General features: G+C 40.7%; 8 protein-coding genes across 13 annotated transcripts; 3 read left to right on the top strand and 5 right to left on the bottom strand.

Moving 5' to 3' along the window:
- Positions 1-3,009: 3,009 nt before the first annotated feature.
- On the bottom strand, positions 3,010-6,021 carry LOC130404763 (uncharacterized). The gene is made up of 8 exons (XM_056609654.1): positions 5,933-6,021; positions 5,394-5,723; positions 4,972-5,277; positions 4,736-4,814; positions 4,460-4,545; positions 4,250-4,281; positions 3,981-4,073; positions 3,010-3,864 (listed from the first exon to the last, which is right to left on the bottom strand). The coding sequence occupies exons 1-8, from the start codon at positions 5,976-5,978 to the stop codon at positions 3,802-3,804; spliced, it is 1,035 nt and encodes a 344-aa protein (XP_056465629.1). The 5' UTR covers positions 5,979-6,021; the 3' UTR covers positions 3,010-3,801.
- Positions 6,022-7,150: 1,129 nt separating this feature from the next.
- On the bottom strand, positions 7,151-12,371 carry LOC130404551 (uncharacterized). Of its 6 annotated transcripts, none has more exons than XM_056609357.1 (10): positions 12,262-12,371; positions 11,723-12,052; positions 11,312-11,617; positions 9,796-10,128; positions 9,385-9,690; positions 9,134-9,227; positions 8,806-8,897; positions 8,633-8,664; positions 8,438-8,484; positions 7,158-8,053 (listed from the first exon to the last, which is right to left on the bottom strand). In XM_056609357.1, the coding sequence occupies exons 1-9, from the start codon at positions 12,305-12,307 to the stop codon at positions 8,464-8,466; spliced, it is 1,560 nt and encodes a 519-aa protein (XP_056465332.1). In that variant the 5' UTR covers positions 12,308-12,371; the 3' UTR covers positions 7,158-8,053; positions 8,438-8,463. The 6 variants fall into 6 exon arrangements, with proteins under 6 accessions (XP_056465333.1, XP_056465328.1, XP_056465331.1 ...); XM_056609355.1 differs by having other exon boundaries at positions 8,438-8,496; XM_056609356.1 differs by having other exon boundaries at positions 7,155-8,484.
- A 2,236-nt stretch (positions 12,372-14,607) lies between these two features.
- On the bottom strand, positions 14,608-25,042 carry LOC130405238 (uncharacterized). Its single transcript, XM_056610281.1, has 10 exons — positions 24,934-25,042; positions 17,751-17,879; positions 16,771-16,905; positions 16,564-16,632; positions 16,218-16,312; positions 16,015-16,141; positions 15,774-15,894; positions 15,590-15,672; positions 15,159-15,278; positions 14,608-15,038 (listed from the first exon to the last, which is right to left on the bottom strand). The coding sequence occupies exons 1-9, from the start codon at positions 24,937-24,939 to the stop codon at positions 15,174-15,176; spliced, it is 870 nt and encodes a 289-aa protein (XP_056466256.1). The 5' UTR covers positions 24,940-25,042; the 3' UTR covers positions 14,608-15,038; positions 15,159-15,173.
- An 8,885-nt stretch (positions 25,043-33,927) lies between these two features.
- Positions 33,928-37,427, bottom strand: LOC130404688 (uncharacterized). The gene is made up of 8 exons (XM_056609551.1): positions 36,845-37,427; positions 36,290-36,619; positions 35,876-36,181; positions 35,643-35,718; positions 35,368-35,453; positions 35,158-35,189; positions 34,889-34,981; positions 33,928-34,772 (listed from the first exon to the last, which is right to left on the bottom strand). The coding sequence occupies exons 1-8, from the start codon at positions 36,888-36,890 to the stop codon at positions 34,710-34,712; spliced, it is 1,032 nt and encodes a 343-aa protein (XP_056465526.1). The 5' UTR covers positions 36,891-37,427; the 3' UTR covers positions 33,928-34,709.
- A 1,115-nt stretch (positions 37,428-38,542) lies between these two features.
- Positions 38,543-45,065, top strand: polh (polymerase (DNA directed), eta). The gene is made up of 10 exons (XM_056609139.1): positions 38,543-38,862; positions 39,296-39,430; positions 39,518-39,753; positions 40,212-40,390; positions 40,616-40,719; positions 41,019-41,138; positions 41,272-41,395; positions 41,542-41,607; positions 41,771-41,943; positions 43,072-45,065. The coding sequence occupies exons 1-10, from the start codon at positions 38,726-38,728 to the stop codon at positions 44,084-44,086; spliced, it is 2,289 nt and encodes a 762-aa protein (XP_056465114.1). The 5' UTR covers positions 38,543-38,725; the 3' UTR covers positions 44,087-45,065.
- LOC130404432 (GTP-binding protein 2-like) lies at positions 43,968-56,855 on the bottom strand. The gene is made up of 12 exons (XM_056609140.1): positions 56,466-56,855; positions 55,747-55,773; positions 54,987-55,171; positions 54,666-54,774; positions 54,156-54,353; positions 52,338-52,512; positions 49,053-49,272; positions 48,565-48,700; positions 48,330-48,388; positions 48,037-48,208; positions 47,370-47,534; positions 43,968-47,087 (listed from the first exon to the last, which is right to left on the bottom strand). Exons 1-12 carry the CDS (start codon positions 56,664-56,666, stop codon positions 46,896-46,898), a joined length of 1,839 nt encoding a protein of 612 aa, XP_056465115.1. The 5' UTR covers positions 56,667-56,855; the 3' UTR covers positions 43,968-46,895.
- Positions 56,856-58,005: 1,150 nt separating this feature from the next.
- LOC130404816 (putative nuclease HARBI1) lies at positions 58,006-59,266 on the top strand. Its single transcript, XM_056609731.1, has 2 exons — positions 58,006-58,280; positions 58,498-59,266. Exon 2 carries the CDS (start codon positions 58,669-58,671, stop codon positions 59,173-59,175), a length of 507 nt encoding a protein of 168 aa, XP_056465706.1. The 5' UTR covers positions 58,006-58,280; positions 58,498-58,668; the 3' UTR covers positions 59,176-59,266.
- Positions 59,267-61,236: 1,970 nt separating this feature from the next.
- LOC130404779 (otoraplin-like) lies at positions 61,237-62,974 on the top strand. The gene is made up of 4 exons (XM_056609673.1): positions 61,237-61,482; positions 61,705-61,844; positions 62,539-62,649; positions 62,768-62,974. Exons 1-4 carry the CDS (start codon positions 61,368-61,370, stop codon positions 62,789-62,791), a joined length of 390 nt encoding a protein of 129 aa, XP_056465648.1. The 5' UTR covers positions 61,237-61,367; the 3' UTR covers positions 62,792-62,974.
- The last annotated feature ends 6,644 nt before the right edge of the window (positions 62,975-69,618 follow it).

Genomic DNA, 69,618 nt, shown 5'->3' on the forward strand with positions numbered 1-69,618 from the left:
GAAGTCCCACCCACTGGCACTGCTCTAATAGGTCTGTAGCGTCAGTGGGTCCCACCCCCTAGAGGGGGGTGGGACTAGTGGTTGTAGTCTTACGAGAATCATCTCCTCTTACACTTCCTGTTTTCTTGTACGCAAAAATCGTCATATTGCGTCATTAAAAACAGGAAGTGTTGGAGATCGATACGGATCTCTCCAGTCTTTCCAGAAAATAAGGGAATGATGCTAGACCATTCAAAAATATGCGGGGGGTTCTAAAAATACAAAGCTTATGTGAAATGGGTGAAGTTTCCCTTTAAATATAAAAAACACCTCAAGATCACTTCCTGGATAAGAGTGGGGATGGCACGTGGGCTGGAAGTACAATACCTAAATGTAACCATATTTAAGATGATCTGAACATACCCTAACTCTAAACATTAAATCAGAGGCCATGACTCTCTTGCATTCGATCTACCGGTCGATCTTCGTTCCTACCCTCACCTATGGTCATGAAGGATGGGTGATGACCGAAAGGACGAGATTGCGGGTACAAGCCGCCAAAATGGGTTTTCTCAGGAGGGTGGTTGATGTCTCCCTTAGAGATAGGGTGAGATGTTCAGCCATCTGTGAGGAACTCGGATGAGAGCCGCTGCTCCTCTGCTTAGAAAGGATTCAATTGAGGTGTTTCAGGCTTCTGGTAAGGATGCCCACTGGGCGCCTCCCTAGGGAGCTGTTCCAGGCACGTTGAGTGGAGAGGAGGCCCCGGGCATGACCCAGAACTAGTTGGAGAAGTCTGGTGCCCCCTGCTAGAGCTGCTACCCCTACGACCCGACCCCGGATAAGCGGCTTTGAAGATGAGGATGAGGAACGTTAACTCACTGAACCATCTCTAACACCTCAACCTGACCATTACCGAAAACACCTTAACCATGACCAACACCCTAAACTCAACTATCTCTGACCCAATTCCAAACCTTAATGAACTCTAGCCTAATACTTTAACTTAACCATCTCTAACCCGAAGAAAAAGTTGGTGGGAACTTGAAGTGGGTGTGTTCTGTAGTAGAGTGTAACTGCAGGTCAACCCAATCTCACGCCAAAATGTTAAAGAAAATGTGTTTCCCCATTTTGTGTAAAGGATATATTCAGAATTGATTCCAATCTTGTTAAGGATTTTTTATTTTTCCTGGGTTGTTGTGGTTTATACAGCCTGCGTGAAACACGCAGGCTGTAAAAGGCTTAAACACGTAAACACGGTAAGGACGCACGGGGGGACGTATCTATGATGCGCTTTCAGTAGTTCATCTTCGGAACATTAGTTTCCCCACGGATGACACACGTCCATAACATCCACCATTGCATAATGAGTGTAGTGGAAGTGCACTGTAGTTAAGTACTTGGTGCATACTACTCCTGGATATACCTTAACTACTCCTGTATAAACCTTAGTGTACTGCTCCTGGATAGACCTTTGTGTACTACTCCTGGATAGTTCGTACAACACCTGGATAAACCTTATGAAACCTCCATGTCTATGGCTACTCCTAGCGCAGTGGCAGATATTTGTGTAAAGGTGGGATGGGGCTTCAAATCTAACACAGCTCGCGAATCGGGCCGATAATTTATTATGAAATGGATCCCTACAGAGAAATACACTTTTTTATTTTCTATTCCCTGGATCCGTTTGTTATATGACTTCAAAATAACTTATATTGGAGTACTTTTTAGGACTGTCAGTCATGTTCCCCAAAGTCAGTGAAGCTTGCTTGTCTGGGAGAAGGAAGGAACCAGAACACAAAGCAGTAATGCCGCTAAAGCCTTTACTTTAGATGTTCGCCGTCCACTGATGCAGTAAAATAAAGAGCCGTTCAACACCTTCCCTGCTCTGTGTCTTTCTTCCAGATCAGAAAATCAAGGGAAACTCAAGTTTACATGAAGTGAAAGTAGGCTATAGCAACTCTCTTTCAAGATTGTTATCCTCAAATGTTAGTCGGTCCAGTTCTTTATTCTGTTTACCTGATTCATGGTGAAGTTGCATTCAAAGGTATGCATGGTTTATTATTGTATTTTATGATATAATTAACAATTTGCAACTTTACCAATGTCTCCCCGCTACATAATTCGGTAGGTGAATGAAAATAACTGTCAGAAATAGCAGCTTCGCTAAAACGAAAGGGAGAGGGATGGAGAGAGAAAAAGAGAGCTGGAGAAAGCGAGGGAGAGAAAGAAAGGGGGGGGGGGCAGTGGAGTGGGAAAGAGAGAGACATTGAAGGACACAAAGAGGGGGAGAGAGAGAGATAGACGGGGGGGGGGGGGGGGTGTCATGGAAAGGGAGGGAGATGAGAAGGTATGCGTGCACCTGTACTCCTTCTTCTCTACCTCTAACCTCACTCCTCTGCAATACACACACACACACACACACACACACACACACACACACACACACACACACAGGCAACCTCAATATTGAGTTCTACAAACAACAGCTCGAGACAGGACTGCATCCAAATAGAAAAGAAAAATACACTGAAGTAGAAAATATTGAACAAAAAAGCACATCATAGCAATCAGTATTTTGAAAGGAGGCACATATACACACTCAAGGTACATACGATACATGAAATATACATAGCTTTTAAGGGTCACACAAAATGCAAAGAAAATGACATTCAATTGAAGAATGAAAGTGGCCCATTAAATATGGCATGTGAGTATTCTCCTTATCCATACTCTTTATATTTTCCTATTGTATTTCAACAGTCAATTACCTTTATTTATTTTTTGCTGCTGTTGTTTGCATCTTGTATAACCATCAGGAAAACAACTTCAATAAAAAATGGATTCATGTCGGAGCTTGACATTACTTTCCTCATATCATTTCCTTCCTCTGTGTGGTTTCCTTGTACATGATTGTTGACTTCGAAGCAAACATTGTAACATTTGACACATCGTGAAGAACATTGGTAATATGTGTTACATAACAATCAGGTTAAGATAATCGGGGGGGGGGGGGGGGGGGGGGATTAGCAAAGCACACTCACCAAATGTTTTAATTACCATATGATCATAAGAAAAATATGCAGTTACATAATGAATATAGTTCAGTAAAATATAGCAGAGTAGAATAGAAAGGCTTTATTTTTAAAGTGTTTACACGTTGCAATTTGTACCCCAATTACGTGGACACAGGACATGGCTTATTTATGTACAAGTAGCATACAAACAAATAATATTAAATACATAGGCCTACATACATTTCTTAGCACTTAGCATGTGAAGTTGTTGAGTACTTAAGTTAATAACTTATTAGGTACGGATTTTTTGCAAGATGTAGGCCCATTGCAATAGCAAATATTGTCTTCAGATACATTTATAAACAATCCAAGCTAAAAGATATATAAACTATTATTTTGGGTTTAAAAAAGAAACTCATCTTTGCTCCTGCCTTTGTGTGTGTGTGTGTGTGTGTGTGTGTGTGTGTGTGTGTGTGTGTGTGTGTGTGTGTGTGTGTGTGTGTGTGTGTGTGTGTGTGTGTGTGTGTGTGTGTGTGTGTGTGTGTGTGTGTGTGTGTGTGTGTGTGTGTTTGGGGGCGGGGGGCGTATAGGTGTGTATATGTTTCTGTGTGTGTGTGTTTGGGGGGGGAGGACACAGTTGGCAATAATTACTAGTGGATATTTTCTGGATAGTTTACAGGGAGGACACATTTATATTGTATACATGTAAGATAAATAGGAGCCTACTCAAAATGCAAAGGAAAGTCATCTTCAGTGTTGAAGTCACCAGCGTATGGTCAATTGAATGGCATGGATGATTTATTATACCTTATATTCTTGGATGGGGGCCAATAACACTGTATGTTATATTTCCATCCTCCTTTGGGTTTTTCTGAATAAATGAGCAAACAAAAAAGAAAGGAATAAACGAATGGAAGTCCAAATGAAAGAAGGCATGATTCAATAAATGAATGCATGAATTAAATGAATCACCAGAAGAGGATTTACCTTGAGATTCATGTCACCAGTAGGTTTATTCTGTGCTGCCCTGGAATGCATCGGCATCACGCTACTATAAACAACGTCTGTTTCAGACGACACCTTGATCAGAGAAGAGACAACTTTATCAGATTGTGCTACATTTGTTTAGATGTTGTTGTATTACTTTCTTGTCAATGCAGAGCCCCCTCTGGGTCAGAGCTTTGGTTCAATTTCAGGGTTTGTTTTACCCTGTAAGGTTGGTATGGAGAGTAAATCAAAATGTAGCCTCATCTTACTGTGATTGCTGTAAGTTTTCTTTTGGCTCGCCCTGAAAGAAAATAATTATTTTCTTAAAAATAACAAGCCAACAATAAAACGGGTATAAAATAAAATTCATTGTATAATATAAACACAACTAAAAGACAAACAAATAAAATACACAATTACAAATTTAACTTATATTTGCATTTTCATTTCAAGAGATTGAAAGTTATGTTTCAACATACTGTGGAACATCCACAAAACCAACAGGGCCACTGATATAATGAACAGCAATATGCCCAAAGGAAGGAGCAGGTTCTTTAGGTCGTCTCTGTAAAAAAAACAGAGCACCCTTTATTGACAAAACTGTTCATGACACAAACAAAACTTGAAGAATATGTGTATAAGTGCAATTTTTTTTTTTTTACAGCCATCACACATTTCTACCCATTTAAATGAAATACAGTCAGATGTAAGATACATTTGGGCGAGGTAACCGAGGAGAGGAAAAGGGGACTGACCTGAGAACATGTTCAGGTTCCTTCTCTGTAATCTTTTTAGTGGACACATCTGACAAAGTGCTCACAGTTGTTGAGGTTGCTACATAATGTGGAAATAACACAACATAGTGAGATTACTAAATTTCCTTAATCAACTTCCTGTTGTTGATAACATAGATAATGTTTACAAGTGGAAATGTTTCAACATGGCAAAATATTTTTTTTAATCCCTTTAGACAATACACTTTTAAACTTACGTGTATTCGTTGTCTTTGAATTTACAGCAACGGTAAGATGTATTGGCATATTTAGTTTTCCTTGGAAAAAAATGTACCAACCACTGTTTTCCATGTCTAGGTCTTTCATAGTCACCACAAAAACACCTTGTTTCCTTGCATCAATTGAGCATTGTGAACCTTCAATAAAGCCATCCTGTGGCTCCTTGTAGTGGCCCAGTTTGCACCATCCTGGTTTGCCGTGTGTTTTAGAGTGAAAAATGATATTTATACTATCTCCCGCAAATCCTGTTATTTCCTGTTGATCCAAATACAGACTGGACTTGCCTGAAAGAGAAATAACTTCTATTGGAGAGCATTCAAATAGCCTTCTTCCAAAAAGCCAATTTCAAGCCAATTTCAATCCAATCCGAAGTGTCAGTGTGTAAACCAAACACACTCACCTTTGGACACTTCTAGTTTGAAATCAGTTTTCTCATCCGGCCAGATTCCCATGTCCACAGCACACCAGTAGTATTGCGTTCCCTCCTTTTGGCTTTTGATGGTGACGGTGAAGACCCCTTGGTTCGGGTAATCAGAGATTGTGTACAGGCCTTCTGGAGAACTACTCTCGGACTTGGTTTTGATTTCTACAGAACAAGATCTCCAATCCATTCCTTTACAAAGGTACTTAACATGGTTCTTATGGCTCAGTTCGTAGAGACATGGAATTGAAACCGTGGCCCCTACTTCCACGGAGACTCCTACACTCACTGTAGTGATGCCATGAGTTCCTGTTCATAACACACGTGTATAATTTCAAATAAAGCAGGGGAAATAGATCATACAGAAATAGATTACAAACAGACACAACTGTTTCGGCTTAATATGTCTACCCTTCTTGAGGAAGATCCCCAAAAATCATTCCAATTAACATAATGGTCTAAAGTAGTCAAGAGATTTATCAACTATGTCTGCATAAAACTCAAGGAATGCGACTGACCTGTAAGTCCACAGAGGGTTACAATGATACCAAAAAAAGGAGCCATGTTCACAAAGTCGGTAGATTGGAGGAGAGTGCCTTTGTGAGAATTGGTGACAAGGGTAGAAAATAAAGTGAAACTTTTGGCTATTTGAGGAAGTAGTGGTATTGAGGAAGTAGGACTATTTCCCCCCTTTTTAGCAAGAATAAAACTTCCTTGGGGAGCTTCAAATCTAACACTCTGCGCGAATCGGGGCAATAATTTATTATGAAATGGATCCCTACAGAGAAATACACTTTTTTATTTTATATTCCCTTGATCCGTTTGTTATATGGCTTAAAAATAACTTATATTGGAGTACTTTTTAGGACTGTCAGTCATGTCCCCCAAAGTCAGTGAAGCTCGCTTGTCTGGAAAGGAACCAGAACACAAAGCAGTAATGCCGCTAAAGCCTTTACTTTAGATGTTCGCCGTCCACTGATGCAGTAAAATGAAGAGCCGTTGAAAACCTTCCCTGCTCTGTGTCTTTCTTCCGGATCAGAAAATCAAGGGAAACTCAAGTTTACATGAAGTGCAAGTATAGCAACTCTCTTTCAAGATTGTTATCCTCAAATGTTAGTCGGTCCAGTTCTTTATTCTGTTTACCTGATTCATGGTGAAGTTACATTCAAAGGTATGCATGGTTTATTATTGTATTTTATGATATGATGAACAATTTGCAACTTTACCCATGTCTCCCCGCTACATAATTCGGTAGGTGAATGAAAATAACTGTCAGAAATAGCAGCTTGGCTAAAAAGAAAGAGAGAGGGATGGAGAGAGAAAAAGAGAGCTGGAGAAAGCGAGGGAGAGAAAGAAAGGGGGGGGGAGGGGCAGTGGAGTGGGAAAGAGAGAGACATTGAAGGACACAAAGAGGGGAAGAGAGAGATTGACGGGGGGGGGGGGGGGGGGGGGGCAATGGAAAGGGAAGGAGAATGAGAAGGTATGCGTGCACCTGTACTCCTTCTTCTCTACCTCTAACCTCACTCTCCTCTGCAATTCACACAGGCACACACACACACACACACACACACACACACACACACACACACACACACACACACACACACACACACACACACACACACACACACACACACACACACACACGCAACCTCAATATTGAGTTCTACAAACAACAGCTCAAGACAGGACTGCATCCAAATAGAAAAGAAAAATACACTGAAGTAGAAAATATCGAGCAAAAAAGCACATCAGAGCAATCAGTATTTTGAAAGGAGGCAAATATACACACTCAAGGTACATTGAAATTGAAACTTGAAATATAAATAGCTTTTAAGGGTCACACAAAATGCAAAGAAAATGACATTCAATTGAAGAATGAAAGTGGCCCATTAAATATGGCATGTGAAGTCGCTATTCTCCTTATCCATACTCTTTATATTTTCCTATTGTATTTCAACTGTCAATTACCTTTATTTATTTTTTGCTGCTGTTGTTTGCATCTTGTATAACCATCAGGCAAACAACTTGAATAAAAAATGGATTCATGTCGGAGCTTGACATTACCTTCCTCATATCATTTCCTTCCTCTGTGTGGTTTCCTTGTACATGATTGTTGACTTCGAAGCAAACATTTTAACATTTGACACATCGTGAAGAACGTTGATAATATGTGTTACATAACAATCAGGTTAAGATAATCGGGGGGGGGGGGGGATTAGCAAAGCACACTCACCAAATGTTTTAATTACCATATGATCATAAGACAAATATGCAGTTACATATTGAATATAGTTCAGTAGAATATAGCAGAGTAGAATAGAAAGGCTTTATTTTGAAACTGGTTACACGTTGCAATTTATACCCCAATTAGGTGGACACAGCAGGTCATGGCTTATTTATTTACAAGTAGCATACAAGCAAATAATATTAATAGGCCTACATACATTTCTTAGCACTTAGCATGTGAAGTTGTCAAGTACTTATGTTAATAACTTATGAGTTACTGATTACTTGCAAGATGTAGCCCTATCATTGAAATAGCAAATATTGTCTTCAGATACATTGAAAAACAATCCAAGCTAAAAAAAAAAGATATACTATTATTTTGGGTTTCAAGAAGAAACTCTTCCTTGCTCCTGCATTTGTGTGTTTGTTTGTGTGTGTGTGTGTGTGTGTGTGTGTGTGTGTGTGTGTGTGTGTGTGTGTGTGTGTGTGTGTGTGTGTGTGTGTGTGTGTGTGTGTGTGTGTGTGTGTGTGTGTGTGTGTGTGTGTGTGTGTGTGTGTGTGTTTTCGGTTGATGTATGTGTGTATGTGTGTGTGTGCGTGTGTGTGTGTGTGTGTGTGTGGGGGACGGACGGACGGACGACGACAATGGTTAATAATTACTAGTCCAGTGAATCATTCATAGATAGTTTACAGGGAGGACACATCTATAATCATATTGCGTACACAATACATACATAGTGACATACTATACTATGATGCAAAGAATGGTGAATGCCGTGGATGATTTATAATACCATGCAGCAGTCTTGGTTTGGGAACACTATGTCACATTGTCATCCACCTCCAGGTTTTGGTGAATGGATGAAAGAGCAAAAAAGAAAATGGAAAATACTTCATGAAGGAAGAAACTTATAAAAAGGAAGGAAAGAAATAATGGATGACTGAATGAAAGAAGAAATAGCAAAAGTAAATGTATCTCTTAATCTTACTGTCATTGCTGCATGTTTGCTTTTGGCATGTCCTGAAAGAAAAAAAAAGTTACAAAAAAACCAAAACTAATGAGCAATAAAATATGCTTACAAAATATAAACATAAAAATGTAAACATATAACTTATATTTGCATTTCACTTTGAAGAAAGGGAAAGGCTTCTTTCAACCTACTGTAGAATGTCCACCAAATCAACAGGGGCACTAATATAATTATAAGCGATTTGCCCAAAAGCATGAGCAGGTTCTTCAGATCAATGGAATAACTGGAGAGGAAAAAGCACACATGTTCAGACACTGTATTGACTGTATATGATCTGTAAAGAAAGAGCACTCTTTATTGACATAACTGTTCATGACACAAACACAACTTGAACATTATCTGCATTTGTACCACTTTCTTTTTTACAGCCATCACACATTTCCACCCATTTAAATGAAATACTGTCGGAGGTAAGATACATTTGGGTGAGGTCAACAAGGAGAGCAAAAGGGAACTGACCTCGCTACGTTGCAAAGTTCATTGTCAGGTTCCACGTCTGTACTCTTTTTGTCGGACACAACTTCTGACAAAGAGCTGACCATTGTTGAGTTTGCTACATGATGTGGAAATAACACAACATAGTGAGATAATTAAATTTCCTTAATCAACTTCCTGTTGTTGATAACATATATAATGTATTCAAGTGGAAATGTTTCAATTTGGCAAAATATATTTTTTAATCCCTTTAGACGCTACATTTTTAAACGTACTTGTATTCGTTGTCTTTGAATTTACAGCAACGGTAAGATGTATTGGCATATTTAGTTTTCCTTGGAAAAAAATGTACCAACCACTGCTTTCCATGTCTAGGTCTTTCATAGTCACCACAAAAACACCTTGTTTGCTTGTATCAATTGAGTATTGTGAACCTTCAATAAAGCCATCCTGTGGTTCCTTGCAGTGGCCCAGTTTGCACCATCCTGGTTTGCCGTGTATTTTAGAGTCAAAACTGATATTTATACTATCTCCTGCAAATCCTGTTATTTCCTGTTGATCCACATACAGACTGGAATTGCCTGAAAGAGAAATTACTTCTATCAGAGAGCATTGAAATAGCCTTCTTCCAAAAAGCCAATTTCAATCCAATCCTAAGTGTCAGTGTGTAAACCAAACACACTCACCTTTGGACCCTAATAGTTGGAAATATGTTTTCGCATCCGGTGTCCAGAATCCCATCTCCACAGCACACCAGTAGGTTTGCGTTCCCTCCTTTTGGCTTTTGATGGTGACGGTGAAGACCCCTTGGTCCGGGTCATCAGAGATTGTGTACAGGCCTTCTGGAGGACTACACTTGGAGTTGGTTTTGATTTCTACAGAACAAGAACTCCAAGCCCATCCATTACAAAGGTACTTAACAAGGTTCTTATGGCTCGGTTTGTAGAGACATGGAATTGAAACCGTGGCCCCTACTTCCACGGACACTTCTTCACTCACTGTAGTGATGCCATGAGTTCCTGTTCATAACACACATGTATAATTTCAAATAAAGCGGGGGAAATAGATCATACAGAAATAGATTACAAACAGACACAACTGTTTTGGCTTAATAGGCCTACACTTCTTGAGGAAGATCCCCAAAAATCATCCCAATTAACATCATGGTCTAAAGTAGTCAAGAGATTTATCAACTATGTCTGCATAAAACTCAAGGAATGCGACTGACATGTAAGTCCACAGAGGGTTACAATGATACCAAGAAAAGGAGCCATGTTCACAAAGTCGGTAGATTGGAGGAGAGTGCCTTTGTGAGCATTTGTGACAAGGGTAGAAAATAAAGTGAATCGTTTGTCTATTTGAGGAAGTAGTGGCTAAGGGTGTACTATTTCCCCCCTTTTTAGCAAGAATTCAACTTCCTTGTTATTTAAGTATGCAGTTATTATATTATACAATGCATTAGTTTTACTATAAAACAGTTATGTTGATTTACTTGATTATGATCATAACATGTAAAGATTGCTTTATTGTTAATTGTATTAATGTTAGCCAATTATTTGCTACCTAGGCAATCACAGCCATGACAAAGATCCACCTGGGACTTGCGTGTGTTTGTGCCCATTTACATGGCTGTCAGTTCTAATTTGACTTCCAAATAACTTATATTGGAGTACTTTTTAGGACTGTCAGTCATGTTCCCCAAAGTCAGTGAAGCTTGCTTGTCTGGGAGAAGGAAGGAACCAGAACACAAAGCAGTAATGCCGCTAATGCCTTCACTTTAGATGTTCGCTGTCCACTGACGCAGTAAAATTAAGAGCCGTTCAACACCTTCCCTGCTCTGTGTCTTTCTTCCAGATCAGAAAATCAAGGGAAACTCAAGTTTACATGAAGAACAAATATAGCAAAAACATATCTTGTACCTTGTAACTCTCTTTCAAGATTGTTATCCTCAACTGTTAGTCGGCCCAGTTCTTTATTCTGTTTAGCTGATTCATGGTGAAGTTAAATTCAAAGGTATGCATGGTTTATTATTGTATTTTATGTTATGATTAACAATTTGAAACTTTACCCATGTCTCCCCGCTAGATTATTCGATTTCATGAATCAACTTCCTGTTGTTGATGAATTGTATACAAGTGGAAATGTTTCAACTTGGCAAAATATTTTTTTTAATCCCTTTTGATGTTACACTTTTCAACTTACCAGTATTCGTTGTCGTTGGGTTTACGGCAACGGTAAGATGTATTGGCATATTTAGTTTTCCTTGGAAAAAAATGTACCAACCACTGCTTTCCATTTCTAGGTCTTTCATAGTCACCACAAAAACACCTTGTTTCCTTGCATCAATTGAGTATTGTGAACCTTCAATAAAGCCATCCTGTGGCTCCTTGCAGTGGCCCAGTTCGCACCATCCTGGTTTGCCGTGTGTTTTAGAGTAAAAACGGATATTTATACTATCTCCCGCAAATCCTGTTATTTCCTGTTGATCCACATACAGACTGGACTTGCCTGAAAGAGAAATAACTTCTATCAGAGAGCATTGAAATAGCCTTCTTCCAAAAAGCCAATTTCAATCCAATCCTAAGTGTCAGTGTGTAAACCAAACACACTCACCTTTGGACACTTCTAGTTTGAAATCAGTTTTCTCATCCGGCCAGATTCCCATGTTCACAGCACACCAGTAGTATTGCGTTCCCTCCTTTTGGCTTTTGATGGTGACGGTGAAGACCCCTTGGTTCGGGTAATCAGAGATTGTGTACAGGCCTTCTGGAGAACTACTCTCGGACTTGGTTTTGATTTCTACAGAACAAGATCTCCAATCCATTCCTTTACAAAGGTACTTAACATGGTTCTTATGGCTCAGTTCGTAGAGACATGGAATTGAAACCGTGGCCCCTACTTCCACGGAGACTCCTTCACTCACTGTAGTGATGCCATGAGTTCCTGTTCATAACACACATGTATCATTTCAAATAAAGTGGGTGAAATAGATCATACAGAAATAGATTACAAACAGACACAACTGTTTCGGCTTAATAGGCCTACACTTCTTGAGGAAGATCCCCAAAAATCATCCAAATTAACATCATGGTCTAAAGAAGTCAAGAGATTTATCAACTATGACCTCATAAAACTCAAGGAATGCGACTGACCTGTAAGTCCACAGAGGGTTACAATGATACCAAGAAAAGGAGCCATGTGCAAAAAGTCGGTAGATTGAGGAGAGTGCCTTTGTGAGAATTGGTGACAAGGGTAGAAAATAAAGTGAATCGTTTGTCTATTTGAGGAAGTAGTGGTATTGAGGAAGTAGGACTATTTTCCCCCTTTTTAGCAAGAATAAAACTTCCTTATTAAACACACAGTTATTATATTATACAACGCATTCGTTTTACTATAAACAGTTATGTTGATTATGATCCTAACATGAAGATTGCTTTATTGTTAATTGTATTATTGTTAGCCAATTTTTTGCTACCTAGGCAATCACAGCAATGAGAAAGATCTATCTGGGACTTGCACACTAAACAACACACCCGCTCAAATACAAGACACACCTTAAGATCACCTCCTGGATAAGTTGGATACGTTAATGGACTGGAAGTACAATACTTAAATGTAACCATATTTATGATGATCTGAAATTACCTTAACTCTAAACTTTAAATCAGAGGCCATGACTCTCCTGCATTCCCTTTACCGCACCGTTGTGACGAAAACAGAGCTGAGCCGGAGGGCAAAGCTCTCGATCTACCGGTCGGTCTTCGACCGGCATTAAGTTAGTTTAATATTCAACATTCATTTAACATTCAAAATACAAACCTATAATGCGCTTCAACCATTTGAGTGAATGATGTCAAATAAACTGTGCAACATACGGATTAATGTCCCTCATGTGCCACAAGGCTTATTTTTCAAATATATATTTTCATCGATTTTTTACTTCTTTTTTTTTAAACTTATTATGCTCCTTGACCTTTTGACCTCAAGATGTCAAACCAACTGTATAATACAGACAATAATAACCCCCATGTGCCACAAGGCTTGGTTTTCAAATATATAATTTCAGCGTTTTTTTTAAATGAATGTAAAATTTATAAATAAACGTATTATGCTCCTTGACCTTTTGACCTCAAGATGTCAAACCAACTGTATAATACAGACAATAATAACCCCCATGTGCCACAAGGCTTGTTTTTCAAATATATCATTTTAGCAATTTTCTACAATTAATATAAAATAAATACATGTACTTATTATGCTCCTCGACCTTTTGACCTGAAGATATCAAACTAAGTGCATAACACAGATAATAATAACCCCCCTGTGCCACAAGGCTTATTTTTCAAACATATCATTTTAGCAATTTTCTACAATTAATATAAAATAAATAAATAAACGTATTATGCTCCTTGACCTTTTGACCACAAGATATCAAACCAACTGTATAACACAGATAATAATAACCCCCATGTGCCACAAGGCTTATTTTTCAAATATATCATTTCGGCAATTTTTCACAAATAAAATAAATAAATAAACGTATTATGCTCCTTGACCTTTTGACCTTAAGATATCAAACCAACTGTATAACACAGATAATAATAACCCCCCTGTGCCACAAGGCTTATTTTTCAAATATATCATTTCGGCAATTTTTCACAAATAAAATAAATAAATAAACGTATTATGCTCCTTGACCTTTTGACCTCAAGATATCAAACCAACTGTATAACACAGATAATAATAACCCCCATGTGCCACAAGGCTTGTTTTTCAAATATATCATTTCGGCAATTTTTCACAAATAAAATAAATAAATAAACGTATTATGCTCCCTGACCTTTTGACCTCAAGATATCAAACCAACTGTATAACACAGATAATAATAACCCCCCTGTGCCACAAGGCTTATTTTTCAAATATATCATTTCGGCAATTTTTCACAAATAAAATAAATAAATAAACGTATTATGCTCCTTGACCTTTTGACCTCAAGATATCAAACCAACTGTATAACACAGATAATAATAACCCCCATGTGCCACAAGGCTTGTTTTTCAAATATATCATTTCGGCATTCTTTCACAAATAAAATAAATAAATAAACGTATTATGCTCCTTGACCTTTTGACCTCAAGATATCAAACCAACTGCATAACACAGATAATAATAACCCCCCTGTGCCACAAGGCTTATTTTTCAAATATATCATTTCGGGAATTTTTCACAAATAAAATAAATAAATAAATGTATTATGCTCCTTGACCTTTTGACCTCAAGATATCAAACCAACTGTATAACACAAATAATAATAACCCCCATGTGCCACAAGGCTTGTTTTTCAAATATATCATTTCGGCAATTTTTCACAAATAAAATAAATAAATAAACGTATTATGCTCCTTGACCTTTTGACCTCAAGATATCAAACCAACTGTATAACACAGATAATAATAACACCCCTGTGCCACAAGGCTTATTTTTCAAATATATCTTTTCAGCTTTTTAGTATGTGGGTAGTATGGAACATGCCAAGTTGAAACAGTAAATTTTCACTTCTCATGTATAACTGCTTGCAAGGCTGATCTTGTCAGTAATCGTGAAATCTTAAGTGTAGCACGTTTTTGGAAACATTGGTTGAGTTACTAAAATCTTTAATTCAGTCATAAGATTATTTTTTGTCCAGCATTTTCTTATTTTTTGCAGTTGAATAACCTATTATCCATCCTCTTCAAATGGCTTTAAAAGTATCCTTTTCTATTTGGGCTGATTGTCCTGAGATCCGATAAATGGCTAAGAAATCAGACATTTCTTTCTCTTAATTTATTATTATTTTCAAAATCACATCAAAATGTAACATTGACGATCTCTATCGTAACTCTATATTTAGTTTTCTTTCCGTCTTCTTACTGTCCTAGGGTCCTGGTGCCTATAGATAGAAAAATGTAATTACTCATTTTAAAGCATTAAAAAGTTTGTATTGACTCAAAATAATTTTTAATGAACACAATAATGCAGTCAGAGATTTTATTTTCATTATTTCACGTACCTTTTTCATTCTGTCTTAACATAAAAGACAGTGCCATGGCAAGTCATTTTCTGGGGAGTTACTTTTATTTAGGGTAATGCAGATATCGTGAAACCACCGCTTGCATGTCTCACATTGGGTCTAGAAAATAAAACATTTGAACACCAGTTACGTTTATTGAGTTTTTTTTGAAGGCATGTATGTATGTTTGGTCAAATAATTTCTGCCTTAGGGGTCAAAAATAACTTGAGAGACAATCTGATAATGTTTGCTTATGTGCCTTTGTACATGTTTGTGTGGGTGAGTGTGCGTACAATTGAACAGAGTGGCATGTTTGGGTTTTTAAGTTGGACTATGCAATCCACATATGTTTCAGTCAGTGCAAACATCTAATATTATGTGTCTGATATAATGTGACCTGATGTTACACAAAAGACAGCAGGAGTAGTTACCCAGTCAATAACAACTGCTTCAGTTGTTGCCGTTTTTGGGACATCTTTGAGTCCACAGATTGAGCAATACTCATCTCTTGGTTCTACAGTGGCAAAGGACACAAGTGAACTTTACTGGACAAGCTTTGTTGTTTTGTGTGCATAGTAAATATATTATGAAAATTGTATTATGTAGTATGTATACCTGAGGAAGAGAGCATTGTCTCTGCCATTTCAGCCCGCAGCTTTCTTATGCTGCTGCTTGTTGGATTTATGGTCATTGATGCAGGAATTTGTGGAAAACTTTCAGCAACCTTTCTTGCCATCTAAGGAAATCCAGAAATACGTCTTTATGCACATTTACAAAACATTTGGTACAAGAGTCTTTGTTACATAATAGTGTTTAAGGTCACGTGAGATAACTGCTGATTGTTGTGCGGTACTACCTGCATCACAAACACTCCACAACTTGTGCTGTCCTTTTGTTCATTGTGCTTTATGGTTCCTGCTGTCCACTTAATGCTGCTCCAGTGCTGCCTGCCTTGTATGTTTTGGCGCATTTTGAAATACAATCTGCAAATATCGGTTATTTTGAGTGAATGCTCTCATCAAAATGTATGTTTGAAAGTCACAGGCAGAAATACTTTACCGGTAAGTCATTGCAGCCTTATTTGAGATGTCATGGTCAATCTCTGAAGAAGCAGGGTCAATGACAAACACTTGGGCTGACGGAGCATGAAGATACTGATGATCATACATGAAAGGAGAACAATATTAGAACTACGCTTATCCATTAAAAACGTTGTTGTTGTGGGTCAAACACGCTTAAAACGGGAGCGTAGATTTTCCCTGGGTTCTATTTTACTCTACCCCTGGAAAAAAGCTTTCGGAAAACTGCCCCTCATGTCATCACAGGTGGGCATGTTGGGGGTATGTCAGGTGAACTTTAGAACAACATTACATGGTGCTCGCCATACTATATCCTTATTACTCACCACAAACCTCCAGTGACTGTCATTGATATTTACAAAAGACACTGCACCATCAAAACAGTCAAAGTCCACCTGTGTAAACAACAAGGCCATACATTTGAATAATGCTCAGTGAATTCAGCTCAATCCACTCTTACAAAATGACATAATCTGCTGTGTTTGTACAGTTACTGGGATACCTTAATATTGACATAGAAATTGAAAATATACTTTTTTCATTTGGTGTCGAGACATTTGTTGTCTTGTGCCTTCAAGGATCACACCAGTAACATAGTGATCCATCTGGAGCAGACGTCCAGACTTTTCAAATTTATTAAGAGCAGCCCGAATGTAGCATTCGATTGCCTGCAGGGATGAAACATTTAGTTATTCACATCAACATGTAAAACATTTCAATGATTAAGAAGCAAATGACTGTGTTCCAACAGATTCCTAAAATATTGTGTGTAGAAAACTGCAATAATCGTCAGTGCATAGCATTACATATCTGTAGATAGAGCCACTGGGGGAAAGTTCTGAAAGATGACAGTATATGTTTATTGCTATATTATACATACAGTCATGGCCAAAAGTATTGGCACCCCTCCGGAAGTGTTGGTTTTTGAGCAAAATTCACACACTTTAAGGTTTTTTGATTAAATAACCAAACCAGGATAGTGTCAATAGCTCAACACAACTGCAACAACAATTGGTTCCCCCAAATTCAACACAAAATAGCGCCACCAATTGTTGTTGGAAGTGAACACTGCATGGTCAAAAGTATTGGCACCCTTCCCAACAAGTGTCTTTTGCAGTGCTAAAAGCAAACTTTTCATTGTTAAAATCCAGTGCTACCGTTATAGGCAGTCAGACGTCAGCTGTGGTATCATTCCTGAGAAATATAAGCCCATTTATAATGGTCAATAAACTCCAGTTTACTCACTTTACAACTCTATTGGTTTCTATGGACATGTATGAGGTTTTCTTTAAGGATTCCAAATATTTGAATGAATCTACCTAACCCTTTATATACAGCTGATTATCAGTGCCAGTGATTATCACTGCTTCCTCTGACACTGATAATCAGGTGTATATAAAGGGGTAGTGGTAGTGTGCTTTTATCACTGCAAACGACACTTGTTGTTAACTCCTCATTACATTCATTTGTAAAAGTTAAATCATTTCTGCTGTGTCTAAATTTGATTACTTACCTCACCATTAAGAAGTTCATGTGGTCGTAGTGTTACCAAGTCTGCATGCCTCAAAGTAAAGGCATGAGGAGGTGATTTAATAACTGCCACTACTACTTCTGTTTGAGGTTGTTCCCACAGCATCTTTACCTACAGTATGGGAAATGACAATGAAAATGCTTTATGGTGATTTTGCCTGGTTCACAGTTTGTTCATTTAATTCCTTCGTACTGTAACACTAATTTTGTGTTTACAAATACCTCTTCTCTCCACTTCTGTTTTTCTGTGCCTATTGTATCTGTTTGTGAAGTCATTTCTCCTTGTTCTCTGCTGTCCTGTTCCTGTTCTGCTCTTGTCCCTTTCTCTGTCATTTCTCCCTTTTCCCTGCTGTCCTGTTTCTGCTTTGCTCTTGTCCCTTTCTCTCTCATTTCTCCCTTTTCCCTGCTGTCCTGTTTCTGCTTTGCTCTTGTCACTATCTCTGAAGTCATTTCTCCTTTTTGCCTGCTGTCTTTTTTCTGCTTTGCTCTTGTCCCTATCTCTGAAGTAATTTCTCCTTTTTGCCTGCTGTCTTGTTTCTGCTTTGCTCTTGTCCCTATCTCTGAAGTAATTTCTCCTTTTTCCCTGCTGTCCTGTTTCTGCTTTTCTCTCGTCACTATCTCTGAAGTAATTTCTCCTTTTTCCCTGCTGTCCTGTTTCTGCTTTTCTCTCGTCACTATCTCTGAAGTCATTTCTCCTTTTTCCCTGCTGTCCTGTTTCTGCTTTTCTCTCGTCACTATCTCTGAAGTAATTTCTCCTTTTTGCCTGCTGTCCTGCTTCTGCTTTTCTCTTGTCCCGATCTCGGTCATTTCTCCTTTTTCACTGCAGTCCTGTTTCTGCTTTGCTGTTGTCCCTATCTCTGTCATTTCTCCTTTTTCTCTGCCATCCTGTTTCTGCTTTGCTCTTGTCTTTGTTTCTGATGTCAATTTGCCTTTTTTTGCTTTTGCCCTGCTCTCTATCTCTTTTCTTTTTGTTTTTTGTTCACTTTTAGGTGCACCATAGTATTTGGATTTGTCAACTTGTCTTGGGGATCCGCGCTTTGCCCATCTCTCTTCAGCTAAATCCACATAATTTTTGGGACATAGTGGTCTGATAAGGAGGTCCTCTGGAAGTTGATGTCTGAGGATATGTTCAGTATATCTTCCTTTGAGTGAACGATACATTTTTCGGATGAATTCTGATGATCTGAGGTATTGTTTTTTGTGGAGAATGTTGTGTTTAACAATCTTAAACCAATTCTCAATATGGCAATTTGTGTCTCTAGTTTGGCCTTGTTCCAGGTCGTTTTCTCTGTGTGTTTTGTCTGTGGCATACCTCTGTAGGTCTCCCAACTAGGGCTGGGACGACGCGTCGACGTAATCGACGACGTCGACGCATAAATTACGTCGACGCGAAAAATGCGCGTCGATTTAAAAAAAAAAAAGAAAAAAAAAAAAAAAAAAAAAGATGGGCGGCGCCGGGGCGTAGTTGCAACGCGAGTGGCTCCTCAGACTTTCATAAGTGCAAGGCGCCAAAAAAGGAGATGCCTTTCCATTCTAGCAACACGGCAATTCACCAGCACCTGAAGAGGCGCCACCCGGTAGCAGCTGCAGATGACCGAGCACCGTAGAATTCTAAGAATGCATTACTTTGCACTTTTATATTGGAATTTAAAGGCAATAAACATGTATTGAAATGTTAAGGAATTCATATTTTATCATTCAGATATGTAAATCAACATGTATAAATTGCTATTAGTCAATTAATGGGGAGATAATCGAGAATCGAATCGAATCGAAATCGAATCGGACTGAAAAAATGAATCGTTAGATGAATCGATGCATCGAAAAAATAATCGCTAGATTAATCGTTTAAAAAATAATCGTTTATCCCAGCCCTACTCCCAACATGGCACCACTCCAAAGAGGGTAAATGGCCATGTAATTGTCCAGAAGAACTTGTATTATTCTGGGGCAATGGTATGGATTTGAACCGTGAACATTTTCCTGCTGTCCTTCTGCCGCTGATCTTACTTCCTCATAGATTCCTTTGAATTCTCTTGTGTATGGAGAGCTTCCAACAAGTGTTTTGACAGACCTCCCGATTTCTGCATCCTCCCAACTGTACAACTCTGCCTCCATATGATCCTCCTGCTCTTGACTCTTGCTATTGTAGATAAGTGCCTTCAGAAAATCCAAACTGCTTTGGACGTCGTCATTCAGATGTTCTGTCAGCAAAGCAATGCAGAAGTGTCTAAAAATGCGACATGCAGTCTTAAAATCAATTGTGTTCTGCAGTCTTGCAAAAATGAAGGTTGAGAACTCTCTGAGGGACTTGTCATTGGTTTTCCTACCAATGCTGCAATTCACTGCTTTAATTATGTGGGCAGAGCACAGATGAAGCACTGTGAAGGGTTTTATATCGACCCATTTCTGTTGCCTCTGGATAATGTGAAATGTTCTCTTCAGGTATGCATCTATGCTTTCCTTGTTGAATGCTAATAGTACAGCCTGAATTAATGCCCAACTATAATCTGTCTCTACCTTATGTACCCTGAGAGAAGTATATTTGGACAATTTCAAAAGAAACTGCATCAGCCAAAAAGCAAGGGGAGGTACACTGTGCTCATTGGAGATCATCTCGGTGACTGGGAGGGGCGGGGCATCTTGACCATGTCCTGGCAAGGCCATTGCATAATAAAGGACTCTCCGCTTGTCTTCAGGAGGCTTTGACACCACCCCCCCTGTGGCATCCAGGTACAAAGAGACAGGCTTCTTCATCCTCAGGTGATGCACCAAGATGCTTAGGCCTGTCTCTGTGTACAGGTGTATCCCCAAGGGGTTCACCTGAAGATGATGTACATATCCTGGCATGGTATAATAGCTGCTGTCACATTCCCTCATTATGCCTTGCATAAGCTGCATTTCTAGGAGAACATTGTCGTGTAATTTTCTGCTTTTCTGCACTTCTGCAGCGATTACTCTCAAGATGTTCTTATTGAGACTTTTTGTCAGGTTGCCTGACACAAGTTCTGAAACTGGAGTGGTGCACAGTCTCCTGTAGTACTCTGCACTCACTCCTGTGACCACAGATTTCGCGATTTTGCCCCTGCGAATATTGGTTGCTGGCCTGAACCGTGTCTCATTTTTCAAATGTTTAATTTCTCCCTGACGAATAACAGCCATTCTAATGGTGGGTTGACGCCGACTAGGCTTGTTTTTCATCCTAATAATGTACCTTGCCTGACAGGTGGAGAATTTGCAAACAGCAAGCAAAGTTAAATATGGTGCATTTCTTTTCCTGCTGCCATGAACACGGACATGCTGGTATGTAAAATGCAGGACACAGCTCGGGTTTTTTCTTTTAAATTCACTGTGAATTACATTTGTCCATGTTTTTTTAAGTTTGTTGACACCACTGTGAGGTGAGATGTTGCTCCACTGATTTTGTGTAAGTGAAATTGTGAATTTCTTGGCCGTGGATGGCACCTTTCTAAACACTCCATCACTCTTTACAAGAAAAAATTCAGATAAATGTCCTTTTGCATTTGCCTTTCTCTGCCTCACCTTCTCTGGCTCGGGATCACTAAAAGAAACATCAGATCTTCCACTTTTAGGGGACACTGGACTGTCAGAGTCTTCTGACTCTTGCCCTTCTGCGATTTCCCTCTGACTTTCTGAAGAATCGTCATCTGTGTACTGCAGCACAACAGCTTTTTTCTTGCTGTGCCTCTTTTTAACACAACTCAATCCTTCTTTTAGTGCAGATTCTTGATCGCTAATGGAAGCATCAGATCTGCCACTTTTTGGGGACACTGCACTGTCAGAGTCTTCTGACTCTTGCCCTTCTGCGATTTCCCACTGACTTTCTTCAGAATCGTCATCTGTGTACTGCAACACAACAGCTTTTTTCTTGCTGTGCCTCTTTTTAACACAACTCAATCCTTCTTTTAGTGCCGATTCTTGATCGCTAATGGAAGCATCACATCTGCCACTTTTTGGGGACACTGCACTGTCAGAGTCTTCTGTGTCTAGCTCTTCCACCATTTCCCTCTGACTTTCGACAGAATCTTGATCTGTGGGTAACTCTGGACCTTTTGAAATGCATGATGTTGCCTTGACCTTTCCCCTAATATCTCGCCGATCGTATGTCCATAGACAGTGGAGCCATTTCTTGTTTTTCTCTTTTACATTGCCAAAAATCTTTTAGGACAAATTTGACCACACATCTGAACAGTATGACTGGTCTTGATCTAAAATATTCAATGAAAGGAAATGCTCCACAATCAATTGCTCTCCTCTACTGACAAATTAACAAGTTAACTAATACTCATAATTGAGTACTTTTGCCAAAGTAAGTAATAATAATCATTATTTTTACAGCACTATCATTATAGTCAGTTTCACTATGTAATGTCGCCAGAATTTTGTGGAGAGTATCAAAACTATACATTTTGGAAACTTTATTGTGTAAGCAATCAGAAAAATAATGTTTCAATTTGCCCTGATACCGATATACCCGCCATATTGGATTTTACAAAATGGCTGCCGTGTAAAGGGTTTTCGTCAATATCTCAGCTTCAAAATAACCTAGAGCTTTTATTTTGAGAGCTAAACCATCATTTCAGGGCCAAGAAATCCAATGGTAACAAAATAAATAAGATTGATTAAACCTAAAACTTAATTGACAGAAATTTGTAGTTTTATTGAATGTTTTACAAGTGTTCAATCATGAACGTTCCACTAAATTAATGTCCATTAAGAGCCAACCTGCTCCTCATGACAGAAATGTGTTTAATGTTTAAGGCAATCAAGGAGTCTTTATATCATCACTATCATCGTCATCATCAGTTTCATACTTATTCTGTGTGTCCTCATCCTTCTGACACGCACTGCCGCACTGGCAAAGATCGGTGCAGGAGAAGTTGTTTTTTCAGCAAGAACATCAGAAGAACAGTCTCTTTTGCATTGACAGCTAACCATCTCAATGATGGCCTTTGGAGCTGGAAGGGCATCTGTCATGGATGGTTTCAGCTGGCTATCAGACTCCTTGTGGTAGCCATTCTGCAGGGGATCCATCTGAGAATCTTGCAGAGCAATGCTGGCCTGTCCCCATACTCTGGCTTGGATATGGACTCTCATGTTGTCTCAGAGCTCCAAGGGTAGGAGGTAGCTAAGGCTAGGAACCATAAGCCAACCCACGCACAATTGCCATATTTTTCTGTGTTTACAGTACAGTTGTGTATTTTTGGTTTATTTTTGATTCAACTGAATTTATTGCACTGTAAAGTACCGTACTGCAATGTACAGTTTTGAGTATTTGATTTTTTTTGGTTGGGGTGAAAACGTGCCTTCTGTGGAACTGAAACAGTAAATATGGAAGACTGCAGTGTTTTACATAAAGTAGACTAGTGTGTTGCTGCTGATCTGAAAGTGTATTCATATTATACAAGTGTGTATCATTTTGGCATCAGAGTGACATTTTTACAAGGGATTGTTAGGTTTTGTTAGAAGAGTTTCAATTTGACATTGATGTGAATGGCATATTCCTCAGTGTTGTGTCTTATTTTCTGGTGTGTAGAGTATTGACACAATGAGCCAAGATTTGCAAAATGTGTTCAAGCAATTGAAAAAAACTGTCATGGACATTAACTTAGTGGAACGTTCATGATTGATTACCTGTAAAACATTAAATCAAAACTAGAAATTTCAGTCAATTAAGTTTTAGGTTGATTATAGCTTATTTATTGTGTTACCATTAAATTAATTGGCCCTGAAAATGTTAGTTTAGCTGTCAAAATAAAAGCTCTAGGTTATTTAGAAGCTGAGATATCGACGAAACCCTTTTTCACGGCAGCCATTTTGTAAAGTCCAAGATTGCGGCCATATAGGACTTGAGGCAAATGGAAACATTGTTTTTCTGATTGCTTATACTATGAGGTTTCCAAAAATGTATAGTTTTCATACTCTCCACTAAAAGCCAACGGAAGTTCAAATCCAAACATAATGAACCTGACTACTATTAGACTCCCCACTATTTTTTGGATTTTAAACTGCCATACTATTAAGTCTGACATCACGCCGGTGTTACACTGAATTCTGCGACCCATCGAAAAGTGTGACCCCAGAGGGCGCTGTTGCACATTTGCTGGCATGAAGTCGATAAAACAGTGTGCATTATAACAAAAACATAAACAAAACATAAGATCAGGTCCAAATAAAAGTCAACACAATATCTATATAATCGAAACTACGCAAGTTAAGCATGAACGATGCGACTAATAACAGATGAGTCTGACACACGTATCTGTTGCTGACGACACTGACCACACACACACACACACACACACGCGTACGACGCTGAAGTTGGCATCCGATTCGCAGCATCCGATTCGGCTTGAAAACCACTTAGAATCTTCAAATCGGTCCTGATTGAAAACCACTACACCTATACTCTTCAAATCTGGACTACATTATCACAGTGAGGCTATACATTATGTAAAACATAGTTTCAGATTTTTGAAACCGTTACCCTATTTGTGAAAATGCAATGCGGTCAGGACCCCTAAATGAGCCTGTATTGCATTTTCACAAATAGGGTAAAGGTTTCACAAATCTGAAACTATGTTTTACATAATGTATAGCCTCACTGTGAAAATTAAGTCCAGATTTGAAGAGTCTAGGTGTAGTGGTTTTCAATCAGGACCGATTTAAAGTGGACCAGCTGCCGAATCGGATGCTGCGAATCGGATGCCAACTTCAGCGCCGTCACACGCGTACAAGTTGCAACTACCTACTTTCTGAGGGGTATGCAGACACATCACTGGCGTCCCCCCCTCCCAAAAAGAAAGTGTATAAATCGAATTGATTCAAGGAGTTTCAATGATGTAGTCATCATAAAGCATGGGCTATAAAAACGTAAATGTTTATTTTAAAGTGCAATTTCAAAGTACAAGTTCAAAGAACAAGTTCAAGAATTGCAAGCAATAAATTGTGCATAACGTTACTTTGAAACATTGCATAACGTTACTTTTTGAAGTTTGACAAGCAGCAGGGACATTTATTTCACCACATTAGAAATTGAATGAGTCAATCTAACGTTAGCATATAGCTCAGCTTGCTAGTAGAAAATGCAACATCAGCGAACCACCAAACAAACTCTGTAAAACGTAACAATATTTCAATCTTACCTTCATATCAGCCAAAAGGAGGTGGCTGCAGAGACTGTTAACAATTCGAAAAATAAGCACTTGTGGCACGTTAATCTGTATGTTGCACAGTTGGTTTGACAACTTGAGGTCAAAAGGTCAAGGAGCATACCGTGCCGAAGTTAGTTTGATGTTGGATATCCAACAGGTATTCAACAGATATTCGGCCATTAATTTCCTATGGAAGACGGCTTTTTGCTCAATAGCTTCCGAGTTATGGGACCCAGAGGCCCCAGACCAATGTAGACCTGTCCTACTATGTGGTACTAACAACACACACCTCACTAAAAATTTATATTTTATTTATTTCATTTTAATTGTGAAAAATTGTAAAATAAGCCTTGTGGCACATGGGGGTTATTATTATCTGTGTTATACAGTTGGTTTGACATCGAGAGGTCAAAAGGTTAAGGAGCATAATACGTTTATTTATTTATTTTATTTGTGAAAAATTGCCGAAATTATATTTTTGAAAAATAAGCCTTGTGGCACAGGGGGGTTATTATCATCTGTCTCATACAGTTGGTTTGATATCTTGAGGTCAAAAGGTCAAGGAGCATAATAGGTTTATTTATTTATTTTATTTGTGAAAAATTGCCGAAATGATATATTTGAAAAACAAGCCTTGTGGCACATGGGGGTTATTATTATCTGTGTTATACAGTTGGTTTGATATCTTGAGGTCAAAAGGTCAAGGAGCATAATACGTTTATTTATTTATTTTATTTGTGAAAAAATGCCAAAATGATACATTTGAAAAATAAGCCTTGTGGCAAATGGGGGTTATTATTATCTGTGTTATACAGTTGGTTTGATATCTTGAGGTCAAAAGGTCAAGGAGCATAATACGTTTATTTATTTATTTTATTTGTGAAAAATTGCCCAAATGATATTTTTGAAAAATAAGCCTTGTGGCACAGGGGGGTTATTATTATCTGTCTTATACAGTTGGTTTGATATCTTGAGGTCAATAGGTCAAGGAGCATAATAAGTTTATTTATTTATTTTATTTGTGAAAAATTGCCCAAATTATATTTTTGAAAAATAAGCCTTGTGGCACAGGGGGGTTATTATTATCTGTCTTATACAGTTGGTTTGATATCTTGAGGTCAATAGGTCAAGGAGCATAATACGTTTATTTATTTATTTTATTTGTGAAAAATTGCCCAAATGATATTTTTGAAAAATAAGCCTTGTGGCAAATGGGGATTATTATTATCTGTGTTATACAATTGGTTTTATATCTTGAGGTCAAAAGGTCAAGGAGCATAATACGTTTATTTATTTATTTTATTTGTGAAAAATTGCCCAAATGATATTTTTGAAAAATAAGCCTTGTGGCACAGGGGGGTTATTATCATCTGTCTTATACAGTTGGTTTGATATCTTGAGGTCAAAAGGTCAAGGAGCATAATACGTTTATTTATTTATTTTATTTGTGAAAAATTGCCGAAATGATATATTTGAAAAACAAGCCTTGTGGCACATGGGGGTTATTATTATCTGTGTTATACAGTTGGTTTGATATCTTGAGGTCAAAAGGTCAAGGAGCATAATACGTTTATTTATTTATTTTATTTGTGAAAAAATGCCAAAATGATACATTTGAAAAATAAGCCTTGTGGCACAGGGGGGTTATTATTATCTGTCTTATACAGTTGGTTTGATATCTTGAGGTCAATAGGTCAAGGAGCATAATACGTTTATTTATTTATTTTATTTGTGAAAAATTGCCCAAATGATATTTTTGAAAAATAAGCCTTGTGGCAAATGGGGATTATTATTATCTGTGTTATACAATTGGTTTTATATCTTGAGGTCAAAAGGTCAAGGAGCATAATACGTTTATTTATTTATTTTATTTGTGAAAAATTGCCCAAATGATATTTTTGAAAAATAAGCCTTGTGGCACAGGGGGGTTATTATCATCTGTCTTATACAGTTGGTTTGATATCTTGAGGTCAAAAGGTCAAGGAGCATAATACGTTTATTTATTTATTTTATTTGTGAAAAATTGCCGAAATGATATATTTGAAAAACAAGCCTTGTGGCACATGGGGGTTATTATTATCTGTGTTATACAGTTGGTTTGATATCTTGAGGTCAAAAGGTCAAGGAGCATAATACGTTTATTTATTTATTTTATTTGTGAAAAAATGCCAAAATGATACATTTGAAAAATAAGCCTTGTGGCAAATGGGGGTTATTATTATCTGTGTTATACAGTTGGTTTTATATCTTGAGGTCAAAAGGTCAAGGAGCATAATACGTTTATTTATTTATTTTATTTGTGAAAAATTGCCCAAATTATATTTTTGAAAAATAAGCCTTGTGGCACAGGGGGGTTATTATTATCTGTCTTATACAGTTGGTTTGATATCTTGAGGTCAATAGGTCAAGGAGCATAATACGTTTATTTATTTATTTTATTTGTGAAAAATTGCCCAAATGATATATTTGAAAAATAAGCCTTGTGGCAAATGGGGGTTATTATTATCTGTGTTATACAGTTTGTTTTATATCTTGAGGTCAAAAGGTCAAGGAGCATAATACGTTTATTTGTGAAAAATTTCCCAAATGATATTTTTGAAAAATAAGCCTTGTGGCACAGGGGGGTAATTATCATCTGTCTTATACAGTTGGTTTGATATCTTGAGGTCAAAAGGTCAAGGAGCATAATACGTTTATTTATTTATTTTATTTGTGAAAAATTGCCGAAATGATATATTTGAAAAACAAGCCTTGTGGCACATGGGGGTTATTATTATCTGTGTTATACAGTTGGTTTGATATCTTGAGGTCAAAAGGTCAAGGAGCATAATACGTTTATTTATTTATTTTGTGAAAAAATGCCAAAATGATACATTTGAAAAATAAGCCTTGTGGCAAATGGGGGTTATTATTATCTGTGTTATACAGTTGGTTTTATATCTTGAGGTCAAAAGGTCAAGGAGCATAATACGTTTATTTATTTATTTTATTTGTGAAAAATTGCCCAAATGATATTTTTGAAAAATAAGCCTTGTGGCAAATGGGGATTATTATTATCTGTGTTATACAATTGGTTTTATATCTTGAGGTCAAAAGGTCAAGGAGCATAATACGTTTATTTATTTATTTTATTTGTGAAAAATTGCCCAAATGATATTTTTGAAAAATAAGCCTTGTGGCACAGGGGGGTTATTATCATCTGTCTTATACAGTTGGTTTGATATCTTGAGGTCAAAAGGTCAAGGAGCATAATACGTTTATTTATTTATTTTATTTGTGAAAAATTGCCGAAATGATATATTTGAAAAACAAGCCTTGTGGCACATGGGGGTTATTATTATCTGTGTTATACAGTTGGTTTGATATCTTGAGGTCAAAAGGTCAAGGAGCATAATACGTTTATTTATTTATTTTATTTGTGAAAAAATGCCAAAATGATACATTTGAAAAATAAGCCTTGTGGCAAATGGGGGTTATTATTATCTGTGTTATACAGTTGGTTTTATATCTTGAGGTCAAAAGGTCAAGGAGCATAATACGTTTATTTATTTATTTTATTTGTGAAAAATTGCCCAAATGATATTTTTGAAAAATAAGCCTTGTGGCAAATGGGGATTATTATTATCTGTGTTATACAATTGGTTTTATATCTTGAGGTCAAAAGGTCAAGGAGCATAATACGTTTATTTATTTATTTTATTTGTGAAAAATTGCCCAAATGATATTTTTGAAAAATAAGCCTTGTGGCACAGGGGGGTTATTATCATCTGTCTTATACAGTTGGTTTGATATCTTGAGGTCAAAAGGTCAAGGAGCATAATACGTTTATTTATTTATTTTATTTGTGAAAAATTGCCGAAATGATATATTTGAAAAACAAGCCTTGTGGCACATGGGGGTTATTATTATCTGTGTTATACAGTTGGTTTGATATCTTGAGGTCAAAAGGTCAAGGAGCATAATACGTTTATTTATTTATTTTATTTGTGAAAAAATGCCAAAATGATACATTTGAAAAATAAGCCTTGTGGCAAATGGGGGTTATTATTATCTGTGTTATACAGTTGGTTTTATATCTTGAGGTCAAAAGGTCAAGGAGCATAATACGTTTATTTATTTATTTTATTTGTGAAAAATTGCCCAAATGATATTTTTGAAAAATAAGTCTTGTGGCACAGGGGGGTTATTATTATCTGTCTTATACAGTTGGTTTGATATCTTGAGGTCAATAGGTCAAGGAGCATAATACGTTTATTTATTTTATTTGTGAAAAATTGCCCAAATGATATATTTGAAAAATATGCCTTGTGGCAAATGGGGGTTATTATTATCTGTGTTATACAGTTGGTTTTATATCTTGAGGTCAAAAGGTCAAGGAGCATAATACGTTTATTTGTGAAAAATTTCACAAATGATATTTTTGAAAAATAAGCCTTGTGGCACAGGGGGGTAATTATCATCTGTCTTATACAGTTGGTTTGATATCTTGAGGTCAAAAGGTCAAGGAGCATAATACGTTTATTTATTTATTTTATTTGTGAAAAATTGCCGAAATGATATATTTGAAAAACAAGCCTTGCGGCACATGGGGGTTATTATTATCTGTGTTATACAGTTGGTTTGATATCTTGAGGTCAAAAGGTCAAGGAGCATAATACGTTTATTTATTTATTTTATTTGTGAAAAAATGCCAAAATGATACATTTGAAAAATAAGCCTTGTGCCAAATGGGGGTTATTATTATCTGTGTTATACAGTTGGTTTTATATCTTGAGGTCAAAAGGTCAAGGAGCATAATACATTTATTTATTTATTTTATTTGTGAAAAATTGCCCAAATGATATTTTTGAAAAATAAGCCTTGTGCCACAGGGGGGTTATTATTATCTGTGTTATACAGTTGGTTTGATATCTTGAGGTCAAAAGGTCAAGGAGCATAATACGTTTATTTATTTATTTTATTTGTGAAAAAATGCCAAAATGATACATTTGAAAAATAAGCCTTGTGGCAAATGGGGGTTATTATTATCTGTGTTATACAGTTGGTTTTATATCTTGAGGTCAAAAGGTCAAGGAGCATAATACGTTTATTTATTTATTTTATTTGTGAAAAATTGCCCAAATGATATTTTTGAAAAATAAGTCTTGTGGCACAGGGGGGTTATTATTATCTGTCTTATACAGTTGGTTTGATATCTTGAGGTCAATAGGTCAAGGAGCATAATACGTTTATTTATTTTATTTGTGAAAAATTGCCCAAATTATATATTTGAAAAATAAGCCTTGTGGCAAATGGGGGTTATTATTATCTGTGTTATACAGTTGGTTTTATATCTTGAGGTCAAAAGGTCAAGGAGCATAATACGTTTATTTGTGAAAAATTTCACAAATGATATTTTTGAAAAATAAGCCTTGTGGCACAGGGGGGTAATTATCATCTGTCTTATACAGTTGGTTTGATATCTTGAGGTCAAAAGGTCAAGGAGCATAATACGTTTATTTATTTATTTTATTTGTGAAAAATTGCCGAAATGATATATTTGAAAAACAAGCCTTGTGGCACATGGGGGTTATTATTATCTGCGTTATACAGTTGGTTTGATATCTTGAGGTCAAAAGGTCAAGGAGCATAATACGTTTATTTATTTATTTTATTTGTGAAAAAATGCCAAAATGATACATTTGAAAAATAAGCCTTGTGCCAAATGGGGGTTATTATTATCTGTGTTATACAGTTGGTTTTATATCTTGAGGTCAAAAGGTCAAGGAGCATAATACGTTTATTTATTTATTTTATTTGTGAAAAATTGCCCAAATGATATTTTTGAAAAATAAGCCTTGTGCCACAGGGGGCTTATTATTATCTGTCTTATACAGTTGGTTTGATATCTTGAGGTCAATAGGTCAAGGAGCATAATACGTTTATTTATTTATTTTATTTGTGAAAAATTGCCCAAATGATATATTTGAAAAATAAGCCTTGTGGCAAATGGGGGTTATTATTATCTGTGTTATACAGTTGGTTTGATATCTTGAGGTCAAAAGGTCAAGGAGCATAATACGTTTATTTATAAATGTTATATTAATTGTAAAAAAATGCTGAAATGATATGTTTGAAAAACAAGCCTTGTGGCACATGGGGGTTATTATTGTCTGTATTATACAGTTGGTTTGACATCTTGAGGTCAAAAGGTCAAGGAGCATAATAAGTTTAAAAAAAAAAGAAGTAAAAAATCAATGCATTTTTTTTTTTTGGAAAAATAAGCCTTGTGGCACATGAGGGACATTAATCAGTATGTTGCGCAGTTTGTTAGACATCATTCACTAAAATGGTTGAAGCGCATTATAGGTTTGTATTTTGAATGTTAAATGAATGTTGAATATTAAACTAATTTAATGCTGGTCGATCTTCGTTCCTACCCTCACCTATGGTCATGAAGGATGGGTGATGACCGAAAGGACGAGATTGCGGGTACAAGCCGCAAAAATGGGTTTTCTCAGGAGGGTGGCTGATGTCTCCCTTAGAGATAGGTTGAGATGTTCAGCCATCTGTGAGGAACTCGGATGAGAGCCGCTGCTCCTCTGCTTAGAAAGGATTCAGTTGAGGTGTTTCAGGCTTCTGGTAAGGATGCCCACTGGGCGCCTCCCTAGGGAGCTGTTCCAGGCACGTCCAGTGGAGAGGAGGCCCCGGGGATGACCCAGAACTAGTTGGAGAAGTCTGGTGCCCCCTGCTAGAGCTGCTACCCCTAATGCTACCGGATAAGCGGCTTTGAAGATGAGGATGAGGAACGTTAACTCACTGAACCATCTCTAACACCTCAACCTGACCATTACCGAAAACAACTTAACCATGACCAACACCCTAAACTCAACTATCTCTGACCCAATTCCAAACCTTAATGAACTCTAGCCTAATACTTTAACTTGACCATCTCTAACCCGAAGAAAAAGTTGGTGGGAACTTGAAGTGGGTGTGTCCTGTAGTAGAGTGTAACTGCAGGTCAACCCAATCTCACGCCAAAATGTTAAAGAAAATGTGTTTCCCCATTTTGTGTAAAGGATATATTCAGAATTGATTCCAATCTTGTTAAGGAATTTTTATTTTTCCTGGGTTGTTGTGGTTTATACAGCCTGCGTGAAACACGCAGGCTGTAAAAGGCTTAAACACGTAAACACGGTAAGGACGCACGGGGGGACGTATCTATGATGCGCTTTCAGTAGTTCATCTTCGGAACATTAGTTTCCCCACGGATGACACACGTCCATAACATCCACCATTGCATAATGAGTGTAGTGGAAGTGCACTGTAGTTAAGTACTTGGTGCATACTACTCCTGGATATACCTTAACTACTCCTGTATAAACCTTAGTGTACTGCTCCTGGATAGACCTTTGTGTAATACTCCTGGATAGTTCGTACAACACCTGGATAAACCTTATGAAACCTCCATGTCTATGGCTACTCCTAGCGCAGTGGCAGATATTTGTGTAAAGGTGGGATGGGGCTTCAAATCTAACGAAGCTCGCGAATCGGTCCGATCATTTATTATGAAATGGATCCCTACAGAGAAATACACTTTTTTATTTTCTATTCCCTTGATCCGTTTGTTATATGACTTCAAAATAACTTATATTGGAGTACTTTTTAGGACTGTCAGTCATGTTCCCCAAAGTCAGTGAAGCTTGCTTGTCTGGGAGAAGGAAGGAACCAGAACACAAAGCAGTAATGCCGCTAAAGCCTTTACTTTAGATGTTCGCCGTCCACTGATGCAGTAAAATGAAGAGCCGTTGAAAACCTTCCCTGCTCTGTGTCTTTCTTCCAGATCAGAAAATCAAGGGAAACTCAAGTTTACATGAAGTGCAAGTAGGCTATAGCAACTCTCTTTCAAGATTGTTATCCTCAAATGTTAGTCGGTCCAGTTCTTTATTCTGTTTACCTGATTCATGGTGAAGTTGCATTCAAAGGTATGCATGGTTTATTATTGTATTTTATGATATAATTAACAATTTGCAACTTTACCAATGTCTCCCCGCTACATAATTCGGTAGGTGAATTAAAATAACTGTCAGAAATAGCAGCTTCGCTAAAACGAAAGGGAGAGGGATGGAGAGAGAAAAAGAGAGCAGGAGAAAGCGAGGGAGAGAAAGAAAGGGGGGGGGGGGCAGTGGAGTGGGAAAGAGAGAGACATTGAAGGACACAAAGAGGGGGAGAGAGAGAGATAGACGGGGGGGGGGGGGGTGTCATGGAAAGGGAGGGAGATGAGAAGGTATGCGTGCACCTGTACTCCTTCTTCTCTACCTCTAACCTCACTCTCCTCTGCAATACACACACACACACGCACGCACGCACGCACGCACGCACGCACGCACGCACGCACGCACGCGCGCACACACACACACACACACAGGCAACCTCAATATTGAGTTCTACAAACAACAGCTCGAGACAGGACTGCATCCAAATAGAAAAGAAAAATACACTGAAGTAGAAAATATTGAACAAAAAAGCACATCATAGCAATCAGTATTTTGAAAGGAGGCACATATACACACTCAAGGTACATACAATACATGAAATATACATAGCTTTTAAGGGTCACACAAAATGCAAAGAAAATGACATTCAATTGAAGAATGAAAGTGGCCCATTAAATATGGCATGTGAGTATTCTCCTTATCCATACTCTTTATATTTTCCTATTGTATTTCAACAGTCAATTACCTTTATTTATTTTTTGCTGCTGTTGTTTGCATCTTGTATAACCATCAGGAAAACAACTTCAATAAAAAATGGATTCATGTCGGAGCTTGACATTACCTTCCTCATATCATTTCCTTCCTCTGTGTGGTTTCCTTGTACATGATTGTTGACTTCAAAGCAAACATTGTAACATTTGACACATCGTGAAGAACATTGGTAATATGTGTTACATAACAATCAGGTTAAGATAATTCGGGGGGGGGGGGGGGGGGGGGGGATTAGCAAAGCACACTCACCAAATGTTTTAATTACCATATGATCATAAGAAAAATATGCAGTTACATAATGAATATAGTTCAGTAAAATATAGCAGAGTAGAATAGAAAGGCTTTATTTTTAAAGTGTTTACACGTTGCAATTTTTACCCCAATTACGTGGACACAGGACATGGCTTATTTATGTACAAGTAGCATACAAACAAATAATATTAAATACATAGGCCTACATACATTTCTTAGCACTTAGCATGTGAAGTTGTTGAGTACTTAAGTTAATAACTTATTAGGTACGGATTTTTTGCAAGATGTAGGCCCATTGCAATAGCAAATATTGTCTTCAGATACATTTAGAAACAATCCAAGCTAAAAGATATATAAACTATTATTTTGGGTTTAAAAAATAAACTCATCCTTGCTCCTGTGTGTGTGTGTGTGTGTGTGTGTGTGTGTGTGTGTGTGTGTGTGTGTGTGTGTGTGTGTGTGTGTGTGTGTGTGTGTGTGTGTGTGTGTGTGTGTGTGTGTGTGTGTGTGTGTGTGTGTGTGTGTTTGTTTGGGGGCGGGGGGCGTATAGGTGTGTATATGTTTCTGTGTGTGTGTGTTTGGGGGGGGAGGACACAGTTGGCAATAATTACTAGTGGATATTTTCTGGATAGTTTACAGGGAGGACACATTTATATTGTATACATGTAAGATAAATAGGAGCCTACTCAAAATGCGAAGGAAAGTCATCTTCAGTGTTGAAGTCACCAGCGTATGGTCAATTGAATGGCATGGATGATTTATTATACCTTATATTCTTGGATGGGGGCCAATAACACTGTATGTTATATTTCCATCCTCCTTTGGGTTTTTCTGAATAAATGAGCAAACAAAAAAGAAAGGAATAAACGAATGGAAGTCCAAATGAAAGAAGGCATGATTCAATAAATGAATGCATTAATTAAATGAATCACCAGAAGAGGATTTACCTTGAGATTCATGTCACCAGTAGGTTTATTCTGTGCTGCCCTGGAATGCATCGGAATCACGCTACTATAAACAACGTCTGTTTCAGACGACACCTTGATCAGAGAAGAGACAACTTTATCAGATCGTGCTACATTTGTTTAGATGTTGTTGTATTACTTTCTTGTCAATGCAGAGCCCCCTCTGGGTCAGAGCTTTGGTTCAATTTCAGGGTTTGTTTTACCCTGTAAGGTTGGTATGGAGAGTAAATCAAAATGTAGCCTCATCTTACTGTGATTGCTGTAAGTTTTCTTTTGGCTCGCCCTGAAAGAAAATAATTATTTTCTTAAAAATAACAAGCCAACAATAAAACGGGTATAAAATAAAATTCATTGTATAATATAAACACAACTAAAAGACAAACAAATAAAATACACAATTACAAATGTAACTTATATTTGCATTTTCATTTCAAGAGATTGAAAGTTATGTTTCAACATACTGTGGAACATCCACGAAACCAACAGGACCACTGATATAATGAACAGCAATATGCCCAAAGGAAGGAGCAGGTTCTTTAGGTTGTTTCTGTAAAAAAAATAGAGCACCCTTTATTGACAAAACTGTTCATGACACAAACAAAACTTGAAGAATATGTGTGTAAGTACAATCTTTTTATTTTACAGCCATCACACATTTCTACCTATTTAAATGAAATACGGTCAGATGTAAGATACATTTGGGTAAGGTAACCGAGGAGAGCAAAAGGGGACTGACCTCGGAACATCAGGTTTCTTCTCTGTAATCTTTTTAGTGGACACATCTGACAAAGTGCTCACAGTTGTTGAGGTTGCTACATAATGTGGAAATAACACAACATAGTGAGATTACTACATTTCCTTAATCAACTTCCTGTTGTTGATAACATAGATAATGTTTACAAGTGGAAATGTTTCAACATAGCAAAATATTTTTTTTAATCCCTTTAGACAATACACTTTTAAACTTACGTGTATTCGTTGTCTTTGAATTTACAGCAACGGTAAGATGTATTGGCATATTTCGTTTTCCTTGGGAAAAAATGTACCAACCACTGCTTTCCATGTCTAGGTCTTTCATAGTCACCACAAAAACACCTTGTTTGCTTGCATCAATTGAGTATTGTGAACCTTCAATAAAGCCATCCTGTTGCTCCTTGCAGTGGTCCAGTTCGCACCATCCTGGTTTGCCGTGTTTTTTAGAGTGAAAACTGATATTTATTCTATCTCCATCAAATCCTATTATTTCCTGTTGATCCACATACAGACTGGACTCGTCTGAAAGAGAAATAACTTCTATCAGAGTGCATTCAAATAGCCTTCTTACGAAAAAAACATTTAAATCCTAGTTGTTTTTTCTAAGTGTTTAATCCAAAACACACTCACCTTCGGACACTAAAAGTTGGAAGCATGTTTTCTCATCTGAGGCATCAGGTATCTCCACAGCACACCAGTAGGATTGCGTTCCCTCCTCTTGGCTTGTGATGGATACTGTGAAGACCCCTTGGTCCGGGTCATCAGAGATTGTGTACTGGCCTTCTGGAAAACTACTCCCTGAGTTGGTTGTGATTATTTTATCACATACAAACCAAACCCTTCCTTTACAAAGGTACTTAACATGGTTCTTATGGCTTGGTTGGTATAGACATGGAATGGAAACCCTGGCCCCTACTTTCACAGACACTTCTTCACTCACCGTAGTGAGGCTGTGAGTTCCTGTTCACAAACCACACATGTGTTTTTTTTAATTGAACGATACAAAATACATACAAAAACATACAAAAATAGATTACAGACAACTGTCTATGCTTAATAGGCCTACCTTTTTTGATGAAGATCCCAATGAACTAAAATCTCATCTAAATCTGATCTAATCATGATCTAAAATAGTCTTAAGAGATTTATCAACTGTCTGTATCAAACTCAAGAAATGTGACTCACCTGTGAGTCCACAGAGGGTAACAACGATAACAAGAAAAGGAGCCATGTGCACAAAGTCGGTAGATTGGAGGTGAGTGCCTTTGTGAGTGTTTGTGACAGAGCTATTTGAGTAGTGGCTAGTGATGTGCTATTTCCTCATTTTTTAGCCAGAATGCAACTTCCTTATTATATAAGTACGTATTATTATATTATACAATACATTTGTTAAACTTTAAAACAGTTATGTTTACTATGATCATACCATGTAGATTGCCCTATTGTTAATTGTATTATTGTTAGGCAATTATTTGCCACCTAGGACTTCACAGCCATGACAAAGATCTATCTGGGACTTGCACACCAAACAACACACCCACTTAAATATAAGAAACACCTCAAGATCACCTCCTGGATAAGAGTCGGGATGGCACGTGGGCTGGAAGTACAATACCTAAATGTTTAATTTAAGATGATCTGAACATACCCTAACTCTAAACATTAAATCAGAGGCAATGACTCTCCTGCATTCGCTTTACCGCACCGTTGTGACGAAAACAGAGCTGAGCCGGAGGGAAAAGCTCTCGATCTACCGGTCGATCTTCGTTCCTACCCTCACCTATGGTCATGAAGGATGGGTGATGACCGAAAGGACGAGATTGCGGGTACAAGCCGCCAAAATGGGTTTTCTCAGGAGGGTGGCTGATGTCTCCCTTAGAGATAGGGTGAGATGTTCAGCCATCTGTGAGGAACTCGGATGAGAGCCGCTGCTCCTCTGCTTAGAAAGGATTCAGTTGAGGTGTTTCGGGCTTCTGGTAAGGATGCCCACTGGGCGCCTCCCTAGGGAGCTGTTCCAGGCACGTCCAGTGGAGAGGACGCCCCGGGGATGACCCAGAACTAGTTGGAGAAGTCTGGTGCCCACTGCTAGAGCTGCTACCCCTACGAACCGACCCCGGATAAGCGGCTTTGAAGATGAGGATGAGGAACGTTAAATCACTGAACCATCTCTAACACCTCAACTTGACAATTACCGAAAACACCTTAACCATGACCAACACCCTAAACTCAACTATCTCTGGCCCAATTCCAAACCTTAAAGATCTCTAGCCTAATACTTTAACTTAACCATCATCTCTAACCCAAAGATAAAGTTGGTGTGAAGTGGGTGTGTCCTGTAGTAGAGTGTAACTGCAGGTCAACCCAATCTCACACCAAAATGTTAAAGAAAATGTGTTTCCCCATTTTGTATAAAGCATATATTCAGAATCGTTTCCAATCTTGTTAAGGAATTTACATTTTTCCTGGGTTGTCGTGGTTTATACAGCCTGCGAGAAACATGCAGGCTGTAACAGGCTGAAACACGCAAACACGGTAAGGACGCACGGGGGGACGTTTCTATGATGCGCTTTTAGTAGTTCATCTTCGGAACATTACAGTTTCCCCACGGCTGACTAACGTCCTTAACATCCACCGTTGCATAATGAGTGTAGTGGAAGTGCACTATAGTTTAGTAATTGGTGCATACTACTCCTGGATATACCTTAACTACTCCTGTATAAACCTTAGTGTACTGCTCCTGGATAGACCTTTGTGTATTACTCCTGCACTGCAGGAATAACATGGGTGGCACAGCGAAGTGGGCGTTTCGTGGGATGGGCGTATCGGGTGGTGGGAGTGGCGAGTGACGTTTCAATGTACCCGCAGAAAGAAAGAAGCCATTGGCCACCAGTGCTCTTCGCTCTTCAGTTCGACTATTGCTCATGACGTATTTTTCAGGCGCCTGAGCACTGCGCGAACTTTGAAGATGGAGGATGGATCCTATTGCACTTTAGTCAGTCTGTATAATTCCGTATCTTCGAATAACCTTGAAACATAGTCTCGATATATACGTAGGATTCTACATCGATGGAGTATGGAAAAGACAGGGTGGTGGCGTTGGTAGACATGGATTGCTTCTACGTGGCAGTTGAGCAAAGAATCAACCCAGCTTTGAAGAACACACCCTGTGTGGTAGCGCAATACAAAACGTGGAAGGGAGGCGGGTGAGTCCCTACACAGTTTCTAAAACTTCATAACAAAAGCCTAACGTTACATAGTTGGACTATCCACCCGTCGAAGTGCTATTAACCAGCAGAGCAAGTCCAGGGCAGCGACAGAGGCGTTCAAGATAGTCAAGACTATTATCTTTCTGCATAGCCAGGGCAAATCCAGAATCAGACAACAAAAAAGCCAGTTAGTCAGACATTCGGCTTCGTTATGGAGTCATAACTCCAAATGGTTTACCAGAAAAATACTAGTTTTAGTGGCATACTGTCAGTTGGTTTTTGGTCTAGGATGTGATAGATTCGCCATCATTTGTAAGAAGATGATTGTTTGTATGTTGTTATGAGTGATTTTCAAAACCCTTTGAAACGACATGTCAAACTGTCATGTACATATGCATGAGTCACCATGGTTTTGATGGTATTTGTATAGCATTATAGCGGTGAGTTACGAGGCAAGGGCGTGCGGTGTCACTCGCAACATGTGGGCGGACGATGCAAAGAAACTGTGCCCAGACCTCCGTGTGGCACGAGTCCGAGAGGCCCACGGCAAGGCCGATCTCACGCAGTGAGTATTGTTGTGTTCATCAATTATTATTGTTCAATCTGGAGGTCAGTCAAACAACTAACCAACCAAACACCGATCGTGTTTCAGTTACAGGGAGGCAAGTGTGGAGGTGATCGAAGTGATGTCGCGCTTTGCAGTCATCGAGAGAGCGAGTATTGACGAGGCGTACATGGATCTTACTGATGCGGTTCAACTCCGGCTGAAGAACATGACGGCGGGCGAGCGGATGGATCCAGACCTACTGCGGAATACCTTCATCCAGGGGTTCCCACTTGCTCAGGCTTCCCCTGAGCAAGGAGTTTCTTCAGAGTCCCTGGACAAAGGTAAGACATGGGTCACTAATTTACTCTAACTTTATGAATACATGTAACACCACAGACATTACTTATTATTACAACTGTTTATTAGGTTGCTCAGCTAAATTACCATATTGAGGCTGTGTAAAGCGTTTGGCACTTCCATATAAGGCCTGGAGTATAGACACAGCGAAGGACAGTAGGCTGCTCTTACTCCAGATGTTATGCTTTCAGTGGTTGCCTGTCTTTGTAACCATCATAATTCTTGTTAACTGTCAGTAGCCTCTATATGTCCTATACTATTTAGCCTACGTTTAAGTCATTTAGCAGAGGCTTTGGTTCAGCTGGGAGTCCAACACCCTCACCACGCGACCATCCTGCCGATTATACTATTGTATGTCACACTTTACATTTGTTATGATTTGACTTAACTCATTGATGAAGCCCCAGCCTCCGTCCTTACCGGCTTGTTTTGTTGTCCCCAGAGGAGCAGCGGTCCAGGGGCCTACAACAGTGGCTGGAGACCGTCCCCCCAGCCCCGTCGGAGGGCCGTGGCTCTGCAGAGCTCCAGCTAGCCGTGGGGGCCGCCATCGTGGAGGAGATGAGGGCGGCCGTGGAGCAGCACACCGGCTTCCGCTGCTCGGCGGGAATATCCCACAATAAGGTGGGAGGCCGTGCTGGTTATTGAAACTGCCAAGATTCAACTAAGATTATAGCAGCTGTTTGTAGATGCATAGGAGACCCATTTGGTCGATTGTTTTATCTGAAGTGAGGTATAGGACAATCAAAAAGTTCAGAGCAGCGATAGGAATCAGAAAACGCAGCGTTACTGGTAATTGCATGTTAGTTTTTCTTCATGTTTTTTTAATTTACTATCCCACCTTTCCAGATTCTGGCCAAATTGTCCTGTGCCTTCAATAAGCCAAACCGACAAACGGTGCTGCCCATGGACTCTGTGGAAGAGCTGTTCAGCTCTCTACCTGTAAGTAAGATGTGAGTATACAGTTGAACCCATAGTTGAAAGCAGATGTATTTGAAATAAGCTTAAGGTATAAGGCTTTTAAAAGCCACCTAGTTGGGGTTGGAAAACAAGGCAGATCTGAATGTTTAATCCTGGACAATGTAGCATATGTTCTGCAGCTGTTTTAATTGTGTCTGAACGATTTTCTCTATTTTAGGTGGCAATCTCGATTTAATGATAATTTATTAGCTATCACCAGTCAGGTAACACAGTGCTGAATGAGCCTATGGCCCACTGACGTGGTATGTGCTATGTGTTTTTGCCCATGCAGTCGCAATCTGGGAGGGAAGCTGGGGGTGTCCATCACAGAGACTCTCGTTGTGGAGAACATTGGAGAGCTCACCCAGTTCTCCAAGGCTCAGCTGGGACAGCACTTTGGAGACAAAACGGGGTAAGACCCAGGAAATGTACAGTACTTGCAAGCTCGTCAACAACTCACCGGCTGACACCGCACATGCTCATTTGATGCCGTCTTTGTTGGTTGAACCTCTGTTTAACACCAATTGTTGTCCTTGTCTCTGCAGTCAGTGGCTCTATGACTTGTCACGGGGGGTTGATTTTGAACCAGTGAAACCCAGGCAGCTCCCAAAGTCGATTGGCTGCAGCAAAAACTTTGCTGGAAATTCTTCGCTGGGGACGATTGAGCAGGTTAGAAAAATATGTATTTTTATTCATTATTAAAAAATGTAGTAAAATAAATAACATGACAAGGGTTTGACATCAGAACTTAATTGAACATGTTTTTGTTATGATCAATTAGGACAAATGAGTGACCGATTTAACCCTCTGTGTAGGTGAAACACTGGCTGCACCAGCTGGCCCTGGAGTTGGAGGAGAGGTTGACCAAGGACCGAGACATGGTGGGTGTAAACAAACTGCTTTCTGCTGGCTGCAGATCGGGACGGGATATTTGTTGGGCTGATAAGTATTAAGGGCCGGGGTTTTGGGTTTTAACCCCAATGTCTGCAGTCTACTCTTGTTCTGTTGTTATTATCTATCGTTTTTTTTGCTGTGTTCTGGCAGAACGGGCGGGTTGCCAGGCAGTTGACGGTGGGCGTCCGACAGCTCGGAGACAAAAAGCCCAGCAGCTTCTCCCGCTGCTGCCCGCTGGTCCGCTACGACGTCGCCAAGATATCCGGCGACAGCTTCGCCATCATCAAGAGCCTCAACGCAGCGGGCCACCACCAGGCAGCATGGTAGGCTGGATCAGACCAATGACGTTGATCGTGTAGCACTTTGTTTAGGTGTCGTTTTATCATTTATACTTATGCATTGTGTAGAATAATTGTATTGTAGTGGGCAGGATAGTTGTAGTGGCTAGGGTGTTCGGCTCCTAGCCTAAAGGTACTGGGTTCGATCCCCAATGTCAAGCCTACCTGTTAGGGCTGTCACTTTTTATTCGAAGTTCGAATATTCGTTCGAAGGTGGGGTGAAAAGTTCGAATTCGAAGTGTAATTCTCCATTCGAACTGTAAAAATGCGCTATAAAGAAGAGAGCGGCGAGTGGCTTCTCCTCAATAAAGCGGCCCTCATGGATCCCCGCTTCTCCCGGTTAGTCCACCTTTCCCCTGCACAGAAACATCTCGTGACTGAAAGCCTCTCACACGAGCTCATTGAAACGGAGACCGACACTGATCGCACACGACAGGGAGAAAAGTCCGCTGCTGCGCTGGGCGCGATGGGCAGCCTGTTTGGGGACTTATACAGCACGGCTGACACAAGCAGCTGCAGCGGTAACGGCCGAGCTGCGAGACTACTTGTAATTTTCTTTCCGTAAGGAATAAAAAGAGCAGCATGCCGTGTTGGAGGTCGGCCTCACAGATTGTTCGTTTATATAGGCTGTGTGTGCCATGGACGACATGCGCTCCGCATATCGCGCTGCGAGCAGTTATTGTTAATGCGTAAAAGACAGCGGCACTTGTGTGTCGGAGCTTCCTCTTGTTGTGTTTACAAATGTGTATCAAAGATGTGTTTTTATCCTGTGCTGTTATGAATTCAGTAGGTATATGTGATTTCCACAAGAAATAAAAAGAAACACGACAACAGTTCTATGGGGGGGGGGGGTCGAATGTATTCGAATGTATTCAAATTAATTATGGACATTCGAAATTCGTTCGAATTTCATTTTTGGAAAAAGTGACAGCCCTACTACCTGTAGGCATTCAAAGAGCAGGACGCCCTAACCAAACCCCTTAGCTGTGGACATTTAGTGTTAAATCAGTTTGGATAAGAAGCATGCTTGAGTGCTGGTAATGCGTCGAGCAATACAGATATTCTATTACATGCGTTGTAAGTGAAACGTTTTTATTGGTTTTTATTTTCCAGGAGTCCAGCTCTCACCCTGCTCCACATTTCCGCCAGCAAGTTCAGCGACGCCCCCTTAGCTGGAGGAGGGATAGCCGGCTTCCTGTCTAGTGATGTCACTTCCTCCCAGGCCCTTTTCCCTGCCAGTGTTTCCCAAGGGGGGCTCGTGTCCTCCGGGCTGAGAAGCGGGAGCAGCAGCAGTGGCGGTACTCCCAGCAAACCCACCATGATCCAGTCTCTGTTCCAAAGAGCTGCTGAGAAACAGAGGCAGAGGACTGAAGGAGAAGAGGAGGAGGAGGAGGAGGAGGAAGGGAAGGATGAAGATGGAGATCAGGAATGTTTTGCGGTTTTACTCCCTCCACCCGCTTCTCGTTCGGTGGCTCCCTCCAGCGATCGGTCGGAGACCGCAGCTCCAGCTCCAAGCTCCTCCACAACACTTTCCTCCTCTCACGCCTCACCAGCGAAGGGCTCCGACGGTGGCATCTCGTCTTTCTTTCAAAGGAAAAGCATCGAGAGACGGTTACAAACGGCAGGCACCTCGAGCAAGGGCCAACGTGTTACAACCGGCCCAATAGAGATCGTCGGGGCGGTTGCCTCAGCCCTTCAGCCAGAGCACAACTCACAACCTCCCGCTCGCCCTCCTAAGGGTCAAGAGTCGAGCGTAGTGCCGGGTTCAGACGATGGACCTCCCCCTTCTCCTGGGGACCCTGGAGCCGGCCCGGACGACGAGGACCTGGTGGCCTGCGAGCACTGTGGCCACCGGGTGCTGGCCTGGGATATGCCCGAGCACAGTGACTACCACTTTGCTCTGGACCTCCAGAAGTCCTTCGCCCCTCCCTCCTCCACCACCACCACCCCCACCCCCACGGCTAGCTCCTCTCTGTCCGCTGCCTCTCCGCCGCCCGCCGCAACGGGAGCTTCCGCAACGAACCAGGCGACCCGGGGGAAGTCGAAGTCCAGAGGACAGTCTGGACCCCAGTCGAAAAGACCCCGACCCCAAGGGGGGCCCTTGGATTCTTTCTTTAAGAAGAACTGAGGATGCGTTGTTGTGGGCCACGCTCCCCAAGCGAATAGGGGTTATGGGTTTCCATGAAGAATGACTTGACTTTCTATCATAGTTTTTAGTCTTAAGGCCTATCTTGAATGTCTACATACTAAAATTAAATGCACTATTTGATACGACAACTAGGCTGGGATATTAAACTTTTTTGGATATTTATATATTTTTGTATGGAGTCTCGATTAAAGAAAATGGTGTACAAATAAAACAAGCATATTGTCCACCTTATCTTTTGTTTTGATTGATGCCTGTGTTTAGATGTATTGTACACCATCAAGCATAAGGAATATATACTTATATTTACAATCATTAGTGAGTTTTCAAATGTTTAGACGACTTGGTGTCAGGGAAATCTAGCAGAGGCCCTGAGCTAATCTGAAAAGGTCAGAGCAGTGCAGCTTTAGGTGATAAGCCTTGTCAAAGACCCACACGCACTACATTGATCAAGTATAGTAAACAACTGCCAATGTTCGTGTTAATACTTCATAACAGCTAAAGGGTTTGAACCAATGTTGACTTTTCTTGGTCATCAGGTTGGGACACGTTTCCATGCTTTCAAGGTGTTGTAAACATGTTAACCCTGACTGGTTGCCTTAAGGATAGTTAAGTTATTATTATTAAGGAGCAACTTGCTTGTTTTTGTTAATGCTTTCTACACTCAGATTAGGAGGATTCAAATCATGAGTTGAAACCATTAAACCTAATTATCTACATGTGTCAATCATCTCAAACTATATCAAGTAATACATTACTTTTATTTATGTACATCACAATATACAGTCTGGATTTGTACATAAACTTATATCATACTTCACCCGAATGATTAAAACGTTACAATCAGTCTGAACTTGAGGTTGCAAAAAAAGTGACAATCTGTGTTTGTAAAGGTTTAAAAGTATCGTGTTCTAATAAATCTTGTAAAAGTTAAAACCCCACTACAAATCTATAAAATGACTATTATTTTCCATACCGAAACAAAAAATGTAACACCTGATATGGTTTTCTAACTCCTTTTACAAACAGCTGATCATGTATTTTTGGTTGATACACATTCCTCATAATGATGACCACAAACTGCATAGCAGAGATGTAACCGAACACCTGGCATTAGTTTTTGCCATTCCCTCCCTTAATATATTTTCATTTTCATTCAGAGAGCGAACACTCTTCATTCAATCACCAAAAAACTTTCAATAATATATAAAGACAGCTGGCATGGCTCACAAAAGCCTAGAACAAAACAAAGAAACTTTTCCTCTAATTGCCTAATTGCTCGATTTTGAACAAGGACCATTTCAAAGAGTAGCACCGGACACAAGTTTTCCCTGTTAAACCTTTTTGGAGTTCAACAGCAGGTTGCTGAATAGAAGGCTGAAACAGTAGATCCATTACTAGGCACTGTGCTCTAACAGATCCTACTTAATAGCCTCAGTAACTTTCAGGGGGGGGGGGGGGGGGAGGATCCTCAAACAAAAACATATAATATTGCCACCTCAAAGGGCGGCTCTACATAGATAACGCATACTCAAAGAAGACGAATTATTGCGTTTCTTTGGGAGAAACATCCTTTTTTTTTCTTTTTTCTTTAAACCCTTCCAACTAACAAATTCAAATCTTCGTCCTTTTGTTAAGAGTGGAATGCAGTACATAGCCAGTTACGTTTTTCCTGAGCAACTAATGCACTTCTGAGATTGGCAGTAGCTTTAGGTGTTATTAGTGAGTCACACAAAACGTAATTCCGTCAAAATCGGTAATGCCCACAAAAACGTGGCCGGCCTCTGAAACTTGAAACGTAACCCCAGTGTACGGTCCTGGGATTCACACCATCTCCATAAAGTGCAGTTTCCAATCAATGAAACTCACTTCGACAAAGTCAACACACTTGTAAAACAGCTACGTCTGGTCGGACCACCTGATCAACATTCTCCATTCATGGTGCAAATGTTAGACTACACATTTTTTGTTTCATAAACACGTTTGTCTTCAGTGAGAACTAAACCAAAAGGTATTGTAGCTTCAGAAGAAGAAATGAAATGCCTCATTTCGAGATAGGCACTGTGTTGGTAAAATAGATGAGAGATGCAAGATGATACCCTGGCGTCATGACAACAACATCAACAATAACAACAGTGATGGTGGTGGCTCCTCTCTCACTCATCTTAACAAACTCTAGCTGCTTAACGTGAGTACAGGTCCGGCACCACTAGCCTTGAGTTTGTAAACAGGCGTGTGCCGTAAAGGTTTATGAGCAGATCTCTCAGTGCCGTATTGAACACTATTGTTTCAGTGCAAGTGGTTCTGGTTTGTGCATCTTTATACTTTGAAGGCAGCACTGCATCCGTTGTTGTGGGTTGAATGCCGGTGGCTTCAGTTGGTAACATTTCAACCAGGTGGGAGTAACAATTACAGAGCTTTGGTAGCAGTTCTTTCTGGTGTACCTCGCAGGGGACATGCTCTTCTTACACAATGTCCGGAGTTGCCACAGCCTCGACAAACAAGTCATAGGTACCTTTAAAATATGTTTGTGTAAGACAGAAGGAGAGGAGTTTGGTGGTCGTAAGGCTTTGAAAAAGGTACACACAAGAGGGACAAACCCAAACAACGAACAGGCGAAGCAAAAGGTCTTCTGTTTTCTGTTTGCAGAAATAGCCTGAGAGATTCCGCATCGGAGGAGAAAGCGAGATAAGGACACGGGGGAGACAAGCTGGGGAACAAAGAACCTGGTTCCAGAAGGACGGCATGGTTGTGGTTCTTTAGAGCGGAGGGTCTTTGCCGGTGGGGGGCCCTAGGCCTCGTCGTCCTCGCTGTGGGAGGGCGGGGTGGGGTGGTAGTGGGAGGCCGGCTGCAGCTTGGTGACGTGGCCGATGCCCTTGGTCACGCCCTCGCGGAACAGCAGCTTGGCCCCCACCTTCAGGTACTCCGGGTGCTTGATGAACTTGAAGCGCACCACCGCCTTCTCGCCCGTCCGCAGCTCCTCCTGTGACCCGGGGGAAGCAAGCACAAACAATGGGTTCAGACGGAGAGGAGGGGAAACGCCGGGAAAGCTGGTGTCTTTTTGTGTGATTCATAGAACTGGAAAGTAATCCACAGGATCATTTGATTCATTAAGCCGTTTGGCAACAGTAACTAGTTCAGGTATTCTCAGCAGAGGCCAGCTGCAAGGCAGGGGAACCGCCCTCGAACCCTGAGAAAGGGGGGGGGGGGGGGGGGGGGGGGGGGAGGAGTTATGACGGGTGGGTCGTCCGGAGGAGGGGCTGACCTTTCCGTGCACGGCCACGACGGTGGCGGTCTGCCTCACGTTGCCCACGTGCACCGTGACCTGGAAGCCCTTGTGGAAGGTTTTGGCGTGGAACAGCAGCACGATCTCAGCCTCAAACTGCCAGCAGATGGTGGGGTCCATCTCTGGGCTGACCATCACCATGCCCTGGGGGGGGGGGGACCACACACACGGACAGACGCTCAGTCAAGCACACAGGATCTCATTGACTCTATTCATTAGGATGAAGAATCTAATTATTTCAAAACAGACATGAGGGAAGATGGAGAGGCCCATTTGTATTGGGATGATTATTTACATCAAATCATTCTGGTTTCAAAATAGGATTCTGTTCTCTCACACACACACACAACCTTTTCGTGAACCCAAACAGACCCACAAAGAACAGACGGCATAAGTCAGTAAGAGAGACACAGACACTCTCTGGAGCTAGACGACGACAAAAACACACACACACACACACACACACACACACACACACACACACACACACACACACACACACACACACACACACACACACACACACACACACACACACACACACACACACACACACACACACCCTCTCCCTCTCCCTCTCCCTCTCCCTCTCCCTCTCCACCTAGAGAAGCTCAACCCAGACCACCCCATCCCAGCGGCGCCGTACCTTGCGCAGTAAGGCGCGGTCGAAGCCGCCCAGGGCCAGCGTGGCGGCCTGGCCGGCCCTCAGCACCCTGCACCCAGAGCGGTTCCTCTGGATGCTCTCCACCGTCAGCTTGTGGAACTGGCCCGAGTCCGTGGGCCCTACCACCAGCTGCTCCCCCTCACGGCAGATACCACTAAACGGAGGAGGGGGGGGGGGGATAGAGGAGACCAAGGTTACAGCTAAGACAGGGGGGGAAGTATAGATAAACATGTGGTTGATGAAAAGGTAGGAGAGCAGCCCTCCAGCGCTCTGACCTGTAGAGAGTTCCCCCGACCACCGTCCCCACCTCGGGCACCGTGTAGATCTCATCCACCTGGGACGGATCAGAGGTCAGGTTAGTACTCCACGAGGCACATAACCTGCTGTACGCCCCCTCCATGTCGAATCAAACCTTTCACATTATGGCTTCATCCATTGCCGTCTTCTCGTAGTGTGTGTATTCGTGTGTGTGTGTGTGCGTGCGTGCGTGTGTGTGTGTGTGCGTCGCACCTGGAACTCTGTGAGCTGCTGCATGAGCTCCTCCTGCTCCTTGCTGTTGCTGAGGGGAGGCAGGATGTTGAAGAAGACCTTGAGGTGCTCCAAGCTCTCCCCCGACACGTTGGACAGGGTGAAGATGGGAGTGATGCTGGGGAGGAGAGCCACACGCACGTCAACACACTGCCGCCTGTTGAAATGTGTGTCTTCATACTGTGGTAGTATTGCATGTAAACTGAATAATGCGTGTCTTTGTACTGTTTACTGTGTAATACATATGTTTTATAACACTGTACAACGCGGTCTCAATACTGTATACTTTATAATGTTTTATAACACTGTACAACGCGGTCTCCACACTGTATACTGTATAATATGTTTTATAACACTGTACAATGCGGTCTCCATACTGTATACTGTATAATATGTTTTATAACACTGTACAACGCGGTCTCCATACTGTATAATATGTTTCATAACGCTGTACAACGCAGTCTCCATACTTGGGCGTCTGGGCGAACTGCTGGGCGGCGGCGACGGCGTCGTCGGGGCCGCCCACCACCAGGGGCACCTTGTTGCAGCCGGGCTGCTTCAGCACGCGCTCCAGCTGGCGCACGGTGCGCTCCACCGTGGCCCGCGTGCACAGGTCCACCTTGGTCACCACGATGAAGATGGGCACCTTCAGCGCCATGGCCAGGCCCAGGTGCTCCCGGGTGGTGCCCACTGCAGGAGGAGGAGGAGGAGGAGGAGGAGGAGGAGAGGGTGGTGGAGGAGGAGGTGTTCAAAACGCAATTCAGGAATGTTCAGGAAGGACTTTTTAAACTAGCTGTTAGCAGAGGAGCCCTTGGTGTATGTGTGGGTGTGCATGTGTATGTGTTTGTGCACATTCATCGTTCGCACGCTCGCTCGCACTCACGCACGCACACGCACACACACACTTTCTGCAAGTCATGAGCAAGTCATTCGGCAACTGTTAGATTAGAATCGAGAGCAAACCTGATAGAGCAACATTTAACGATGTACTGCAACATTTAGAAAATAACTAGAATAAAACCCTGTATATATTTAGTAGAGCTATGAAGGATACCACCAGGTAAAGAATCACAGCAGCCGCAATTTTAACAATGAGAGAAAAAGTAAACAGTCATCTCGAGAGACAGGACCGACTTCAGGTGAAGAGGTTGCCTGTGATGACAGGGAGACAACAAAGCGCCGATCTCAATGTGTCAGTGAACACAGGTCGCAAGGGTAAGGAAACAGCATAGACTCAAGGGACAGGCCAAATCAACCATGACTCATCCTGATTTCACGAGGGAATGTTGTTTCTTGAGAACGCTGCCCTGACCTCTACCTGCTGCTTAATAGATATGCATCTAAACAAATTCAGTGCAAGTTGCTTTGGATAAAGGCAACTTGCATCAATGAATAGCAAATGTCTACCCACTGCAAAAAAAAAATGACCTATCAAGCTAAGATAAACAGCCTAGGGGGGATGATCGGTGATATGTGGGACCATGTGGCATTCAGGTCAAAGCAGCGGTGGGATTTAACATGTGGCCATGTTGCCAAGTAATAGAGCACGGTGTAGGTGTGTGATGGAAAAACAGCAGAGCGGGCCTATGCTTTGCACTTTATATAGAACTCAGCCATCCGTGTCTCTCAAGGGTGAGAGACGGGACACCTAAACACCCTTGTACATGCTGACAAGAGACTCGAGATACAGTGACCTTCTCTCCCTCCCACCTGCGTCAGCTGACTGGGAGACTGTTTGCGCAGACATCAGCACGACCAGCTGGCCTAAGACTGCATGCCATTGGCCATATTCCAGACAGGTTCTTCCTGTCTAATGTCCCGACCCTAACCTTTGCTTTTTATATGGAAACTTGATCATTAGGATGAATATAACTTTTTACAATCAAAATAATTTTTTCGATTTGTATGATTTGTATCTTGGCCTACGTTGTGAATGAGATTAAAGTCTCTGCTAAAACTTAAATGATAAATGGGGTGTGGGATGAATTTAGCAGGTAATTCCCCTGTTGTACTGTCTCTGCGTCCCAACGAAGTATGCATTACGCAGATAGGTTCCACTGTTTCATCATTGAAACCACAGCTCTTGGGTTGCAACCACTGTGTCTGTGTGCCTGCATGTGTCTGTGTGTGCAAGCGTGCGTGCGCTTGTGTATTTTAGGATGGTTCTCATACTTGACCCAGTAATCTTGCACAACTTTTTGTTGCATAATACAGTATATATGACTTCACATTTAGATTATAAACTATGATTATGGCTCGGAAAAGCGGAAGTATATATACGAGAACGTACACGGACTCGGTGCACAAATAAACAGTATTGTCAAAGAATATGTAGAATTTTCGATGTTAGGAACCTAAAAGATGGAAAAGAGTGTCGACCTAGGTCATTTAGACTAGCTATTAAGTTATTTAAAGGGCACCATGTGTAGATCGCATAGCGCTGGTGTAAAATGTCACTTGCGCTATTCTGGCTGCATGCTGCATGGAGCGTGCTTGATTGGATTGTATTAATTTCTCTGCACATGAATGACAGCCATCTCATCAACACGTTGTTGGTTTTCCCTAGTGTTGTGTATGTTTCTGGGTCTTTGTTGGCTCAGCCCTCCAGGCCATTTGAGCAGGGGACAAACAACACCCAAGTCCACCCCTGGGCACTTTGTTGCATTGTGTGACATAGCACAGTGACTGTAGTGGTTGCACTTGGACAGCCTGTTACTCTGCATGTGTAGAACAAATATGGCTGCAGAAGTGGCTGCACCTCTGAATATATAACCGTCGATAAACATATTATTTACTTAACATCATAAGTAAATAATAAGCATTGGAGGCACCTGAGGCATATCAACATGACAGAGGGAGTAGCCATATTGTATTTTAAAGGAGGAACAGTATGAATATGTCCATGTCCTAACATAACAGAGTTTAGGATAGAAAATTCTGATACACATTCATACTGACACACGTGTCCAACATTCAGTAATTTAGCAGACGGTTTCTGCAGCAGAAATAACTACGTCTTTACAAAATGCCATATGAATGATTTATAAACAACAACAACAAGTAAATAAACAACCGAAACGCAAGCCATTTCGGAATGGGGTCAGGGGTGGGGTAGGGACCCGGGGCGGGGGGTGTGTTGTTTACGTCAAGTCAGCCCCACTAAAAGGTTTCAGGTTCCTCAAATGAGGACAGATTGACCAGGAGACCGTAGTGTGTTACAACATTGTACGTGGCTAGGGTTGAGTTATTTATAGGGAGTGTTGGGGGGGTGCCGGGTGGGTGGTGATTGGGGGAGGGAGGGCTGGGAAAAAGGAGCCGATGGAAAAAGTATGTGACAAAGAATCCTTTCATTCTTGTTTAGTTAGTTGTTGGTATAGTACTTTCAGATTTGTGACGGGGCAGATAAGAGCAGCTTGGAGATACAGCATGCACTGGCATAGAGGGGAAGGGTTGTCAGGTGTGACCAACAAAAGCAGACTTTATACCGCATGTGTTGGGTGTGGGCAGGCCGATGCTTCATCAAGCCGAATTCTCTGCCTGATATTGAAATTATGCTCCAATCCCTCCCGGAAAGTTCTAGATTCAATCCCCAAGTTCCCCACTGCTGACCTATAGTCAACCTTCAGCAGGATGGCCTAGGGCCTACCAGCTACTTAATGAAGTGTATCCTATTTCACCGTGGATGAAGGTGTAAACTTGTGAGTTGTAACTAGCAGCAACGGTAAACATCAATCGTTGAGCCAAACCAAACCTACCAATGCCGGTGTTTGCACTGACGACCAACATGGCAAAGTCAGGGCAGTAGGTGGTGAGGCCGAAGATGGTGGTCTTCAGGTACTTGTGGTGTCCTGCCAGGTCGATGAAGGTGATCATCTTAGAGGCGCTCTCACAGATCTGCTCCGCTGTCCGCGACTCGCTGTAGTTCACCACCTGGCGGCACCAGGGAAGGACAAACGGGGTTACGGCCATCTTTCTAAAGGATTCATTGTCACGCGAGCACCTCGGTTAGATTATGCGGTCAAATTTATTAGGACCCCCGAGATCACCTGAGCCTCATTTGACAGCTGATTCCCGAGATATATATAAGGAAGAGCATGTGCGTTGGAGGGCGGCAGTAGCTCAGGAGGTAGAGCGGGTAACCTGAAGGTTGTTGGTTCAATCCCCGGTGTCCTTGAGCAAGGCACCCAACCCTGACTGTTAGCTCCAGACGAGCTGGCTGTCGCCTTGCAGTGTGTGAATGGTGAATGTGAGGCAATATTGTAAACCGCTTTGGGTGGCCAATGGTTAGAAAAAGCGCAATATAAATGCAGTCCATTTACATTGTTCACACATTATGGACGTCTAATACACAGGTTCTGCCTCCTGCAAGCTGTACCCAGGCGCTGTTCCTTGTCTTAAGTAAACAGTATCTCCCAATCTGTGTGAACTTGTCTAATGCGTCTTATCTCCTGTTGTCTGTTGCATGTCTGAAAGGACAATACAAATCATCTCCGTTCCTCATTCTCCGGAGTTCAAACGGAGCTCATGTGTGACAGACCTATCAGAGTAGGAATTAGTCTAAGGCCGTGTACACATCTAGCGGTTTTTTAAATCTGCCAGCGCTTGTTTTACATTATATTCCTATGGAGCAGAGCGCCTCTGGAAAAAGTCACGGCCGTTTTTTTAAACACCTATCCCAGCGTTTCTTTCTACCATACGGAGCGTTGAAAAAAGTTCAACTTTCAGGAAGAAAGCGGCTGACGTCAGGCGTCTTTTGGGCAACTGACCAATCACAAGCGGAACATAGACACTTCGTCACGAAGGAAACTCTCAACTATCAAAACAAGAAACAATGGCAGACAAATCACTCTAGAAAGTGCCGTCGGAGCGATTAATAGTTGTAATTACAGAACATGTTGAGATCTACGACATGTCTAATGGGCTCTAGCATGGATACGTTTTAGGGTCTAGAATGGGTTTGTTGCTAGGCGATAGAAAAAACGCTCTCGGCGCTTTTAGGGAAAAAAAAACGCTGCCAGCTTTTCTTTTTGTTGAAAAACGGTCGGCTCAACTTTTCCCCATTACAAAAAACGCTAGATGTGAACACTGCCTTAGTCTTCAGGCGAACTAATAAAAACCTCTTTGTTGAGCAGGTGCACGTAGAAGGCTATATTCACAAGAGAACTGATATACAACAGTATCTATCTATGCACTCGATTTGAAGGAGGGAAAACACATGCAAATGCATTGCCAGGTGGTAGACAGGATGCCAGGTGACCGACAATGGAGTCCTTCAAAAATAAACTAGATGACCTTGGTCGACACTGGCTTTCCGCCAAAACAGCTGGGACATTTCCTTGTCATTTTTCCCCTATACATGTCTCATTCAGCTTGAGAACTGTGGTCTGGTTTTAGCCTCTCAACTGTTGTGTACTTACCATCCGATATGCAACATTGGAGGGAAACTCACATTTTGTGACATGGACCCCTACAAACTCTACAAACCACCACCGCTTCTTCATCTTTATACCTCTAAAAGATTTCCCATGGCTGTGCGCTGATAAAACATTGAACATGACTGGAAGAGTCCTCACCTCCCCTTTGCTGTTGAAGCCAAGGATCTCAAAGCTGATGCTGGAGGTGCGACCGGTCTGGATCTCGTGGAGGTGTCTGAAGAGGTTGAGCCTGGCTCTCCCCCGTCCATTGTCCAGCTCCCCTTGCGTCAAGACCCCCAACAGGGTGGACTTCCCCGAGTCCACGTTTCCCAAGACGGCGACCCGCAGGTCCAGGAACTAAAGAGCGGACCAGAGGCACTTTATGAATCCCAGGTGTGGGGATGTCACAGTCAGCAGAACACGTGAGACAATCCCATGGAATAGATACTTGGAGAAATAGATAAATACTTTACTTATCCTAAAGGAAAGTTTATCAGTACCAGAAAACAAGACAAAAGAAAAAAAAGACAAGATAAAATAGGCTGAGGATGCAAAATTGTATTTAGAAAAAGCTATGCTACACAATATAAGGCAAAGCACATGCTTGAAACTGAGAGACGATCTGGTGAAACGCAAGAAGGCTGGTGACTTGAGTTTCAGACCACTGACCTGCTGGTCATCTGGGACCTTGCGGATGAGCACCTCTGCGATCTTACGAGGATCGTCAGAGTCGTAGTCCACCTCACACTCTCTGAGCACAGTGATGTCCGCTCCGACTCTGTGAACATTATTTAGCGCTAATATCACATCTTTAAAATTTCACCCCTTATGGTCACTTGGAATTTGTGTCCATTTAATCCAATGTTGATTGACTGCTTGGGATTAAGGCCTCTATTAAATGACTACATGTTAACAGTTTTATATTGGATAGAAGCGTCGGCTAAATTAATGGGTAATTGCAATGTAAACAGATCGATTTCTTAGTCTTACTTCTCAGCCATCCTGTGGAGGGTTTCGAGCGACGTCCTCATGTCCTCCTCCGACAGGCCCACCAGCATGCCGTTGTCCTCCACGCCGATCTGGTAGACCGCCTCGCCACGGCCCTCCTGCAGCCGCCATTTCATCTGCGTGGCGAGGTGCTCAAAGCGGTACTGCGTAGGGTTTATCAGCTTCAACTGGACACAGACACAAAGAAGAAGCCTTCCTTAATCGAAGCCTTCCTTAATCGAAGCCTTCCTTAATCGAAGCCTTCCTTAATTGTGTGTGTGTGTGTGTGTGGGGGGGGCAACCTCTGAGCAAGTTGCTCCTATCTGCATACCCTTATCTGATAGAAAATGTTGAAACACTGTGTTGCATTTCGTGAAACCACCTGCTAAATGAAATATGTGGTAAGAAAGACAAGACAGTGTTGGTTTATCTGACAGGGGAAGGAAGTGCCCTTTCTACAAATGTTCTTGCCAATCAATAGTGGGGTTGGATTTCCTGAAAGGAGCACTTAAACAGTCGGCCTGCACTACCAAACATAAAATATCAACAACAAACATGTTCTCTACATGAAGTAGGCATGAGAGATTGAAACCATAAAACATTTAGAAAAGTAGAAACATTTGACAGTGCATATAGTAGAATATATTTGGGGAATGGCTCTTCATTAAAAATACCGTGGAACTATTGAACCTGTTCCTAAATCCATCTAGTTCTTTAATAATTTATTTTGGTTCATTTAGTTCAGGCCAGTGCTTTTGCTTACCTTGTATTCTATATTTCCTTCTTCTGCCTGGGAGAGAAAGAAGAGGGTGGGGTGGGGTGGGCAGGGGCAAAGTAAGTCATCCAAAAACAAAACAATACACACAATTGACTTGATAAAAGATAGAGTCGCAATCACACAACAGCTAACACTTTTGCTTCTATAGGCTTTCAACGTATTGTTTGCTCCCCCCCAGCCCTACAAAAACAATGTGTACAATTGAAAAGGAAAGATGTCTCTGCATCACTATCATTTTTAGGATTTCTTTATCAGAAACAGGAAGGAGAGACAAGCTGAGACATGTTTAGACCAATGACCGACTTGTGTGGGTGAAACACAACACTTCTAACAATATTATTCATAAGAAGCTCTTCTTCCTCACTTCAACAAAGCCCAAATTTGTAAACAGAGCAATTTGTCTTAACGATGTAACGTTAGCAGTGCGGACAATGTCTACAATAAACACACCGTGGTTATCGATGTTATTCTCCGTAGCGCTACTCTTGATTACGTGTCACTGATTTGCCGGCAGAGTAACTTGCTGAACGGCTGAACGAGAGACTCTGAATGAAAGATAAACATGCCACCGACCGATCACCATATCACTGTAAAACAGTGACCATTCATTCTGTCGTACTGACTTTGGACAAATTAAACTACTCAGATGAATCAACAGTGTTAGCTCTGACATGCTAGCAGCTGTTGGACCAGGGTCCCCTTACCTCTGGAGGGAGATACGGGGGGTAGTGACCCGGTTTCGAGTGTCGTGTCGTCCGAGCCTTGGCTCTCTTGTTGTTCTTCGCACCGCTGGCCTTTTTAGAAAGCGCCCCGAAGCCGTTTAGTGGATTAAACCCAACTTCTTGAGACCCCGACCCGTTCTGTCCAGAGCCTGGAGCAAAAAGCTCTGATATCCGCGTCTCCATTTCTTTGGGACTTTCGCTAGCCACTATTCGGGTTAATCTTTCCTAAAAAGATTAAAGGGTACGTTTGCAGAAGTATATACAGGCATATATATTCATATTCCTTCTCCCGAACAGAAAACAAAGCTCATACCCCCCCCAACTCTAACATCACAATAACAACACTGCAGGGGGCTGGGTTTTGAGTTGACTATGCACTGACGTCACATTTAAAACGAAGGGTGCGTTCTATTTCCTTACAGTGTGCGGCCTGGAGGGCGGGGAATGCATTTATTTTAGATGAGGCTGAAACTCCGTTCGTTTTGGTGGATCCGTTGGACAAAACCATACGTTTATTTGTGTTATAGGGTTTGCGTCAGCCGATTGTGAAAATTGTAGTATTAAAATTGTGTGAAATTAATGGTGCAAAAAGTTTAAACAATATACATCGATGTAAACGAGTCAACCGATACAATTTTAATTTAATTGTTTTGATACTAAGATGCTAAGAAAGCGTTATCTTCAATATTTGACTATTAATACAACAGCAGCAATATACCTATATAGTTCACTCATCTCCTGACAAATTATCTTTGATAAGTTATGCATGTGTCTTATTTCTTTCCCCCATTTATTAATAAAACAATTTTTGTCCAAAGCAATAAACCTTAAGATATGAACTGTTGTATAGTGCCACTGCCTGCAATTTAATGGTTTTAAAAGAGGCTACCGGGAAAAACACAAGGTTTCGGCCCCATCCACACGAAGCCGAAACGGGCGAAACCGTTTTTTTACGGTTTCGATCTATCCGGTTTTGGACTATCTCCGTAAAGACGGAGTCAAGCGAAACCAAGTACAATCTGTAGAAACGCTGTAGTACACATTCCAGGCCCATAAGAGGCGCTGCTTCTGCTACAGAAATCCAGAAGAAAAATAAATAAGAAGAGGAGGCGAGCATGCGCATAAAGAGTGAGACTCCGCGGGCTCAACAGTCTCTGGGTGTGTTCGAAATTACTTACTAATTACTACTTACTACCTACTCAATACTTGGCTTACTTCTCGAATCCTTAAATAATGATTGAGTAATCCATTTGAGTAATCGACGTTCAGAAGACCGTTCTTACTTAACCACCTCAGATGACGTGAATCAAATGACGTGTCAATAACCTACCGGCCGGGCGCCGTTAATAAATATTATAAATAAATATATAAACGTCACATTCAACGTCACAGTACACCTTCAACCTAAGGATTTGCGGTGATATGTTAAAACAATTATTAAAAAAATGATTAATTATTTTATATTTTTCTTGTCTATTGTCTGATTTTCCCGCGTTTCCTCTTCTTTGTCCGTAATGCTAGATTGCCAGTTAATACAGAATATATACCTACCTGCATACCTAGCCTACAGATAAAAAGACCGATAGATAGATAGATTTAGTTAGATTAGACAGACAGCCTTTTACATTTCCATTTTTGATTTAGATTTTCGTTGTTTTATTGTTTTTTTATCATCGCGTTCGTAAAATGTACCTGACCAGCCGTAGGAGAGCCGCAGCAGCACGGAGACGAAGGAGGGAGTCAGCTCGCCGTCGATACATGGTTGCCATGTACGGACATTTATGTTGTAGTACTGAAGTAAGTACCCTATTTGTTAGGTAAACTGTATCAAAGTGCTGTCAACAATTGATAAGAGAGTATGGCAATCCTAGATTACTATCTATTTGAGCGTCTAGAACACTGCTTCATATTGAATGTATGATTATAATTTACATGTTGGTGCAAGAGGGCCATATTGCAGACTGAACATTCATGTTCCCCTGGTGCGCCTCTACTTTGATGACGGTGACCTAAGGAAGGACTTCCGCCTTTCCAGGCCTACGCTGGATAGCCTGGTCCACCGTCTCCAGGGGCCGGTCGACCACGGGTGGGGGAAGGCCTTTGAGGTGCTGGTGTTCCTGTTCTGGCTGGCGTGTGGAACGTCCTATCGAGTGGTGTCGGAGGCCTTCGACATTCCCCGCACGACATGCCACGATTTGGTCCACAGGGTGAGCAAGACATCCAGCTGGCAGGATCCCCGGCTTTTGGCAATGTGGCAGGGGCCATTGATGGATGCCACGTTCGCATTGTGCCCCCTGGAGGCTTTGCTTCAGATTACTTCAACCGAAAGCTGTTCCACTCTATACAGTTCCAGGCCATCTGCGACCATGAAGGTCGCTTTTTGGACGTGCACGTGGGCTTCCCTGGCTCGGTGCACGACGCCAGGGTCCTGAAGAGCAGCCCTTTTTTCGTGCACCAGCTTTACCCCCCTCCAGGTTGGTGCCTCCTTGGCGACGGAGGGTATCCTTGCCTGGCTCAGCCGAACCGTCTGCTGACCCCCTACCGGGAGCCTGTCCGCAACGCTGTCCAGGGCCGCTATAACGCGAAGATGTCGAGGGCAAGGTGTGTGGTGGAGAGGGCCTTTGGGGTGCTGAAGACCAGGTGGCGCTCCATATTTTTAAAGGCCCTGTTTTCCTGTTCTTCTGGAACATGATTATTGTTGATTTTGTTGATTATCTTGTAAATAGAAAAAAATAAAAAACATAAAAAAAATGTTTATTTACATTAAAAAATGTAAATAGTTATAGCACACAAATGTAAATAGATATAAATGATAACAAATAAATGTACATAGTTATATATATATATTTTTTTTTACTTCAGTTTGATTTTTCTGATCAGTTTTATTTAGATCTAACATGATAACCAATTAATGTACATAGTTATATTGATATCTCTTTATTCTAGCCAAATCAATGCTTGTTATTGTACATATTTGGCATGTTTTTCATTCACCTTTGATTTTTCTGATCAGTTTTAATTAGATCTAACATGATAACTAAATCATAAATTAAATCATTTAATTATATTATATTTCAATATCATGTTATTACTGCCTCCCTTTACTCTTTATAATCCTTCAGAATTATCTGCAACAAAAGAGGAAACGGTTCAAATTTACTTTTTATTTATTTATTATTTTTTGTTATGGCCTCTAAGAGGGCAAGCAGCCTTTCCTCCCTGGCCATATTGTCCCTGTCCCTCTCTGCTCTCTCTCTTCTTTCCTCCCTTTGCCTCGCATCCATCCATTCTCGCCACTCTCTCTCCTTCTGTCTTCCTCTCTCTTTTCTCTCTCCTTCCTCTCTTCTCTCTGTAGTTCCTCTCTACTTCCGCTCCTCTCTCTCGTCCGCTCTTCTTTCCTTTTCCTCTTCCTTCTCTTCCATTTTCCTAACATAGGAGAGCCACTCCGGCTCCCTCTTTGGTTTGGAGCACGGAGTGGACTCCCCCTCTTACTCCTGAGGAGAGGCCACTGCAGCAGAGTTTGTTCCCATGGCTGAGGAGATGGGGTTTGGTGGAGTGATCGCTGGGCGGTGCCCCATCACCTCATCCATGAGTACAAACCACTTCCAGTTTGCTGCAGTGGCCTCTCCTCCCTCTGTGCTTACGCCTGGCCTTGGGGCTTTCAATTCCTAAAAAAAAGAAACATCTGATAACTATGATTCAGAGGTTACAACAACGTTAGTTCGCTGTGGCCTTTTTTTATTCATCAGTTATGTATGTGGTTTACTGGGATCTGAAATGCACTATACAAGCCTCCAGATTTTCTTTTGAAGAGATTACGAATAAACAGTTTTGCTTTTCAGGAGCATTTTTTTTTTAAGGTATAGGTAAAATATGATACCTGGACTCACCTTGTATTTCTGTTTTAAATTCTCCCACTTATTTTTTGCCCAGAGGGCCTCTAGCTAGAGGGTCGAGGGGTGGGGCGATGACGTTTACGGTTTCAGTCGGTTTCAGGCGTCCACACGAATCCAAAACGAAACATGGTAGATTTGAAACCACCTCCGAGGGTGGTTTCAGAAGTTTACGGTTTCGGTCAGCGGATTCGCCGGCTTCGTGTGGACGGAAGGCCGAACCGTACAAGACCTTTGCGGTTTCGCAATGAAATCGGCCTTCGTGTGGACGGGGCCAAACTACTAGACGAAAGCCACTATAGGGAAGAGCCTACTTCTGACGGAAAGCGTGTATAACATAGGCTTGCTATCTGCTTCAGACATATCGTGAACAATAGCGACGTCATACGTTTGTTAGTGGTTACTACATGTCCAAATCTTCTTGGAAATAAATCCTATAATTATTATGGGATTTATTTTTTGTATTAACATTAAGTTTTACCCGAATTATTAACTTATAAAAATGTACTCTGTTGGCAAATCATATTAGGAATACTGAACTGAGTTGAGTATTGCCTAAGTAACAAGACTTCAAAAAAAGGTATTTGATGATGGGAAAGTACTACTGGTTCAGATGTCTGAATCATTGACTTTGTGCAACCATTGAGATTTTAATCATCAATGCGTTGTACCTCGACAAATAAAGGTTAAATAGCCTAATTAAAAATGTAAACATATAGGGCCTACCTATACCTTACCCGCGCCTATGGGATGCAGCATTCTCTACAGAAAGCCAACACATTCCGAAATCAAATGAAGAGTTTCAGATTGCAACATTGCAAACAACTCCGCGATGATTGGTTCCTCTGACAGCATAGGCTCGGCCCATCTGTTCTGACTGCTGACCCTCGCCGAGTTCCAAAGGAATTCACAGACAAAGCCAACTTTACTGCAGACGTTTTCATATTAGCCTTCTTCCACGTCCCATTTTATCTTTATTTTTTAGACAGACATGACTTGCTCACTGGGGATCCTGCTCTGCGTAGCTGTGCTGTTCCGGACCTCACAGCCTCTCATCATGGATAAACTTGCAGACAACAAGTTTTGTGCAGATGCAGAGTGTTCATGTAAGTCAACGTACGACCTTCCTTCGAAACACCATTGCTAAACAATATATGGAGTATTAAACAGTTATTAAATAAACAGATTATTATTAGGCATAGGCCAACCGGAATTAATATAATATGGAGTTGGCTACAACGCATCTGGAACTGCAAGTTTAGCGACAGGCTTCTAAATATTCTCGTATAGACGGTGACTCTTTCGGTCTTGTTTGTTGTTCATTTCAGATGCTCTCTCATTGGCCACGGCCATAAACGACTTTGCTGCTCCCGATTGCAGATTCATCAACATCAGGGCAGGACAGATGGTCTATGTGTATTCTAAACTTGTGCCGGAAGAGGGCGCTGGTGTCTTTTGGTCTGGAAGTGTAAGCGGCTTTTCTGCAGATAAATAAGAGTTCCGGGCCGTTTCTGTGGGCCCAAAGCATGGCCCAAAGCCACATTCTACTTGTCCCTCCTCCCCACACCTTTCTCAACTTGAATAAATTCATATATATATATATATATGTATGTATGTATGTATGTATGTATGTATGTATGTATGTATGTATGTATGTATGTGTGTATGTGTGTGTGTGTGTGTGTGTGTGTGTGTGTGTGTGTGTGTGTGTGTGTGTGTGTGTGTGTGTGTGTGTGTGTATGTGTGTATGTATGTATGTATGTATGTATGTATGTATGTGTGTATATAATATATATATATATATATATATATATATATATATATATATATATATATATCAAATAATGATTGATCGCCTCTCTTCCATTTCCCCACACAAAGCAATGCCAAACAATCTAGTGTGGTCAAGGGGGAATTCTCCCCTATTTCAAAATTTAAAGAAATATAGCACAAACGCATTTTGAGAAATCAGTTGACCAAATGTTATTTTATTTATATAGTTTTAAATGATAGCTTATGGCGTTGCTTAACCGCTTTTGGCTAGAAACGGCCCAGTGATAGATATTAGTTATTTAAAACATAAAATGTTAACCCCCCTATTTGTTATTGTTTTATAAATCAATGTCAGCATTAGCCTTCTGTCTCGTTGATATAAATGATAGGTTTATGGTGAGCGCTACGTGGACCAGATGGGTATCATAGGATACTTCCCTGCCACCTTGGTGAAGGAGTCAGTAAAGTTCAAGGAAGACACTGTTCAGATCCCCACAACCGTGAGTCCATTTTAGTTGTTCTTTATTAAAGGAAATACAGTCAGTAACTGTTTGATAAAGCCACACACATCTCTTTTTTTTGTTGTATCTCTGACAGTAAGTTTTGTATTTCTTGCAGGACATGGATTTCTACTGTGATTGATTGATGACAGAGCACCCCAATAATGTCCCATAATTATCATAATCACAATCATTCTCTGTGGATTACTGCCATTAGTGGGAAAATTGGGTATATTGAGTCAAATGAACGGCTTTGGCTTTGCTTTTATCCTCTGCAGACAATTTTCGTAATAAATCTTTTCATCATTATTTGCTGCATGTTATGGATTATTGTCGTCAGAGATTGCAAAACCTAAAGAAATATTTTAGACATCAGATGCCGCATTTCACATAAATTATCCATGCCCGTAACAATAATTGTGGCAATTACTGTATCATGAAAAATATAATTGTTATTGTTGTTGTATTCTCTTTATCTATATCTGAATGGCTCAAAATGGCGGCTTCGCCTTGTCTGACCTTTCAGCGTTTAGATTCTTTCTGAGTTCTGTTTCAGATATGATCTAGTATGGAAACCTGCATAAGTGCTCTCCGCTCATCTTGACCTTCCTAGCATGTTGTCTTGGATATATCAGTGTATTTCAATTTGAACACCCACTGATGATCTCTCGACCCAGGCCTATAGGTTGAATTACGACTAATTATAGTGATCTTAATCATAGAATCAGACTTCATTATATGCTTGATTATAGCCTCCGTGTTGGAGAGCAACCATCACAGAAATAACAAAGTTTAAATTTAGATAAGCGATAGCGTTATATATATATATATATATATATATATATATATATATATGTATATATATATATATATATATATATATATATATATATATATATATTTAGCCCTACTTGTTACGATTCAAACATTCATTAACAGTTCACTTGATATGCAATGAATCAGCAGAACCAATTGTGACAACTATAGATTGCATCACTTGTGTGAGGCAACTGTTGTCTTCATAATGTGTTAAAGCAGCAACCTAGCAAGTCAATAACCAGGGCCTGCAGTGAGGAGAGTGAGAAAACACTTTTCCCTTCAGTAGGCATATTTCCTTCTCCCTCAAAGTTCATCTTTATTGCTGCTCTCATTTGGATCTGATTGTTTTCATCATTCTATATCAGGGTCGGATGTTATTGTGCAGGCTTTGTTTTCAGCGAAACATGACCTCACAAGGCAGTTGAAGATCATCATCATCACATCGTCCTCGTCTTATTTCCCCGGTGAAAGCAAGGCGAGTGCTAGACAGGGAACTCGTCAATCTCGGGCAGCAGCTGTAGATTTAGGACGTTGCCATGGTGACAGAGGAGGAGGCAGAGAGGACCTGTATCAAAAACGTGTGTGTGTGTGTGTGTGTGTGTGTGTGTGTGTGTGTGTGTGTGTGTGTGTGTGTTTGTGTGGGGGTGGCAGCATGCACGCCCATCAAGGGAGCAGCTGAGTGTCACACACACCCACACACCTTCTATTATCACAAAGCCATGATGAATCGACAGATCAGTGGCTTCCAAAGGTCTGACTTATGCCAGCCTATACACACTCTAGTCATGCTACTTTCTTGTTTTCCACCTCCAATGCCACAAATGATATCAGCACGGTCTTCTTTTGTGGTACCATCATCCATCTGTGTGTAAAGTGATATCAACCTGTATGGGTAAGATCAGCTTTGGGCCTCTGAAGATACAAGTCTATCCACTACACCGCTTCAAAACCAGCTTCTTCAAGACGGACATTCGACTACCACACATTCCATCCAGATACATTTCTGAAAAATAAACACTTCTGCTAGTTATATTTGTTGTTTCATGTTGGTCTATGTCGAGTGAGTCTAAATGTGGACTTCCATTGTCCAACTCTTCAAAACAAAAGGCAGTTGACCTCTCTGAGTTGCACTGAGTTCATGTGAAATTTAAATACAATTTCGATAATGCAATGCTACCAATTTCTCCATGTCAGGCCTTCAAAATCTAAAAACTCCCTTTTCCTAATTTGATAACAGAAACTATTCATCTTCAAAACGTTCTAGCGTCAACTAGACCACTACAAATAAATGGGCTTTAAAACCAAAGCATTAATCCAACAAGTGAAGTCAAGCCGAGTGAATTTGTAGAGCCCTTAATCACAGTCTCAAAGGGCTTTGCAGGCCCACACCCACCTAACCCTAAGCCCTCGAAAGGGTAAATCAATTCAACTCCCGAAACCTATGGGAAGAAACAATGCGGAGGAAAACCGAGATGGGCTCCTAACCAGTGATGGTTAGGAGCCTAATAGGTGCTGAATGGACTGATGTAAAATGGCAGCACAAGACAAAGCATAAACACAGCTTAAAGCTACATTATGCAAGAATTTGAAAAAAATGAATTACTACCCTAACCCTAACCATAACCACTACTACCCTAATCAGAGAAATGACATTCCAGGATTCTTTACCGCCTTCCTTTTTCTGGCCAATAACAACCAATCAACAGCCAGTTGACATCCACTAAGCTCTACCCGTTGATGTTATCAAATTATTAAACGTGACTTTCTTCCTCCTAGCCTACCAAAAATATACTTGGACGAGCTTTAGACAGAACAGGGAGATTACGATTAAGAGAGTAAGGTTATTGAAACTAGTACATTACAACTCAAACAACAAAGAGACAGACAAACAAAACAGATGTCCCAACACCAGTATTATTTTTATAGTGCGTCACCTTGACAGAACCCAGTTCCCACCAAAACATCAACAATCTCAGACCTCGTATTGAACGCAATTGGAGAGGAAAAAACAGAGAGAAAAAATAAAGAGAAAAGGAAATAAAGTACAGGCCAGAACAACTCATGCGTGACCTTGTATCTTCTTCAAATATATAGAGCGGGGATCACATGAGAACCCACAGTGTTATTGTTCAGCTAGAATGCTATTTTCTCTTTGGGAGACTAACAACCTCCTGGGGAAAGGTATTTACTCAGGCCAATAGCGCTATTGGGAGAAAAAAAACTAAAAAAAAATAACCATTTGTTCCTTCCTGATAGGTGTGATAGAGAGAGTAAATGGGAGTGTTTGAGGATATAATTACCCCATTATTTATGAAGGTATGTGGTTGTTTTAAAGTCCCGACATGCAGTGTGTGTGTGTGTGTGTGTGTGTGTGTGTGTGTGTGTGTGTGTGTGTGTGTGTGTGTGTGTGTGTGTGTGTGTGTGTGTGTTTGTGTGTGCACATTTGTCAGCATGCCAACAAGAATTTATGTTTCTCTCGAGCATACATAATGAGGGTTCCATCACTCTGTCAGTACTGACCAATCACAGCTCTCCCGCCTGGGGAAGGGAAATGCTTCCTTCTAAGTCAATGTGTGTGAAAACCTCTCCACTTAGATAGAGTTGGAAATAGATGCCAGGGTTGGAGCTAGGTCACAAAGCAATGTTCAATTTGCTATAAACAGAGGGACTTTCATATTTCCTCATCACCCTCTTTCTCCCTCTTTCTCTATCCCTCCACCCCATCTCCCTCTCTATCCCTCCTTCTCTCTATTTCTCTTTCCCCTCCCCTCCCTGTAACCGTAACCATAACCCTCTCTCTCTCCCCACCCCTCTCTCTCAATTTCTCTCTCATCTCCCATCTCTCGCTCTCCCTCCATCTCTCCCCCTCTCTTTTCTCCAGCTCTTTCTCTCTCATTGCTCCTCTCTCTCTTTTCCTTAACATGACCTTCGACCTCAGTAATGTGCTTCCTGTGAACAGTGACGTGTGACATAATTGTGATAATGGGGCTAATTTTACTTATTTTCTCTCACCTACTCTGATTTGGGGACCATAGTTAATTAAGCTTATTTCTTTAGGAAACTAATTACCTACATTTTATCCTCACGGCGACTTAATTGACGTTATTTTTTTCATTCTTACTATTAAATGTCTCTTTGAAGCCTACAGATTATGAACAAATAAATAAATAACGATTTGTTTACTCTTGTGAATGTATCAATACATTGTTGTAATGTGTGTTTGTGTTTGTGTATGTTTGTGTTCTTGTGTGTGTGTGTGTGTGTGTGTGTGTGTGTGTGTGTGTGTGTGTGTGTGTGTGTGTGTGTGTGTGTGTGTGTGTGTGTGTGTGTGTGTGTTTGTATGTATGTGTTTGGGTGTGTGTGTTTGCAGGTTACATGACTGCTTTCCAATACAAGGAAACCACTGAGAGGTAAGATGAAAAGATTGTATGATTATGTAACCCAAAAATATTATTATTTGGCTTTTCCCTAGTTTGTCTGATGGTCATTTAAGAAGCAAACTGCAAAAAAACAAGAAAAGAAAGAAAATTGACAGTAGGCTGGAATACAATAGGAATATATGAAGAGAATGGATAAGGAGAATACCCACTTCAGATGCCCTATTTTATGTGCCAAATTTCATGCATCATGTATTTTCACCATTTTGAGTCCATATTGGTTCTGCTGTGTTTTGATCCTCACTGTGTGTGTGTTTTTGTGTGTTTGTGTGTACATTACACCTCAGCAGTCAACCATAATTTCAGCATGAAAAACCTTCTCTCCTCCCCCTTCATTCAGGGAACTTGACAGAATGTTGTTGCATTTACCTGCACTGTTTTGCCTATAACCCTGTTTACCATAAGAATTCCAAGTATGCCTGTGTGTGGGTAGGTGTGTGTGTGTGTGTGTGTGTGTGTGTGTGTGTGTGTGTGTGTGTGTGTGTGTGTGTGTGTGTGTGTGTGTGTGTGTGTGTGTGTGTGTGTGTGTGTGTGTGTGTGTGCGGGCGGGCGGGTGCGTGTGCGTGCGGGCATGCGTGCGTGTGTGTGTGTGTCTGTGTGTGTGTTGGAGAGGAGAGTGAGGTAGGGGCTAGAGGAGTTCATGTGAAAGCATACTCTCAGAAAGGGGAATAACTATTTAGGCATAAAGATAAATTAAAAACCACAAAAGAATATTTCTTTGTGATCATGTAAGTGGTTTATCATCAAACTAAATTAAACACACGAAACACAGACTTACCTGACCTCTATGAATTATAATGTTCAGTTTGATTGGATTTGTCCACTGTGTGTATATTAAACTATTACATAAAGAAGATACATTGGCCCTCATTTATCAAACGAGCGTACGACAGAAAACGTGCGTAAAATGGACGTATGCTCATTTCAACGTTGAGCTCGGCATTTATCAATTTGAACGTGAGCGCAGGCTGCGATGAAATCTCACGTCAGGTCTGAGCTCGTGTACGCAAGTTTTTTTGGCGCAACATACGGGTATTTCACTGATGAATAGTGCAGCACAAGTAGCTGCATGTTGCACATCTGTATTAATTACTAAATAAATTGGAATTAGCCCAGCCGTTCAAACAATTACAATCAAGTCAGGCCTAATTAAAAACAGTATTGCTATGAAAATAATTAGAATGTGACAGGTGAAATGTTTATTCAGCTGTCTATATAAACAGGAGCTTTGCCAAATAGGTGGTCGAGTCTCAGCGATGGCAGATCTGGCTCTGTTAGAGGACCTCAACGCACGTCTAAGACGAGAGAGAGTTTTTCGAGACCGCGTTGATTTCTTTATGGCCAGCGATGAATGGCTCTTGAGTCGTTTTCGTCTCCCAAGGCTTCTCCCGATGGAGCTATGCAATGCTTTTGGAGCCACAGTTAAGGCGAGAAACTAGGCGATCAAACGCAATACCTGTGCCAGTGCAGGTGTGCTCTACCTTGGGGTTTTTGGCCACCGGGACCTTTCAGCGGGAGATCGGGGACAGGTCTGGTATTTCCAGCCAAGTATTAGCCGAACCATGCCAGCAGTTTTGGCAGCTATAATGTCCCTCTCCGAACGTTATATTAAATTCGCATATAATAACGATCAGCAAACTGGAATCAAACGGGATTTTTATGCTATTGCTAGGTTTCCAAATGTGATTGGTGCGGTTGATTGGTATACCCATGTGCGTATGAAGCCACCATCTATTAATGATTACGCGTACATCAACCGCAAAAGCTACCATTCAGTTAATGTTCAGATTATTTGCGATGCCAGAATGTCAATCCTGAACATGGTAGCCCATAGTGCATCGTCTACATCAGGGCGCACTACATGGTCAGACTCATCTCCTCGGTGAGTTACGCTGCAGTCACACTTTTTTTTCTCTTGAAAAACGTCTAAGACATCGCACTAAAAGTTTGGGAGACCCGATGAGACCAGCCACTCGCTCCTCAAATGCCGTCAGTTCATAGGGTCCACCCGGCCTCCTCCCGTTTCTTGCTTGGCCCGCTTCACAGCCGCAACACGTTTTTTTGTGCTGAAATACATGTCGGACCATTTTTTCTTCACCTTATTCGGAATAAAATAACTTTAACGCAATGCAAACAATCGCATATATGTGAAATGTTTTAAGCTGGATAACAGAAATTTTACATTTAATTTATTATTTAGCCTAATTAATTTAATTAACAAACCTCTTCCGTAGCCCGATGAACATTGGAAACACTATTCACTGCAAAATGTATTTCCTTCCATATAGCATTCTTTTGCTTGCCTTTAATGCCATCTTTTAGGCTACCAAACAAAACCAGACGGTTCGCATCCACCAGTGACACGAGCGTCTCCATTTCGGTCTCGGAAAAATTCCTCTTTTTTTTTTTACCGTTGGACGTTTCTCCATGTCGTAAAAGTTAGGGGCGAAAAGTTCACGAAAGTTTCGTGAATCTCACGTTGGTCCTATCGTAAAATGAATCATGCGTTCAGATTTGCGCTAATTTCTACGTTTGCTTGATAAATGAGGGCCATTGTGTGGATTAAATTTGCTGATTGGCTCTGGTATTCAGATGCTCTTGCTTGACTTGTACGCCCAAAAAGGATAGTGCTACCAGAAACCTATTTACGATAAACACTTTTCTTTAATCCTTAATTTTTTGCCATTTACAGTTGGAATGATCACAGGGCTAT

Source organism: Gadus chalcogrammus, chromosome 15 (assembly GCF_026213295.1).
Source record: "Gadus chalcogrammus isolate NIFS_2021 chromosome 15, NIFS_Gcha_1.0, whole genome shotgun sequence".
Classification (NCBI taxonomy): domain Eukaryota; kingdom Metazoa; phylum Chordata; class Actinopteri; order Gadiformes; family Gadidae; genus Gadus; species Gadus chalcogrammus.

Bases quoted from the DNA above. Each gene is read 5' to 3' on its own strand.
- LOC130404551 (XM_056609353.1), bottom strand. From the start codon at position 12,307: ATGGCTCCTTTTCTTGGTATCATTGTAACCCTCTGTGGACTTACAG. The intron at 9,691-9,795 runs GTGAGTGTGTTT...TTTCTCTTTCAG, and splicing joins CCAACTATTAGGGTCCAAAG to GCAATTCCAGTCTGTATGTG. The intron at 8,665-8,805 runs GTAGGTTGAAAG...TTTTTCTTTCAG, and splicing joins GATTTGGTGGACATTCTACA to GACATGCCAAAAGCAAACAT.
- LOC130404688 (XM_056609551.1), bottom strand. From the start codon at position 36,890: ATGGCTCCTTTTCTTGTTATCGTTGTTACCCTCTGTGGACTCACAG. The intron at 36,182-36,289 runs GTGAGTGTGTTT...TTTCTCTTTCAG, and splicing joins CCAACTTTTAGTGTCCGAAG to ACGAGTCCAGTCTGTATGTG. The intron at 34,982-35,157 runs GTAAGATGAGGC...TCTCTGATCAAG, and splicing joins GAAAACTTACAGCAATCACA to GTGTCGTCTGAAACAGACGT.
- LOC130404816 (XM_056609731.1), top strand. From the start codon at position 58,669: ATGCCACGATTTGGTCCACAGGGTGAGCAAGACATCCAGCTGGCAGGA.
- polh (XM_056609139.1), top strand. From the start codon at position 38,726: ATGGAGTATGGAAAAGACAGGGTGGTGGCGTTGGTAGACATGGATTGC. The intron at 38,863-39,295 runs GTGAGTCCCTAC...GTATTTGTATAG, and splicing joins AAAACGTGGAAGGGAGGCGG to CATTATAGCGGTGAGTTACG. The intron at 41,608-41,770 runs GTGGGTGTAAAC...GTGTTCTGGCAG, and splicing joins TGACCAAGGACCGAGACATG to AACGGGCGGGTTGCCAGGCA.
- LOC130404432 (XM_056609140.1), bottom strand. From the start codon at position 56,666: ATGGAGACGCGGATATCAGAGCTTTTTGCTCCAGGCTCTGGACAGAAC. The intron at 47,535-48,036 runs GTACGGCGCCGC...CCCCCCCCCCAG, and splicing joins ACCGCGCCTTACTGCGCAAG to GGCATGGTGATGGTCAGCCC. The intron at 47,088-47,369 runs GTCAGCCCCTCC...CCCGGGTCACAG, and splicing joins TCGTGGCCGTGCACGGAAAG to GAGGAGCTGCGGACGGGCGA.
- LOC130404763 (XM_056609654.1), bottom strand. From the start codon at position 5,978: ATGGCTCCTTTTTTTGGTATCATTGTAACCCTCTGTGGACTTACAG. The intron at 4,815-4,971 runs GTAAGTTTAAAA...CACATTATGTAG, and splicing joins TTCAAAGACAACGAATACAC to CAACCTCAACAACTGTGAGC. The intron at 4,074-4,249 runs GTAAGATGAGGC...TCTCTGATCAAG, and splicing joins GAAAACTTACAGCAATCACA to GTGTCGTCTGAAACAGACGT.
- LOC130405238 (XM_056610281.1), bottom strand. The intron at 16,313-16,563 runs GTGAGTAATAAG...TATGATCATCAG, and splicing joins ACAGTCACTGGAGGTTTGTG to TATCTTCATGCTCCGTCAGC. The intron at 16,142-16,217 runs GTAAAGTATTTC...CGATATTTGCAG, and splicing joins AAGGCTGCAATGACTTACCG to ATTGTATTTCAAAATGCGCC.
- LOC130404779 (XM_056609673.1), top strand. From the start codon at position 61,368: ATGACTTGCTCACTGGGGATCCTGCTCTGCGTAGCTGTGCTGTTCCGG. The intron at 61,483-61,704 runs GTAAGTCAACGT...TGTTCATTTCAG, and splicing joins TGCAGATGCAGAGTGTTCAT to ATGCTCTCTCATTGGCCACG. The intron at 62,650-62,767 runs GTGAGTCCATTT...TATTTCTTGCAG, and splicing joins CTGTTCAGATCCCCACAACC to GACATGGATTTCTACTGTGA.